At 44.1% G+C, this 72,089-nt stretch overlaps 1 protein-coding gene across 3 annotated transcripts; it reads right to left on the bottom strand.

Moving 5' to 3' along the window:
• Positions 1-18,057: 18,057 nt before the first annotated feature.
• Positions 18,058-64,673, bottom strand: LOC120913215 (carbonic anhydrase 12-like). 3 transcript variants are annotated; one of them, XM_040323010.1, is made up of 9 exons: positions 64,576-64,673; positions 40,712-40,782; positions 38,378-38,407; positions 33,046-33,210; positions 28,741-28,892; positions 26,775-26,867; positions 23,397-23,460; positions 19,712-19,866; positions 18,058-18,262 (listed from the first exon to the last, which is right to left on the bottom strand). In XM_040323010.1, the coding sequence occupies exons 2-9, from the start codon at positions 40,761-40,763 to the stop codon at positions 18,143-18,145; spliced, it is 831 nt and encodes a 276-aa protein (XP_040178944.1). In that variant the 5' UTR covers positions 40,764-40,782; positions 64,576-64,673; the 3' UTR covers positions 18,058-18,142. The 3 variants fall into 3 exon arrangements, with proteins under 3 accessions (XP_040178944.1, XP_040178945.1, XP_040178946.1); XM_040323011.1 differs by having other exon boundaries at positions 64,564-64,631; XM_040323012.1 differs by lacking the exon at positions 64,576-64,673 and adding an exon at positions 42,312-42,373.
• Between the last annotated feature and the right edge of the window lie 7,416 nt (positions 64,674-72,089).

The following is a 72,089-nucleotide window of genomic DNA, read 5'->3' as shown; positions in this document are numbered from 1 at the left end:
GCAAGTATTAGGGGCGGATGCTGCACACAGAAGGTTTTTTAACCTAATGCATAGAATGCATTAAAGTGGATGTAATTTTTTTTTGCTGTCACAACGTAGAGTAAAATATTTCCTATCATCTGTGCCCAGTCTTGCCACAGAGAGTTAATCCAGCTCTGAGAAATCCTCTTTTATTGTTCAGTGAAATAAAACGGACTTACAGAGAATAACCTTAGTCTGTTCCGCCCCCTTACTGTGAGTGACAGGTTATTTACATATCTAATGCACTAGCCTGGAGACAGGCATTATTTTTTAATTCCCCCCAGCACTCCTTTTCTGAAGTCATGTGGTTACTTTTCTGGATTTTGACTGGATGTTAGCGATCATAGCAGAATTTAGTGTAAGAAATACATTGGACAAAATGCATGTTGACAAGAGGAATGTAGAGGTGGGCGGGGAGTCTACTGACATCACAACTCCACCCACAGAGCTCCAGACAACAGATCCACCCACAGAATCTGCAGTTTTTCAGTTCTTATAACAGACAGAGGGGAGACATTTGACAGGTGCGGATACATGCAGGAGGCATCTATATCCTTATAGATCAGCACCATGGCAGTAGTTTAGAAAGGATGAGAGTGGCTTTACATCCACTTTAAGATAAAAAAAACTTCTGTCTTTACAACCACTTTAAAAGCTATTCTTTATGCAAGTATAAAAGACAGAAATGTTTGCAGCTTTGTGATCATTAGCACGTTGTCAAATGCATTTTTTATATGCAAGCATTGTAAGAAACTGAATATGACTGGATATGAGACTTTTATAACCTACAGCGGGGCACTGACTAATAGAGGAAGAAGAATAGAGGAAGAAGCCATCTAGCTACGACAAAGTGCTCATGTGATTAGAAGGGTCATGCTCAGGGCCGCTCATAAGGCAGTACAGCCAGCCCTCCTGTACTGGGCCCAGGTCCCAACATTCCAAAGGGGGGGCCGGGCACCTGCTGAGCAGGAGCTATGACTGTACTGCCTTATTGCCAACTCTTGTGGCTCCCGCTGCAGCTCTGCGGGCTTCTCCTCTTTCTTCCTCCTGCTGTGCTTCAGAGGGATTGGTATCTCCATCCCCACCCCCCTGCTGTCCGGGCCTTCCTGTGTGCCACCTCCACTGCAGCACTTCCAGCTTCCCATCTCTCCCGCCAGCAGCTGCTGAGGGCACACGGGGGGATATTTCAGGATGGAGAGCAGAGGGTGCTAGAAAATTACTTTGGGCCAGATTCACGTACAATTGCGCCTTTGGAAACTTAAGCCATTTAAGTTAAACCGCCGTAAGTTTTCAGGTTTAGTGCTCGATCCACAAAGCACTTACCTGGAAACTTGCGGCGGTGTATCGTAAATGCGTCCGGCGCAAGGCGGGCCAAATCGAATGGGCGGCTAACATTTAAATTAGGCGCGCGCCCGTGCCGGACCTACTGCGCATGCTCCGTTGGCGATTGTTGCAAAATTTTATGTCACACAGTATTTGTCCAGCGGTCTTTCAAGTGATTTTTTTGGGGGGGGGGGGGGGGGGGGGGAGACACTTTAATGAATAAAAAAAGAAGGGAAAAAAAGGCAGTAAAATTACCCACATTTTTTGGTATAATGTGAAAGATGTTACGCCGAGTAACTAGATACCAAACATGTCACACTTTGAAATTGCGCACACTTGTGGAATGGCGACAAACTACGGTACCTAAAAATCTCCATAGTTGAAGCTTTAAAAAAATAATAATAATAATAATAATGGTTACCAGGTTAGAGTTAACCATGCTCAACAGCGTTTAACGTTTTTGATCCATTGAAAAAAAAAAAAAAAAAAACCCACACACACACACTATTGCAAAAACATTGGAAAAAGTTGAAAAAAAAATGCAAAGCTACTGCCTTTTTTATAACGTTATTTTAACGTCCAGTGTGCATTAGACCTTAAAATGTAAAGAGACATCAACATAAGCATGTTCCCTGTGTTATAAGGCCCCTTTAACACTGGGGCGGGAGGCGCGGTGGCAATATAGCGCCGCTAAAACTAGCGGCGCTATACCATCAGAATTGCTGCGGGATTCGGCCGCTAGCGGTGCGGTATTAACCCCCGCTAGCGGCCGATAAAGGGCAGTATTGCCGCGGTTTCTCATTGTTTTAAATGGGAAGGAGCGGTATACATGCCGCTCCTCTCACCGCTCCAAAGATGCTGCTGGCAGGAGATTTTTTTTTCTACTGCCAGCGCATCGTTTCAGTGTGCAAGCCCTCAGGCTTTCACATTGAGAAGGCTGGGCAGGAGTTTTTCAGGCGATATTTAGGCGCTATTTTTAGCGCAGTACCGCCTGAAAAACTCAGTGTGAAAGGGGTCTAATGGTAAAAGGTGCCATTTTCCACTTTTATTTATTTTTTATATCTACCAAATAGCTAAGTGAAAAGACAAAAACAACCCATTGCTTCTCCCTAACCTGTGCAACTACATCTTCCACTGTAACTGCCATGTGCACGCTACCTTTGTTTTGGCTCTGACACAAAGAGACCAGCAGAGGCAAAGAACAAATCCCTGCGCACTTCCAGGTCTATCCAAAACATGACTAACCAATCAGGAGCTGCGCAGTGAGTTTGATAAGTGAGTGAGTGAGTGGGGGGGCACAGTTTTGCCTCGTTTCCACTGAGCGGATCGGTTCGGTACGCTATTTTGGGTGTTTCCATTATATAAGTGTGCCAAAAATCCGAACCGTACCGGACCATTCTGGGTCCTGCTTCAGATGTGGGGCTATAGAAAATGGAACGGTTCCATTAGGGCGGAGATGCAATACATTCCACTGATTGGTGGACGCGCTAGGCATTTTTTCTAAACCCTGAATGGTCCCTGACCGTCCGATTTGCAGTGGAAACACTCACGAGAATAGACCGGTCCCATTCTAACCGCTCCAAATTTACTGACCCGAACCGTTCCGTGGAAACAAGGCATTAGGTATCTTTGCCCTGGGTCTGGGTGACCTTGTCCCAGCACTGGCTGTGAGCAGATCATGATTCAGGTAAAGCATAAACCCACATTACTTAAGGCTCCATTCACGCTAATGCTTTTTTTGATGCATTTTGCAGAAATGCAGAGACATTTTTTAACATGGTTTCCTATGGAACATGTTCACATCAATGCTTTTTTGTGCCTCTGTGTTTTTGGAAAGGGTCGGGGACTTTTTTTCCCGCAAAAAGCAGCGTTTTGCATGTAATAGAAGTCAATGGACCCGCATCCAAAACGCAAGTACCGCGTTTTTACCTGTTTTTTGCCGCGATTTGCGTTTTTTTTTTTACCTGGTTTTTAATTGAAATGTAAAAAAATTAAAACTGATGTAAAAAAAAATTAAAACGCAAATCGCGGTAAAAACGCACGTCAAAAAACGCAGCAAGCACCGCAAAAAGCATTGCAAAAACGCTCAAAAGCAACATGCATAGGTGTGAATCGAGCCTTAGACCCCTTTCACACTAAAAATAGCGCTGCTATCCCGCCTGAAAAACTCCTTCACTGCAGACCCCCGAGGGCTTTCACACTGAGACGATGCGCTGGCGGGAGACAAAAAAAATCTCCTGTCAGCAGCATCTTTGGAGCGGTGAGAGGAGCGACATGTATACCGCTCCTTCCCATTGAAAACAATAGGAAACTGCGGCAATACCGCCCGCAATGCGCCTCTATAGAGGCGCATTGCGGGTGGTATTAACCCTTTATCGGCCGCTAGCGGGGGTTAATACCGCACCGCTAGCGGCTGATTCCCGCGGCAATCCCGGCGGTATAGCGCCGCCATTTTTAGCGGCGTTATACCGCTCCCGCCCCAGTCTGAAAGGGGCCTTAGAGAAAAGCAATCTCCTCCGGATGATCTTTGCACCTTGCAAGGATTTTAACACATTTTGAGTCCTACCTGTTCCTGTTCTGATGAAAAGGTTGCTTGTTCCACTGTGTCCTTGTAAGACTCATCCCTGGTTCCCACCTATGCAGGTTGCAGGTTGCATATTCCAGGCGCATTTTGTGTTTTTCAATACACATCTTTAAACCGTTGAAGTCTATGGAACTACAAAACAGAAAAAAGTCCCGGCCCTTTCTATAACATGCACAAATGTGAACTCCATCCATAGGAAACCATGATAAATGGACTGTAGTGTTTCTGCAAAAACTGAAAATGCACTAAAAAATGAATAGGTGTGAAGCAGGCCTGATCCCTGATGGGAGGATCAGCACTCATTATAAGCACCTGGTACACTAACTGTTCTAACGAGGACACCTGTAGTGTCTGCATTCCTTTACTCCTAGGGCTGGCCATACACTATACAACTTTCTTGTACAATGTAAAGGCGGCCAAATACACGGTTCGAATTTTGAACGAATTTTCTTTCGAAAATCGTATCAAAGAATTTTTGTACGAATTTCGCACCGTTAGTTAGCCGATTTGCGTGCGGCAAACAAATTTGAGAAATCTGACCTGTTGGAAATTTTTTGAAAAACAAACGATTTTCTGATCAATGACGGGAGAATCATGCGAGAAATGTAATAGAAAAAAAAACGTGCATGTGCAAGAAAATAATATTCCCAGAGAGAAAAGAATATTCCCGGAGAGAAAAGAATATTCCCGGAGAGAAACGAATATTCCCGGAGAGAAAAGAATATTCCCGGAGAGAAAAGAATATTCCCGGAGAGAAAAGAATATTCACGGAGAGAAAAGAATATTCCCGGGGAGAAAAGAATATTCCCGGGGAGAAAAGAATATTCCCGGAGAGAAACGAATATTCCCGGAGAGAAACGAATATTCCCGGAGAGAAACGAATATTCCCGGAGAGAAAAGAATATTCCCGGGGAGAAAAGAATATTCCCGGAGAGAGAAGAATATTCCCGGAGAGAAACGAATATTCCCGGGGAGAAACGAATATTCCCGGTGGAGAAAAGAATATTCCTGGGGAGAAAAGAATATTCCCGGAGAGAAAAGAATATTCCCGGGGAGAAAAGAATATTCCCGGGGAGAAAAGAATATTCCTGGAGAGAAACGAATATTCCCGGGGAGAAACGAATATTCCCGGAGAGAAACGAATATTCCCGGGGAGAAAAGAATATTCCTGGAGAGAAAAGAATATTCCCGGGGAGAAACGAATATTCCCGGGGAGAAACGAATATTCCCGGGGAGAAACGAATATTCCCGGGGAGAAACGAATATTCCCGGGGAGAAACGAATATTCCCGGGGAGAAAAGAATATTCCCGGGGAGAAAAGAATATTCCCGGGGAGAAAAGAATATTCCCGGAGAGAAAAGAATATTCCCGGAGAGAAAAGAATATTCCCGGGGAGAAAAGAATATTCCCGGGGAGAAAAGAATATTCCCGGAGAGAAAAGAATATTCCCAGAGAGAAAAGAATATTCCCAGAGAGAAAAGAATATTCCCGGGGAGAAAAGAATATTCCCGGAGAGAAACGAATATTCCCGGAGAGAAAAGAATATTCCCGGAGAGAAAAGAATATTCCTGGAGAGAAAAGAATATTCCCAGAGAGAAAAGAATATTCCCGGGGAGAAAAGAATATTCCCGGAGAGAAAAGAATATTCCCAGAGAGAAAAGAATATTCCCGGGGAGAAAAGAATATTCCCGGAGAGAAACGAATATTCCCGGAGAGAAAAGAATATTCCCGGAGAGAAAAGAATATTCCTGGAGAGAAAAGAATATTCCCAGAGAGAAAAGAATATTCCCGGGGAGAAAAGAATATTCCCGGAGAGAAAAGAATATTCCCAGAGAGAAAAGAATATTCCCGGGGAGAAAAGAATATTCCCGGAGAGAAACGAATATTCCCGGAGAGAAAAGAATATTCCTGGAGAGAAAAGAATATTCCCGGGGAGAAAAGAATATTCCCGGAGAGAAACGAATATTCCCGGAGAGAAAAGAATATTCCTGGAGAGAAAAGAATATTCCCGGGGAGAAAAGAATATTCCCGGAGAGAAACGAATATTCCCGGGGAGAAACGAATATTCCCGGAGAGAAACGAATATTCCCGGGGAGAAACGAATATTCCCGGAGAGAAACGAATATTCCCGGAGAGAAACGAATATTCCCGGAGAGAAAAGTATATTCCCGGAGAGAAACGAATATTCCCGGGGAGAAACGAATATTCCTGGGGAGAAAAGAATATTCCCGGGGAGAAACGAATATTCCCGGGGAGAAACGAATATTCCCGGAGAGAAACGAATATTCCCGGAGAGAAACGAATATTCCCGGAGAGAAACGAATATTCCCGGAGAGAAACGAATATTCCCGGAGAGAAAAGAATATTCCCGGGGAGAAAAGAATATTCCCGGAGAGAAAAGAATATTCCCGGGGAGAAAAGAATATTCCCGGAGAGAAAAGAATATTCCCGGCAACATGAATATTTTGTCGGTCGAATTTCGAAAATCAATGGTGGCATCATCGGATCACAAAAAAAAAAATACTTTCTGATTTTAAAAAAGAAAATTTGTTGGAAATTGGACCGCGTATGGCCTGTTTTACTTTCAATTTACCAAAACCTCATAATATGAGGTCACACCTAAAGGGCCGGTTCACACCATAGAAACGCAGTCCAGATGCATTGCAGATGCTTTCCTGCATGTGCGTTTTTAAAGCAGTCCAGTGCATTTTTTCCCTTCTTTTTACTTAACCTTAGACCCCTTTTACACTGGGGCGTTTTTCAGGCGCTTTGGCGTTAAAAAAAAAAAGCGCCTGAAAGAAGCCTCACCTGCAATCCCAATGTGAAAGCTCGAGTGCTTTCAGAGCCCTTACACACTGCCAGTGCCCGAAAAACGCTGTTAAAGCTCCTCTAAGAACCCTTTCACACTGGGGCGTTTTTCAGGCGGTTTGGCGTTAAAAAAAAAAAGCGCCTCAATGGGAAGGGGCGCTTTAGGAGCCGTGTATTCACCGCTCCTAAAGCGCTGCAAAGAAGCTGCTTGCAGGACTTTTTTTGACGCCCTGCCAGCGCAGCGCCTCAGTGTGAAAGCACTCGGGCTTTCACATTGGGATTTCAGATGCAGCTTCTTTCAGGCGCTTTACATGCGCTTGTTTTTTAACGCTAAAGCGTCTGAAAAAACGCCCCAGTGTGAAAGGGGTCTAAGGTTCATTTCTCTTCAGTATTTGTCTCATTCAGCTCAATACACTTCCCCCCTCCCCTCTCCCAGGTCTCCAAATTCGCACCTGATCCGCAGCTAAAACGCAGTTGATCCGCAGAACACCTTATAGAGAAATTCGCAAAGACAACGGAGCTCCAAAACGCAACGCACTAGTGTGATTCCGGCCTCAGAGAACCGGGATCTGTTTACACACACAGATCCCAGTTCTTGCTGTGTCACGAGCGATCGTGGGTCTCCTGCAGCATCTTAAAGGGCCGACGGCAAGCCGGTCAGGAACTGGTTAAATGGACTGTAGTGTGTTTCTGCAAAACTGAAAACGCACAAAAAAATACATAGCTGTGAACCAATCAGGATTACAAGTATCAGATTTTGTGCCCTGCAGTTTACACTTTGATCACTAGATGTCAGCCTACTTGCACAAATAGGTGCTTGTGTTTTTCAATGCATTGATGCATGGAACTCAGCAGCACTATCAATCCTAGGGAAACTCCGTCCCCCCCAGTTTTTTAGGAATATTTTAAAACCTGTATGACTCAGTCCCCTGGCTTGCGGCAGCCTTCGTTTTATACAATCCCAAGGAGGCCAGTGTTGGCTAAAATCAGCTGTCTACATAAATGACATACAGCATTCTCATTACAGATGCTTCCTGAGGGATGGGACTAGACATGTGCAATCCGTTTCGTTACTAATTCATTTTCAAATTCATTCATATTCGTTTATTCAGGTGTATCTGAATGAATGAAAGACTCTTTTGATAATGCATACGAAAACAAATTGTCAGAACGAAAATCCGAAAATACAAAATTACAAAAGAACTAAAAACTATTCAACCGACGGGTTTAACGAAGCGATTACTTTCAGGTCATTTCATTTTTCTATTATAATTAAACTGTTATTATAGTTTTTATTATTTATATCATTTATTATTGTAAACCATTAAATTATAGGTAAAATAGCTGAAGTCAGCAATTCTTCTATTGAGGACTCTGCGCCATAGCAGCTAATTTGGGATAGATTAGATTTACATTTTTATTCTAATTTCTTTTCAAATTTGGCGAAAGTAACTGTTAGTTAGTTTCTCCTCCTTTTAACCAATTTTCACTAAGGGCCGGTTCACACTACTGCGACTTTAAAATCGCGATTCTACCGGGACTTCGCGGCCGCGACTGTCACCATATGCGGCTGCGATTTCAGGGAATGCCAGTCTATAGAGCTGAATTTAGATCGCACACGGGTCAAACTCGCACAGCTTAGATTCGCAACGCATTGATGTGAACGGCACTCATGGAAAACTGTTGGAAAAATGACTTGCAAATTTGAGCAATCCGTTGCAATTGTTGAAATTTGCAAGTCATTTTACTAACATAGTTTTCCATGAGTGCCGTTCACATCAATGCGTTGCGAATCTAAGATGCGTTTAAAAAAAAGGGTCCTGTGCGAGTTTGAGCCGTGTGCGATGCAAATTCAGCTCTATAGACTGGCATTCCCTGAAATCACGGCCGCGAAATCAAGGTAAAATCGCACGATATTGCAGTCGCAGTAGTGTGAACCGGGCCTTGGGCTAGGATTTTGCCACGATTCGCGGCCGCAATTTCAGGGAATGCCAGTCTATAGAGCTGAATTCGCATTGCACACAACTCACACAGGACCCGTTTTCCCCGCAGCTTATAGTCGCAACGCATTGATGTGAACGGCACTAATGTTAAACTAATGTTAAACTATGTCATTTAAATGACTTGCGAATTTGAGAAATCGCAATAGAATTTGCAGCAGTGTGAACCTAGCCTAAAGGCTAGATACGCTGCGTAATTTAAAATTTTGCGCGTCGTATCTTTGTTTTATATCTTCAAAACAAGATACGACGGCATCTCGGCTAGATCCGACAGGCGTACGTCTTAGTACGCTGTCGGATCTAAGATGCAATTTTCCGGCGGCCGCTAGGTGGCGTTTCCATCGTATTCCGCGTCGAGTATGCAAATTAGCTATTTCCGACGATCCACGAACGTACGAGCGGCCGTCGCATTCTTTTACGTCGTTTCCGTTCGTCTTTTTCCGGCGTATAGTTAAAGCTGCTATATGGTGGCGTACTCAATGTTAAGTATGGCCGTCGTTCCCGCGTCTAATTTTGAAAATGTTACGTTGTTTACGTAAGTCGTCTGTGAATGGGGCTGGACGCCATTCACGTCAAAACCAATGACGACCAATGACGCCATTCACGTCAAAACCAATGACGTCCTTGCGACGTCATTTAGCGCAATGCACGGTGGGAAATTTTAGGGACGGTGTATGCGCAGTTCGTTCGGCGCGGGGACGCGTTTCATTTAAATGAAACACGCCCCCTACCCGCCGCATTTGAATTCTGCGCCCTTACGCCGCGAGAGATGCACTACGCCGCCGTAACTTACGGCACGAATTCGTTGAGGATTCAAACCAAAGCCAAGTAAGTTACGGCGGCGTAGCGTATCTTAGATACGCTGCGCTGGTGCAGATCTTTGTGGATCTGCCCCATAGTATTTAGGGCCGAAACAACTAATCGATTAATCGACAACTAATCGATTAATTTCATAATCGATTAATCGACCAGTAACATAATGGGGTTAAAAAAAAATATATCCCTTTATAGTACAAAAAGAGCAAATCGCTACTGTAAATATTACTTTCACTGTCCCACAGTAAAAAGTGAACCCCTTACAGTAGCGATTATTTGCTCTTTTTTTTTTACTGATTTTAGTTTTTTTTACCCCATTATGTTACTAAACATCTCAGGCCGGGGTCACACCTTTGTGTTTTTTGGTGCTTTTTGCAGAAACACACTACAGTTCATTTACATGTTTTCCTATGGGACACGTTCGCATCCATGATTTTTTCAGCTGCTGTGTATTTGTAAAGGGCAAGGACTTTTTTTAATGCACACCTGTGCTATTTTGTTTTTTTGGTTCAATATACTTCAATGGAGAGGCTGCAGAAAAGCATGTAATACGTTTTTGCGGCAATTTGTGTTTTTTTCATCTACCCAACTACAAATTAGCCCAAAAAAAAAAATCAAAACTGCAAATCGCAGCAAAATTACTTCTTTTTTTTTTAAGGTTATTGATCGAAACAATAATCGGGCAACTAATCGATTATGAAAAGGAGCATCGGTCTGATCCACCGAGGTAAGTATAAATATGGGAAAAACTCAATTCCCATACTTCTTTAATACCTTAAGGGGTGGGGGTGGTCAAGGCCTATTAGCCAATCCTACGATCCGTTGGGGAGATGTAATCACCTAGTAGGTGGAAGCAGGTATAACACCTAATATGGATAGGTGTACCCAAAACACCTGTGCGTCGTTAACTTCCAGACAGGAATTCCCACCCTCCGATGACTCCTCCGCCAGCGCGGCATCTGACGTCACCGCATCAATGACGTCAGATGACGACATGGCAGCCGACACAGATAGTAGGCGGCAACTTACTGGCAGATGGAAGCAGCCAGTGCGCAACCATGGGACGGCTAGGTCCCTGAACGATAGCGTCTAATGCTGCAGCCTACAGTGGGGAAATGGTCTCCGGTTTCTTAAGGAAGGAACCCCCTGTGCCAGGGAGCCTAAATGAGCCACCCAGCCAAAACGCCAGATCCGCATCCACCCAACATCAAGTCGGATGTATGAAAAGAATATCCACTTCCCGACCGCCGCATGTAAATGTACGTCCACAGAATGGCACGTACAGGCAAATGGGCGTACATGTACGTCCTTGCCTTCTAGCGGGTGGGGGGTCCGATCGGGCCCCTGCCCCGCTACATGCGGCGGTCGGATTCCCACAGGGAGAGATCCGGGACGACGGCGCGACTATTCGTTTATAGCCGCTCCGTCGCAATCGCTCCCCGGAGCTGAAGAACGGGGAGAGTCGTATGTAAACACGGCTTCCCCGTGCTTCACTGTGGCGGCTGCATCGATCGAGTGATCCCTTTTATAGGGAGACTCGATCGATGATGTCAGTCCTACAGCCACACCCCCCTACAGTTGTAAACACACACTAACTCCTACAGCGCCCCCTGTGGTTAACTCCCAAACTGCAACTGTCATTTTCACAATAAACAATGCAATTTAAATGCATTTTTTGCTGTGAAAATTACAATTGTCCCAAAAATGTGTCAAAATTGTCCGAAGTGTCCGTCCATAATGTCGCAGTCACGAAAAAAATCGCTGATCGCCGCCATTAGTAGTAAAAAAAAAAATTAATAAAAATGCAATAAAACTATCCCCTATTTTTTAAACGCTATAAATTTTGCGCAAACCAATCGGCAAACGCCTATTGCAATTTTTTTTACCAGAAATAGGTAGAAGAATACGTATCGGCCTAAACTGAGGGAAAAAAAAAATTTATATATATTTTTGGGGGATATTTATTATAGCAAAAAGTAAAAAATATTGAATTTTTTTCAAAATTGTCGCTCTATTTTTGTTTATAGCGCAAAAAATAAAAACCGCAGAGGTGATAAAATACCACCAAAAGAAAGCTCTATTTGTGGGGAAAAAAGGACGCCAATTTTGTTTGGGAGCCACGTCGCACGACCGCGCAATTGTCTGTTAAAGCGACGCAGTGCCGAATCGCAAAACCTGGCCTGGGCATTTAGCTGCCTAAAGGTCCGGGACTTAAGTGGATATATAGATATGAGAGTAAAAAAAATATATATATATATCAACCAACATGTAAAGATGGGATTCTCAGACTTCTTTGGTATCACCTCATTCCATGTTTCCTTTTTTTTCCACCTTTTTTTTATATACATTCTTTACAAATTTGCATCCCCTTTTCTATTTCCAGACTTTTCTTTTTGTATATTAGAATATTTTGTACTAAATTATATTATTTTACACAGATGTCCAATTTGATACTTTGCCTTACCTTCATTTGTTTCTTTTGCTACTTTAAATTCAATAAAAATACATTGTACATACATCTGCTTGAGCGGATATAGTAAAAATGATACACCGACTCCATCTAGTGGTTGCAAACAAAATGTGCAATTTACATATAAAATGAAAATACTGTATGTATTATATTCTATCAATATCCTTGTTTAAGGCTACTTTTACACTGGTCAAACAAAAGCCATGCTTTTACACTGGGGCCGTTCCGCGTTAGCAATAAAGCGCCGCTTGTTTTAGCTTTTAACACCCTGCTAGCGGCCGAAGAAATGGTTAAAACTGCCCGTGTTGCGGCACTTCTGAAGCTGCCAATGCATTCCAATGGGCAGGAGTGTTGCCCCAAAGATGCTGCACCAACGGTGAAAATGTGAGTCTTTAAATTGTTATGGGCGGGGGGAGAGCATCCATGATTTCAAGACCAGCCATCCGGCTTCCTTTGTCTAACTGAAACTGATGGCTTTAAGGTCCGGGGGGGTGGGGGGGTCATACACACTGCCCCTGCCCAGACACGCCCATAAGACTCCCCTAGTTATAGTTCATTTGTTGTTTTATAACTCCTCCTGCTTGCCTGAGCTTGATTGGCCGATTTGTGAAGCCACAAAGCTCTATATCAGGGGTCTCAAACTCAAATTACCTGAGGGCCACAAGACAAGTTTTCATATGCCATGGGGGGCCGCATGCAAACTTTCAAACTTCAAAAACAACAGTACTGGTGTCAGCAAACACATTATTAACCCCCAGCACTGGTGTCAGCGAGCGCATTATTACCACCTGCACTGGTGTAAGTCAGGGTTTGACAAATTTGCTTGGAATCTAGGAGCCAGCTAAAAAAGTTAGGAGCCAGAAAACGCACCCCGTCCCGACGAGCTTGCGCGCCAGCTCACATATGGTGGTAATAACTTGTAATACCAGATGGCGCCAGTTAAAAAAAAAAAATGTTTTTTTTTTTTTTTTTTCCCCTCTTTGCTCCCCCCACTTCTGCCCTGCCTGGGGGCCATTTATAACTGGTCCGCGGGCCGCAAATGGCCCGCGGGCCGGTACTTTGAGACCACTGCTCTATATGATCAGCAAGTCAGTTGGTCGAGCTGTGGAGCTAAGGATGGTGGTCATGTCTGTTTACTTATATGGGAAATAGGGGTTTACAAAGATGCATTATACCAAAAGGGTGCACTATTAGCGCAGGAGAAATAATTTATGCGCAGCGTAAAGTGACATTTCCGGGTCATTCCCCGATTTATTTTATTTAAGGCTCCACAAACAGTTTGATACCCCTCGCCAAGACTCGCAAAGCTGACCAGTGACCCTTAAGCATGGGCAGGGTTTTTCCCACCTACCTCCCCAAGCTGTACAGCGACTCTAACCCCAGGGTTTAACATTGAAGTCTATGGGGAATCCTGGCAAGCTTGACCCCGCACTGATCTTTAACTGTAAGGGTCAGGACCACCTATGGTACAAACTTGGGTCCTCTGACCCCCATGGTTCACTGTTACCGGGGCACCAAAATAGATCTTCAATGTAAACAATGCAATCTATTTTTAGATCCTCAATGTAAACGATGCAATCTATTTTTAGATCCTCCCTAACCGGCAGTGCCAGATCATGTACTAGGTACGTGATCCAGTACAGGAGAGCTGATCCGCCACCGTATAACTAAGTTATGTGGTGGGTAAGTAGTTAATGAGACATTTAGGGTCAAAGCCTTGGGCCCGGATTCAGATAGCCTTTACGTCGGCGTATGTATTGATACGCCGCATAAGTGCTACGAAGCGCCGGCGTATCTTCTTTCTGTATTCAGAAAGCAAGATACGCCAGAATTTTACTAAGATACGGCCAAGGTAAGGCTCTTACACCGTCGTATCTTAGGCTGCATATTTACGCTGGCCGCTAGGTGGCGCTTCCGTAGATTTTCGCGTCTAATATGCAAATTAGGTAGATACGCCGATTCAGAAACGTACGTCCGCCCGGGGCATTTTTTTACGTTGTTTACGTTAGGCTTTTTCCGGCGTAAAGTTACCCCTGCTATATGAGGCGTATCCTATGTTAAGTATGGATGTCGTTCCCGCGTCAATTTTTTTTAATTTTTACGTTGTTTGCGCAAGTCGTTCGCGAATAGGGCTGTACGTAAGTTACGTTCACGTCTAAAGCAATGACGATTTGCGGCGTAATTTGGAGCATGCGCACTAGGATTCTTTCACGAACGCCGCATGCGCCGTTCGTAAAAAACGTAAAATGCGCGGGGTCACATGAAATTTAAATAAAACACGCCCACATCACCCAGATTTGAATTTGGCGGGCTTACGCCGGACCACATACGTTACGCCGCCGTAACTGAGGGCGCAAGTTCTTTCTGAATACGGAACTTGCGCCCTAATTTACGGCGGCGTAACGTATCTGAGATACGTTACGCCCCGCCGATAGATACTCCAATGTATCTGAATCCGGGCCTTGGTGTCTCACCTGCCCTCCATTGAAGCTAATGGAGTAAGGGTGATGGAAAATGGCCAGTGAACCAGTAGTGAGGTTTTAAACAACGCTTCCAGGTTAATTCTAGCTAGGGGAGATCAGCAAACTGATGTTCACTGGTCTCCCTCCCCTCCACCCAGTGACACCCACCATGTACAGCCACCAGATTGCTTTCATTAGAAAGCCAAGAGTCGGCTTGTGGGGTGTAAACACACACCGCCACTGGGGGCAGCTGGGAATGTGTGTAAAACCTAAAATGAAAGAAATGTTGCTGCAGTCCAAATTAAAAGTCCAAATAGCAGGATGAAAGAGGCTGCCAATACCAGGACAGACGTTGCACATCTTGTATAACAATATGGAATGAGAAAGGAGGTTCCGCAACTTATGATGGCTTCTGCATAAAATCCACGGCTTTGTTTAGACCCCCCTCCCACCACCACCATACGCCGTATTGAGGTGGCAGTAAAAGGGTTCAAGTTTGTTGCCTATACAGGTGCTCCAGTTCTATCCTGCCACACAAAACTATTTGTGACTGTTGTTAGACTCTAATTTGAATTTGAATATAAAACTTGCCTCATGTCTCCCTCTTAAATTGCGACCTAGCCAAGCTTCTTCTATACTGTCTAGCCACTATAAAAAAAAATGTATTTCAACATAAAATCTATCTTTTCTCTGCTTCTCAAACTGCAACCTAACCAAGCTGCTTTTATACTGTCCAGTCACTCTAAAATATTCATGGCTATTGTCTCACAGATAACACACTCCATTGTTTATGTCAAGGTAAAACCTCATCTCTCCCTAACTTCATTATCGGGCACTTTCACCCCCTTCCGACCCAGACCAATTTTCAGCTTTCAGCACTGTTGCACTATGAATGACAATTGCGCGGTTATGCAACGTTGTACCCAAATAACATTTTTATATTTTGTTTGAGAGAGATGGAGCTTTCTTTTGGTGGTAATTAATCACCACTGGATTTATTATTATTTTCTTTTGCAAAAAAAATACATAAATGAAATAAAAAAGGCTGAAAATGTTGATTTTTTTTTAAAATAAATTGTTTCTGTTAGAAAATTTTGTAAATAAGTAATTTTCCTCTTTCACTGATGTGCGCTGATGGGGGGGGGGGGGCAATGATGGACACTGATGAGGATAGACTAATATACAGCATTAATAGGCGACACTGATGAGCACTGATTGGCGGAACTAATGGGTGGCACTGATGAGCACTGAAAGCCAGCACTTATGGGCACTGACTGGCATCACTGCTGGGCCTGCACTGATAATCAGGGCACTAATGATCGGTGCCCGATTATCTGTGCAGATCTCCCCTATGAGGAAATTCCGCTGATTGGCTCTCCTCACACGCTAGAAAAACAGAGCAAAGAAATGGAAAAGATACTGCGCTGAACTAAATAGAGTGATTGAGAAAATAGCTGCCAGTACCAAAAAATTGTGGATACAAAATTAGAAAAGTGTTTAAATATGAGGCACAGCGCTAGAAAATTGATATTGAAAATGCCCAAAGATTTCTAAGAATTTTTTATTTATTTTTGGAATATAACATATATGTTAAAAATATGTGAATGAAAAACAGTAATCCAAAAACAAACATATAAGAAATGAAAATAAAAGTAAAACTAAATTATACACTATTTAAGTCCATATATGAGTGAACGTGATAAACTGTAGATAATAATATAAAAAGTCCCAATGAGCCACAACTGAATGTGTATAAACCAAAGAAATTCTTCATAAATATAAACAATGTGGTGAACCAAAAAATACACTCCTTCCACCAGGGGGGACACCAAAGAGCTGTAAGTGCAAGCTCCTTACCAGAAGTTGTGACCACAATCACATCGGTCAATCTGCGCCTGGGGTGTTTAACGTCTCCCTGAAGACTCAAGGCTAAATCCGGACGTGTACAGAAGATCAGATCAGTGGTATCAGAAGTTAATATGTGCCTGGGGTGTTTAACGTCTCCCTGAAGACTGATGGTTAAAATCGGACGTATGCAGAAGATCGCATCAGTGATATCTCAGAGAAATAAGAAAAAGTGTATACTGCGATAAAAAGGGTTTAATGAAACAGATCGTATTGCACTTATAGACGCAGGTAGAAAATGCACGGTGTATATGGGTACAAATACAACGTTTCTCGGTGTCTCCTCCAAGTCTCCTCCGCTAAGTTCGTTGGCCGTTTCACAGGATCTCCATATGGAGAGGCGTAGTGACGTCGGGAACACAGACTACCCTACGCGTTTCGTCACAAGCGGACGTCGTCTGGGATTGGCTGCCAATCCCAGACGACGTCCGCTTGTGGCTCATTGAGACTTTTTATATTATTATCTACAGTTTATCACGTTCACTCATATATGCACTTAAAAAAAAATACACCATTGGAATCCATAAGATATGACAATAAAAGTAAAACTAAATTATACACTATTTATGTGTAGCATGGACAATGCCTCTATGCCTCCTTTCCCAGTCAAAGCCCCATAGGGAGAAACGCAGAGTCGGGTGGAGCTATAGGATCTGACGTCACCACGCCCCCCAGCTGAATGGCTCGATCCACGGCTGGTTTGTTTTATGCTTCGTTTTTTGAAACTTTGTTACTGCTGACGTTTTGAGATGTCAGTGTGTCCAGCAATTGGAATTAAAGGACTTTTTTAAGTAACCTACTGCACTATGAAGCACTTTTTTCTCCTTTTATAATATGTTTCCACACTATGCTCTGAGAACGATCCCACTCATATAAGGAACCTGTAGGAGATCTTTTGCCGTCTCTAGACTGTCAGCGGAGGAGAGGATCGGGGGAAGGGTCTGACCAGCTGATGATATCTGTGTTGAGCCGATTTGATCTCTGTAATAGGGATCCTAGGGATCTGGTAAGCAGCCCTTTCTTATATCTGCTTTGTGGAAATATTCTGATGAAGAATCTCATCTGTCAAAGGATTAAGATTACAGTGAAGCTTCCGCAGCTGATTTGATATGGACACTGCTTTAGTTTTCTGTTGATAATTTTTCACGGTTGATAAGAGGACCTTTTTACATGCATTTTTGTTTGCTGGTACATGGTTGCGCGTCTAATTTCCACTTTCCAGGTATTTTTTCTTTAAGAACGTAATTATAACCTGAGGCTCTAATAGGCTTAAAAAAAAAAAGGGTGGGCTCGGGGCACAGAGCACTGCACCCGAGCCCATCCAGTTGTGTGACAAAAGCAAATAAATATTCACTATTGTCACACTGATTCTTCTCCCGGCCAATCAGGAAGCAGGTCTTGAGACCCGTTTCCTGATTGGCCGAAGGGAGAAGTGATCCTATTGGCCTAGGAGCCACTGAGCCGCTTTGAGGGGACACAGGAGAAGCTACCACCCATCACCTGGAGGGAAGCGATGCCGCAATGCCATTGATGGGGTAAGTGCCAGATGGTCTAAAAGCAACTATTTGGCTGATATATTGGGTAATTTAAGAAAAGGTTAGTTGTGAATAGGTTCTGATGAGGTCAATTTAATGGTGGAAACACACTAAAGAAAGAAATCAAAGCTTATTCATGTAGTAAGTGAGATTTATTTATGTAAAAAGGAATCCATAATAATAAAGCTTCTTGTACATGAATCCAGTCCAGCTCCTCGCTAATATCTGTACACAGTTCTTCCATTATATGGCTGCACTGGTCTAAAGTTGTCCTCCAATTTCTCAGCTAGTATTTCATCAACCGTAGTAGAGTAAAGTGAACTGGTGATTGCGGCATACTGTGGGAATAAAGCATAAAGTGCCAGGTATGAATTTTTAAATACATGGAACAACGATCAGTGATGTGTCATGACAATCCACGCCCCCCAACAGTAAGAATCACTCTTTAGGTCACACTTAACCCCGTTCAGTGCCCCCTACAGGTTAACCCCTTCACTGCCATTGTCATTTTTACCGTAATCGGTGCATTTTTATAGCACTGTTCGCTGTAAAAATGACAATTGTCCCAAAATGGTGTCAGAAGTGTCCGATGTGTCCACCATAATGTCGCAGTCACGATAAAAATCGCTAATCGCCGACCATTACTAGCAAATAAAAATGATAAAAATGCCATAAAACTATCCCCTATTTTGTAGAGGCGATAACTTTTGCTCAAACCAATCAATAAACGCTTATTGCGATTTGTTTTACCAAAAATAGGTAGAAGAATGCTTATCGGCCTAAACTGAGGAAAAAAAAGTTTTTAATATATTTTTTTGGGGATATTTATTATAGCAACAAGTAAAAAATATAGATTTTTTTTCAAAATTGTCGCTCTATTTTTGTTTATAGCGCAAAAAATTTAAACCGCAGAGGTGATCAAATACCACCAAAATAAAGCTCTATTTGTGGGGGGAAAAAAGGACGTCAACTTTGTTTGGGAGTCACGTCGCATGACGCGCAATTGTCAGTTAAAGCGACGCAGTGCCGAATCGCAAAAAGGGGCCTGGTCCTTTAGCAACAAAATAGTTTCGGGGCTTAAGTGGTTATAAGATGACAAATGAGATGTTAGGGAAAATGGATATGAACTAAATGTGGAATGGATGTTAGCCAATGGATGATTTACCACTCATTAAAGTGGAGTTCCACCCATAAATATAACATTACATCAGTAGTTTTAAAAAAATGTCATTAGTCCTTTACGAAAAAATTTTTTTTTTTGATGCCTTTAAAGTGTTGTTGCTAGGCAGAATAGTTAATCTTCCCACTTCCTGCACCTAGGTGCTTAATGCACCGCACAGACTCCTGGGAATGTAGTGGGTGTAACTTTCCAGGAGTCTGTGCATTCCCCAGTCTCAAAGAATCATGTGACTTGGACAGCACAGGTGCTGAAACCTGATCTGACACTGCTTGTGCAGCACTGAGCATGTGCGATATTTGCAAGGCTGACATCCAGGAAGTCATACAGTCTGGCTTCATGATGCCCACACTTAAGATGGTCCCAGTCAATTTCTATTTTATAAAGTGTCTAAATGCTGTAACAACCTAACAAAACGGACCTTAGTTTACAGACTAACTTTACTAGAATACATTAAGCTTGTGTATTACAGGGGTATTTATATTTAAAAAGTGAAATTGTGGCCGGAACTCCGCTTTAAGTATGCCTTTTACAATTCCCCTTTTTATCTCAGCATCCAAAATGTGGGTGTATCCTATGGAGCAGCGCATGGTTTTGTTGGTTAGGTTACCTGTACATAGTTGAGCTGTTGAACTTGTGCTATGATATGCCAAGTCACAATTTCAGAGCAAGGTGGAGTTGTGAGAGATCCTTGGTATGTGTAATACCCATGTGATTGGTAAGGCAGAATTTTATGGAGGTTAAAGTCTATTGATGTCGACTGCCCTGGAAAATGAATATAAAAACATTAGATAAATAAACAGTATTACACAGACCTCTCTTTAAGTGCCAGTTCACACCAGACGCAGTTCCGTGCGCTTTTTTTCTGCACTAAAAATGCATGCATTCCATGTATTCCAATGGCTCTAGTTCACACCATGCAGTCAGTTTACGGTCAGTTTCTGCACTGGAAACTGATCGGAAACTGATCGGAAACTAACTGCATGGTGTGAACTAGAGCCATTGGAATACATGGAAAACACTGTGCATGCATTTTTAGTGCAGAAAAAAAGCATACAAAACTAAACGGAACTGCGTCTGGTGTGAACTGGTCCGTAAATACAAATAATGCAGATCAGGGCTGCTTTTATACTTTGTTCTTTTGTCTTCCCCACATTTGTTTAGATCAGGCATGTCCAAAGTCCGGCCCGGGGGCCAATTGCGGCCCCCTTTCCAGTTTAATGTGGCCCCCCTGGTAATTTGGATATATACTGTATTTATCGGTGCTGTCTTGGAGGGGACAGGGAGGGGCGAGGAACGAGTGCTGTCAAATTACATACAGGAGAATCTCCTGTTTACCCGGCGGCATCTGCAAAATGAAGTCTCGTCTCCTGGGCTGCCATTGGATGACTCCTCTGTCTATCATAGGAGGCGGGACATTGTATTAAAGAGGCTGCTGTATGTAATCTGTTGGCGCTCGTCCCGCCCCCCCTCCCCTCCGAGGCTGCAGATGGGCATCGATCAGGCTGCATTCATGGGAATAGAGAGGCTGCATTCATGGCAATGGCGAGGCTGCATTCATGGCAATGGCGAGGCTACAGATGGGCACTGATTGGGCTGCATTGATGGGCTATGGCCCTCATTTTGCTTCACAGTCCTTTATTTACATTTTTTTTCTTGAAACTTCCCTCCTAAATAACACGCCCAAGCTCATCTCTTCACCACACACAGCCACAAAGGCAAGAGAATTCTTGTTGGGCAGTGTATTAGTGCTCGGGCAAACACACTTTTTTTAATGGTTTAAAGAATGTCAGCAAAATGGTCGGCCCTTACGCATGTTCACTCCATCAAATCTGGCCCTCTTTGAAAAAAGTTTGGACACCCCTGGTTTAGATATTGGATATTTCCCATTGCTCCAGTTTACTGCAAAAGCATAAAACATACTGCTGTGCCAGCGCCCCACAACCACATGCAGTGCATAGTGAGGTACAGTGGCGGCTGGTGCTCAACATTTTTTGGGGGGGTGCAAACAAACTGAAAAATTTGAAAAAAAAAAAACCAAACGCAGCCACTGTACCAAATCAAACGCTGCCACTGTGCCCATCAAACGCTGCCACTGTGCTCCAAATGTTGCCACTGAGCCCATCAAACGCTGCCACTGTGCTCCAAATGTTGCCACTGTGCCCATCAAACGCAGCCACTTTGCTCATCAAATGCAACCACTGTGCCCCCGCCCGCTTTCTGCCCTTACCTTGTCTCGGGTGGGCAGCGGGTGACGGTGGCAGGCGGCGAGCGTTGTTCTCCATTTCTTCTTCGATGAGGAGGACTCTTCTCCCGCCTGCTCCAACTCTCTCCTCTGCTATGATTGGATGCCTGATAGGCGTCCAATCACAGCGTCTGTCCTTTCAGCCAATCAGGAGACAGGTAACACAGACCCGGTGCACCTGATTGGCTGAGAGGCGGGTCAGTGTTAGCAAAGCGGAATTTCATCCCTTTGCTTTGCTAACACACAGCTGAGTGAATAGCGAACGCACAGCGTTGCGCCCCCTATTCACATTTTTGGATGCCTATTAGAGCCAATTGCTCTAATCAGGTGCTTCCAAAATCCATCCCCACCGCTGTAATCCAGGCGCCTGAAAAGGGGCTGGCACCTCAATAGGGGGTGTCGGCAACGACCATGCTATCTATCTATGGTAATTAGAGCAGTGACAAGAGAGGGGGGGGGGCGCTCCTGCACCCTTTATGGACGCACCGCCACTGGTGAGGTATGTGATCCAGCACAGGAAAGCAAAGCCACTTTGCCGCCATAAAAAGGTGTTATGTGGACAGTAAGTGGTTGAATGGTATTAACCCAAAACTATAATATATTGCAGCTTATCAATCATTAGATGTGGTGGCTGCATTTGTTTTATTTTTAGGTTTTTGTCTCTCTGTTTTCACTACTGTCAGTAACACACCTCCTGTATTAAAGTGCCCACACTCTGGATGAAGGAGCACAGGCAACGCCTTTGGACAGCAGCATTGTAAATCTGGGGGGGGGGGGGGGGGGGGAGTGTTAGATGTACTAGCAGATTAACAAAAAAAAATCCACCATTCCCTTGCACATTATTTTCTCGAAAGCAGTATATTAACGAAGAGAAAATTGAATGATTGTTAATACGGATATTTTCGTCCAATTTTCTAATAATATGTACTAGGCTTTAGATACACTAACACATTGAAGCTGGACTCCAGCTCACACTTTATAAGCAGTTACAGTAAACCTTTTGTTTTTCCCTTTTTGGGATAAAAGTTTTACATGAATAAATAAAAGCGGAGTATTGTAAGTACCCTTGTTAGTGGTAAATGGTTTGTCTCATCCCTGTAACTGCTACATCTGAAAGAGAGCTTGTTCTTTTGAAAAACTAGAGACTTACTGGCTGGATCACCAGGTGAAAATAAAAAGACTAAAAAATAAAACAAATGCAGCCATCACATCTAAGAATTGGTAAACTGCAATAAATGTTTTTGGTGTGCCACTACTTATATTGGCATGGGGCAGGGTCACTCGGACCATTTAGGCTTTGAAGAAGGGAGCACGCCCCAGAAACGCGTCAGCCGTCCAGATGTCTGAGGTTCTACTGGCAGGTGCCGCAAGGTCCAGTCCAGCTGTCTGAAAAGCGCTTACTCTATTTCCCTTGTGAGTAGGACTATTGCTTTTTATTCTGTTTTTAATTAAATTTTAAGTGGTAATGCACAAGGTCGGTGCGCCCTCTTTTCTTTTCTTTCTGCAGGGTCACCGTGTGACATCATCTGGAGGCCACACCCCGTGTGACGTCACCGCATGTGGCATGATGGGTGGTGATGTCAGAAGGGGCAGGCCTCCGGTGACCTCGCCCCCATGCCATTTAATGGATTAAAGGATTAAAGGGGGTTCCCAGATTGCGCTAAGCCTGCCCCCCGCAGACCCAAACAACCAACACACAGGGTTGTCAGGAAGAGGCCCTTGTCCCCATCAACATGGGGATGAGGTGCTTTGGGGCAGGGGGCAGCCCCAAAGCACCCACCCCCCTCATGTTGAGGGCATGCGGCCTAATATGGTTCAAGAGGGGGGCGCTCGCTCGTCCCCACCCCTTTTCCTGACTGGCTGGGCTGCGTCTTTGGATAAGGGTCTGGTATGGACTTAGGGGGACCTTTTGCTAAAAAAAAAAAAAAAAAGTTATTTTGAAAAATCCAATCAAAAATACATATCTAAGTGAAAAGATAAAACAAAGACATTTTATAACGTTATACATTTTATGGTGCACCAATATGTTTCTAAAGGAAGAGGAGCTTACCTTTGTAGGCCACGTCAGGGAGAGCATCAATTAAAGGGGTGAGAGCTTCATTTTTTGATCCAAGCTTTAATTAAAAAAAATATTTTATGATGGTCTGAATACAAGACACCAGAAGTATGTTGGCTTTCAAAATGAATCAAAAGGTGTGGGCAATGTAGGGAAGAGCAGGGTGTGGAACAACCATTCATAAGAAGGGTTCTGCGGTACTCTAGGGTTTCTCCAGAGGTTGCTAGTGGTTTATTGAGCTGTGGCTAACTGACCTTCCATCTGAGGGTACCTGTATATTTACAGGGCCAATGCCACTTGGCAAACTCAAAGGCATAACACCATTGATCTTTTTAGCCGTCTGTTAGGGTGGCATTCTGACCGCGACTGTATAGGGGGGCATTCTTTTCATAGACCACCAATTTTAGACGCATTTTTCTAATGACCCCCAATGATTTGGTTGTAGCAGGGGTTCTTCAAGCCCTGAAATTTCTTTCAAGGACTTGAAGGTAGGGGTTCTTAACCTGGGATCCATGGACCCCTAAGTGGTCCATAGATGGGTTTCAGGGGGTTGTGAGGGTCAGATAAAAAAAATAACATACATTTACTATACAACCCTCCTCCTTTTCCCAACCTGTGCTTACCATTTCGTTTTTTTAAACATGTGGCAACAATCTCCCATATTCTTCATATGTCTGGGCTATGAGGTAGAGTGGCAAGACGGAAGCCTTTTCTTACCAAGAAAAACATCCAAGCCTGGCTAAATTGTGCAAAAACCCATCTGAAGTCTCCCAAAAACAGATGGAAAAATGTGTTATGGTCTTATGAACTTTTTGGCCATAATTCCAAAAGATATGTTTGGCACAAAAAAAACACTGCACATCACCAAATGAACACCATACCCACAGTGAAGCATGGTGATGGCAGTGATTGAACATACAGTGCTAAGACTGAGAATTTTGGGATTTTGTGGGAGATGTAAGGTGTGTAAAGCCAGACAGCTACCATCCCCGATATTTTGAACAGAGTCCCACCCATGTCTCTTTCTGTTCATGGTGGTGGCAGTATCATGCTTTGGGGCCGTTTTCCAGCTGAAACAAGGGCCTTGGTCAAGGTAGAGGGAATTATCAACAGTTCCAAATACCGGTCAATATTGGGACAAAACCTTCTAGCTTCTGCTAGAAAGTTGAACATGAAGAGGAACTTCATCTTTCAGCAAGGTAACGGCCCAAAGCATACATCCAAATCAACAAAGAAGGTTAAAGTTTTGGAATGGCCCAGCCAGAGCCCAGACCTGAATCCAATTAAAAACCTGAGGGGCGATCTGAAGAGGGCTGTGCACAGGAGAGGCCCTCATAATCTGACAGATTTTATTTTTTTTTGCAAAGAAGAGTGGACAAATATTGGCAAGTCAAGATGTGCAATGCTGATAAGCCTCGTACACACGACCGGTTTTCCCGGGAAGGGAAAACTGCCAGGAGAGCATTTGGCCAGGAATCACGGCCGTGTGTATGCTCCCTAGCAGTTTTCCCGTCAGGAAAACAGCCAGGAATCCTGATGGGAAAATAGAGAACCCTGCTCTCTTTCTCGTCGGGATTCCCGGCACAGTGTTTCCTGCCGAGAAAACCGGTTGTCTGTATGCTTACCTGCCTTGTAACGAAACCGTGCATGCTCAATAAGACTTTGAGGCATGCGCAGTAGCATACAAGGTTAGTGTGGGGTGTAGCAAGATGGCGGAGACGGCCGGCATCGAATGTGACGAGCGCCGGCTCATCGTAGTCAAAAGAACGGCGGTTCTTTTGAATGGCTGTCTATATGCACAGCTTTTCAAGAAATGCTTGCCAGGAATCCCATCAGGAAAACCAACGTTTTTTTTTCCTGACGGGATTCCCGGTCATGTGTACAGGGCTTTAGACTCATACCCGGTCTAGAGAAATCTCTCTCTTTGATAGAAAACTGGATGACAAAGAGTTATCTTAAACTCAACGGTTCAAAAACAGAACTTCTTCTGTTTCACGCCAATCGAAAGAATCAAATTGCAACAACTTGGACACCTCCGCCCATTCTGGGCAAAATCATCACCATTAGCACCAAAGTCAAAAGTCTCGGAGTCATCTTCGACACCTACATGACAATGGATGCACAAATAGGGTCAGTAGTCAGCGGATCGCACCACCTGCTGCGCCTACTATGCAGACTTATTCCATTTATTCCTAAAGAAGACAGCAGTCGTGGTGGGAACAATTGTTAACTCCAGACTTGACTATGCAAATGCCCTTTACCTCAGACTCCCAAAGTACCAAATCACTCGCCTGCAAGTCGTTCAAAACACGGCTGCTAGACTTGTGACTGGGAAAAAAACATGGGAATCAATCTCACCTTCACTGAGAAGCCTTCATTGGTTGCCAGTAAAAGACAGAATCACTTTTGAAGCACTCTGTCTGACGCATAAGTGTATTCTAGGAAATGCCCCCCAATATCTATGCGAAAAACTAAAAGCCTAAAACCCCAATCGCGTTCTGCGATCCACCAACCAAAATCTCCTCCAGATACAAGTCCAAAGGAGAAAGAAGATTTGCGGTCCAAGGCCCCAGACTATGGAACGCTCTACCAACCAGCATTTGGTTGGAGGAGAATCACTTGGCCTTTAGGAGAAAGATCAAAACCCATCTCTTTTGAGTTTCAAAGGAGAAATGGACAAACGAGCGCCCAGAGGCGATTCAGTTTGCATGTGCTTCAACAAAGTATTATTTCAAAGGGGTTGTAAACCCTCATGTTTTTTCACGGGGTCCCGGCTCTTGATTGGATATATTGATAGCAGCACAGCCTTTGGCTCCCACTGCTGTCAATAAAATCCAATGATGCTGGCGCCGGGGGCGGTGCCAAGTCATACATTCGGCGGCTATGGACGCCAAATGAATGACTCAGGAGGGCGCCCGCAAGGTAACCCCCCTGAGAGAGCACTTCTCCTAGGGGGTTATCTGATGCAGGGAGGAGCCGCGAGAGTCGCCGAGGGACACTCTGTGCAAAACGAGCTGCACAGTGGAGGTAAGTATAATATGTTTGTTATTTAAAAAAAAAAAAACGATCCTTTACAATCACTTTAAGGGTTTTCACACTTATGCAACCATATTATTTTAGTTTTTTATTTACACTTCCCTCCACCTAAAAGAAAATTAATTTTGTTGTTCAACAGAGTTGTACAGTTTATAGGTCACATCAAAAATGGAAAAAGTTCTGAAATGATTTATCTCATTTTTTTACATCACACAAATCTGACATTTTAACAGGGGTGTGTAGACTTTTTATATCCACTGTATATTCATTGCAATCTTTATACAAAACTGTCTACCATTTCCTAACAAATGCTGCTTTAGAGATAATGCAACTTACCTCAAAAAGTACACTAACTACCGACAGGCCATCTGGGTTTTCTTTGGCTGTTGTCATATCTCCATACTTTGTATTATAAAACACGAAATGCATCTAAAATAAAATAAAAAAAAGTTAAAGGTACATCACAGCAAACAAGAATAGACATTTAGGCCTAGATTCACGTACCCCGGCGTAAGTGTGGGTGGGTGTAGCGTATTGTATTTACACTACGCCGCCGCAACTTAGAGAGGCAAGTGCTGTATTCACAAAGCACTTGCGTCCTAAGTTACGGCGGCATAGCGTTAATGTGCCGGCGTAACCCTGCCTAATTCAAATTGTGAAGAGGTGGGCATGTTTTATGCAAATACAGCATGACCCCGCGTAAATGACGTTTTGAACGTATGGCGCATTCGCTGTCCGTGGACGTATCCCAGTGCGCATGCGTCGGATAGAATGCCTAAGATACGTCGAACACTGCCTACAACGTGAACGTAACTTACGCACAGCCCTATTCGCGTACGACTTATGCAAACAACGTAAAAAGATACGCTTGTTCCGACGTCCATACTTTTCATGGGCTACGCCACCTAGAGACCAGCTTTATCTTTACGCCGGCGTATGTCTTACGTAAACGGTGTAACTAATTGCGACGGGCGTACGTACTTTCGTGAATCGGCGTATTTTGCTCATTTGCATATTTGACGCGGAAAACAACGGAAGCGCCACCTAGCGGCCAGCGTAAATATGCACCCTAAGATACGACGGCGTAGGAGACTTACGCCGCTCGTATCTTAGCCAAATTTAAGCGTATCTGGTTTCCAGAATACGCTTAAATATACGATGGCGCAGATTCGGACTTACGACGGCGTATCTACTGATACGCCAACGTAAGTCTCTGAGAATCTGGCCCTTAGACTACATACATACCAATGTGTTAACAGTAGAATTGGATATGTGTTTTTTTTCTTCCATTCTTATACTATTATGCCGCGTACACACGGTCGGAATTTCCGTCAACAAATGTTCGATGTGAGCTTGTTGTCGACCGTGTGTAGGCTCCATCGGACATTTGCTTTTTGGAATATCCGACAACAAATGTTTGAGAGCTGGTTCTCAATTTTTCCGACAACAAAAGTTCTTGTCGGAAATTCCTATCGTCTGTATGGAATTCTGACGCACAAAAATCCTACGCATGCTCGTAATCATTGAACTTCATTTTTCTCGGCTTGTCGTAGTGTTGTATATGACCGCATTCTTGGCAATCGGAATTTTCCGACAACATTTGTGTGACCGTGTGTATGCAAGACAAGTTTGAGCCAACATTCCGTCGGAATAAAAAACATGGTTTTGTTGTCGAAATGTCCAATCGTGTGTACGCGGCATTAGGGTTCTTTTTGTTGCCTTTCACAGGGCGAAAATAACAATCCCTTGTTGTTTTTTTTTTATTCAGAAGCGTTTCCACATGTGTTCCACCTATTCACTTTAATGGGCTGCCCTATGTGCATTTGTCAAGGGAAAGAAGCTCAGGGACCACATTTTGGTCCTGAGCCAAGTGCGATTCTTGCACGTTCAGTTATGCAACAATCGTAGCAAAATGGGGTTCCATAAAGGATGACATGGCATAGATTTGCCCATGATTCTGCCTTTGAGTCTAAATCGCAAATTGTGAATGGGGCCTAATATTCTAATCTTAGAGAAAAAGAAGCCTTAAAAACATTCAACCATTAAAAGTTAAAGAACATTCTACCAGTAGAACATTTTTATTTTATTTTTTTGTAAAACCGCACTTCTCTTTTAAGGGCTATCAACCAAAAACCCTTTCTAACACCAGAGCATGCAAAAAATTGAATATCATATAATTTAAAATTGAAAAATTATTAATTCCAATTTAGAAAATATTTAAAAAAAAATTGCTTTTAACTCAACAGGACTTGACACTATATTAAAAAAATCCACATAATTATTGATCAAAAAAGTCACTTACCTCCAATGGGAAACCTTGGCCATTGATCAGATGTTCTGAACCTAGATTAGCAGAATTCTCATCTCCAAAGTGAATGTGAAACGTAGCAAGTTTGTAGGGGTTTTCAAGTCCTACCCTCGACAGATAATGCTCCGAACTCAATGATGCTTCAACTGCAGAGATACAGAACATTGAGGCACTGATCAAGTTACAAGTATATATACCGTATTTATCGGCCTATTGCGCCCCCTGATCTGGATGTGAAATTCCTGATTTTTTTTTTATTACTTACAGTATTGGTGTCTTGCCCGGCGTCCATCGGCGGTCTTGTCCGGTCTGGCGTCCGTCTGCGGCCTTCGTGGTGTCCCCCCCCGCTTGTCCCGCGCAGTCTCTGAGCCGATCCTTGCTTCCCGCGCTGTGTTTGAACGCCACCGACATATACCGAGCGCAGTACACTCGGGCACGCTCGGCTTCTCTCGCATAACCGCGAGGGGAGCCGAGCATGGCCGAGTGTACTGCACTCGGTATATGTCGGCGGCCGCGTTCAAACACAGCTCGGGAAGCGAGTATCGTCGTATATCGCGCACCCACGATTTTGCCCTGATTTTAAGGGCAAAAAAGTGCGCGGTATACACCGATAAATACAGTACTTCAAATGACAGCACTTTTTCTGTGAGCAATTTCCAATTCTCTTACATTTTGGCGGGCAGTCCTTTTCGCTCTCTGAGGCTCCATCCACACGTTGCTTCTACAGGAGTTTTGAGTTCTGCCTGTAGAATCAGCTCAATGTTATCCTATGTGTCCCTGCACATTAGGACGTTTACAGGCATATATTTTGAGTTCAAAGTTTTGAAGCAGGAACAAAAAAAACCTTCTGGTTCGTGTTTCTGATTAGAGCTCACTGGCAGAAAAAACGTATAACCCTTATAAACTTGTGTAGACTTTGTACAAATAATGCTCTATATGATAATTTTTTATTCCCAGCAGATGTTTTTTTTAAGCCTAGTGTGCATGGAGCCTTAATGTTGCATTTGGCGAGTGTCCGCTGACAAGGCATAGTTGTCCAGTATAGCCATTTTTGGATGTATTGGGTAATGGTCTCAAAAGGTACCCTTAACGATTTCGATTTGAGGCTTTGTTGGAGTAAATAGTGATAGGATCAGTTGTAAAATCTCAGAAGGTTCGATTTTAAAGACAGGAGCCCAACTCTGATAATTCAACTGGTCTTCAACATCTAGGTCAAAAAAGAATGAATATGTGTACAAGCACCTCCCTAATTATTAATTTACCCAAGCCATAAACTCTAATACCCAACCAACATTTAAAATAGAACTAAAAGCAAACTTTTATTGTCATTTTGGAGAGGGTAAGGGAGGGTTATAACTAAGACAACAACAAAACCTGGGGAATGCCCAGGGAAAAACCAAGCCTCCTTACCGACCATCCTGCAGAACAACCAAATGAACCTGTCTAACAGTATGCGTTAAAAACAGGGGTTTTGTCCGCAAGCATTTGCAAGCGCATGCGTGAGCCACAGAGCCCCGCCAAGGCACCCTGTAATCTGTGGTCTTAACACTAAACAATGAGCGTCCCCATAGTGGAGGCACATGCATTCTAATGGATAGATGGGGGAAGGTGGACTGAAGGGGAGCCACCCCTCCTTAAAGGTACAGGAGCACACCAAACACCCAGCATATAGCCCCTGTAATTTTTTATTTTTTTTTGCCATTTGTATTCCATTGGGGACCTCCTGTCCCATAGCCAAAACAGAAGTTAAGAGGAAATCCCCTATCACTGTATTTTCCGGCGTACATCCGAAAACCGGGGGTCGTCTGATACGCCGGGTGAAGCAGCCGCCAGATGGATGTTAGCGCCACCGGGATGCTCGGGAATACTGTATGCATACAGTTTGCACCGCTCAGCCAATCCCGGCGGGCGATCCAGTCTGTGATGAACACAGAGCCTGCTCGCATTGGAGGCAACCTCTGCCAATCCAAGCAGGCTACATTACAGTGAGTCAGAGCAGCGCAGGCTGATGATGTCGCAGCCTCTACCAATCCGAGCAGGTCTTGTATTCAATATTTAATATAATACATTGCTTACCGTGATTGACTCAGCGCCGTATGGCTCCAAGACAGGATGAAAGCATGAAGCAGTGGCTGTGTGTCATGTGATGGTGTTGCTGCCTGCAATCCCGGATCCTGCTCATCTCTATTGCTCCTTGGAAGCCCCTCCCCCCACCAGAGCACCAAAGTATATGAATTTAAGTGAGTACAAAAAATAATGATTGTATAAAATCGCAGAATACAGGTATGCCATTATTTATGAAGAACAAAAAAAATAAGCTGCCCTTTTAGTACTGCCATTGTCATCATGTTCAATCTTAATCTAATTATAATGCAGGATATTGATTTTCTTATTTTGTCCCTCTCTCCTATACAAATGGTAAAAATATGTATTTTTATGTTTATCTCCTGGCTCATTTTTGTGCTGCAAGACAACACTTCCTAGTTTTCAGAGTAAGCTGGACCCGCTGCCTCCTAGGATTGCTACGTCAAAGCCCTGACTGTGCAGCGCATATGTGCACGTGCTGTAAGCAACACCTTATTTTCTGGCAGTGCCCCTCCCGAGACTAGACTCTGTAGGCAGTTGTGTACTGACATCTGGGGCAGATCCAGAGATCAATGGGCTGGATCTGTATATGTCAGCATTTGTTCCAAGAAGGTGGGCATCTAGATAGTGGGTTTGTCACAAACTATGGTGAACGGGAGTGAACCACAACTGCGGTTGAGGAAAGAATTCAATGCACCGCCCTATGTTATGTGAGATTTCAGTACTGGGCCCCAGGCGTCACTCCAATCAGAGAACAGGAGTTTGGGGGATCACTACATCATCTCTCACATAATGGAATGCGTTGAGCTACTAAGGGTGGAGGTATTACAACATGCCTCCAGCCGTTAGCGTAGAAAATTTACAATAAAGATCAACGAGCACAACTGCATTAAGGATACCAATGCACTTCTCTATGCAAGTGATTATCAGTACGGGACCCCAGGCGTCACTCCAATCAGAGAACAGGAGTTTGGGGGTTCTCTACATCATATCACTTTAACATAAAGGAATGCATTGGGCTACTAAGGGAGCAGGTATAAAATACCTATAACCCTTAGCATGAAAATATAAGAGTGAACATGTTCAGTAACTTAGGGCGTGAGCCCGTATACATTTAACAACGTATGTCAAGCACGTAGCATATTAGAATACTGTAAGCAATTAATATTTGCATAAGAGAGGCTAGTATAGCTCAGCAGTATTGAGAGTGTATGTCCCTTTAAGATATTCCCCAGCAGGCAACTGAAGATACACTAAGTAATCCTAAGCAATAGATTGGTATTAAGTAAGGTAGATTCAAATACAGTACTTAGAAGAAGGTATATGTGAAGCGGGTAATTGTACAGCAATAACTGTAACGTAGTAATGCTACTTATCCATCTGCAGGGATTTTTCACACTTTAGAAGTCGACCTCTGTAGGGACTGTGTTGGGAAATAGCATGTGTTTCCTTGAAGATTGCTTATACCTCTACCTGAACTTTATGCTCCCTTTGTTGGAGGGTCCTTTAAAGCTGGTAATATCTATCATTGTGTCTGGGTTTTTAAGTGCTCCACAACTTCCATGAAATGGTAAAATCTCACACACCTTATTGTATGCGCTCCTGAAGCGATATGCAAGACCCACCTATGTTGTAGCCTCTATCCTTGCAAGGTCCACTTATGTTGCAGTTCCCCAACCTGGCCAGGTCCGCTTAAAGTATGTTGCAGCCCCCCACTCTTCCAAGGTCCACTCATGTTGCAAACTCTTCCTCCCACACCTTTGCAAGGTCCTACTATGTTGCAGCCCCCCCCCCCCACCACTCTACCCCATCAGTTAGATGCTGCATCTGTCTCCCGCCAGTTCTGAGTATGAGCCGAAGCGATTACACTCCACTGATCGCTCGGTTCTTGAAACTCCCTGAGCCGAGAGCTGGCGACTGTCATTCACTGGCTTTCTTCTTCGCCCCCCTCCCCGAGCTCACTGGAGCGCTGGGCTGTGGAGGGGCGGGAGCGGCCGGCTCAACCTCTAAGCCTCCCGACCTTATGGAGAACGATCCACAGAGGATGTACAGTCAAACAAGCTTTGGCTGTACTAAAATACATCGTCATAAAAATTTCAGAGGATCATTGACAATCAAAGTGATTTTGATGATCACATAATGGGAGTTTTGGAAAAAAAATAATGGATTAAATAAATATTTCATAAGAAATGCAGCTTAAAATGACACACTTACCTGTGTGCCCGTTATTAGTGAGAACAGCTAAGGAAGATCCTGATATACCATCAACTTGTAGAGGGCCCAGAGTAGAATAGTTTATGGTCTCGGATGTTATGATATTAATAGGTGACTGGGAGTTCTGTCCACATATTGGATAATGTGCGCTCCAGGTTGCAGGTTCTAATAAGTAAAGGACATATATGCAATCTGTTAGAGAAAATGCTTTACCAAACCTCTGGTGTACTCTGTGTGTACAAATTAAAATATAGGATTTTATCATGTCTGCGAAGCTCTTTTGTATCTTTTTTTTCGTTTACTACTTATTTTGTATGTATTTCACACAGTGGAGGATTCATAACTATTGTCATAACCTTTGCCACCCCCCATCAAATCATTCTCTGCAGCTATTACCTTTTTGTACCACCACCCAGGGGTGGACTGACAAGTGACAACTCATGGGGCCCCGGGCAATAGAAGATTATGGGGCCCCTGGGCTTACAGATGGCCACCACGCTAGGAGGCAGTGCAGAGGCGGGGTAGCTAAAATATCTGGATTTTCACATCAAAAGCATGTCGGTTTTCGGACATATCAGGGACAGATGTAAAAAAAACACAGATTTTTACATACTGTCCTTGGTTTTACTGAGCCTGGCAACCCTGATGGGGCCCCCCGGGCAGTGCCCAAGTGCCCCAATGGTCAGTCCGCCCCTGCCACCACCCCCTCCCTTTAGAATGTAATCTCTATGAGCCGGGCCCTCCTGTACCTTCTGTATTGAACTGTACTGTAATTGTGCTGTCCCCCCTCTACATTGTAAAGCGCTGCGTAAACTGTTGTCGCTATATAAATCATGTATAATAATAATAATCTCTGTTGTGGAAACTATTTTAATAGAAACAAATCAAAATATAGGATTTTATGGAATTTAGTCTTTTTTTTTTTTTGCAGATCTTTAACTGCTTTTGTTCTGCAGATGTTGAGAATGAGTGACAGGATTGCACTGCACCCCCTGGTATCCCTTTGGGTATGCACGTTTGTCACCAAAGATGAAACTTTGATGACAATGCCAATTGCCAATGATACTTGCAAATACACTGTGCATACCTCTAGGGAGCTAATCGGCTAATTATAAAGCGGTGCAGTTGGGAATACTAAGTGCGCACACTCGTGGTAGTTATAGAACATTTTATCTGTTTACAAACTAAAATTGAATGGCAATACAAACCACTTATGCAAAAGTCATACATAATTTTTTAATTAAATTTTAAGCTTTTCATTTTGTTTAATTAAAAAATAAGTATATTTGCATTTTACAGCCTTTATACTTTTTTTATTTATTTACAGAGTTCCACAATGCCTACAGCCTCTATTGCCAACATTATCTCTGAGGAGAGGCCTGGGAGACCAAGAGAGGGTCTGAGAGGCTGGGGAAGCCAAGGCGGCTAGCAAGAGTGAGCAAACCCAGAGGGGGCTGGAGAATCATATTTGGAGGCCAGGAGTGGGCCTGTGCATCAAGGTCAAAATACGTTCAAAATACGGCCGCTCGACTAGTGACTGGAAAAAAACCATGGGAATCAATCTCACCTTCACTGAGATCCCTTCATTGGTTGCCAGTAAAAGACAGAATAACTTTCAAGGCACTCTGCCTAATACATAAGTGTATTCAAGGCAACGCCCCCCAATATCTATGCGAAAAAATAAAAGCCCATAACCCCAATCGCATTCTGCGATCCACCAATCAAAACCTCCTCCAGATACCCAAAGCCAGATACAAGTCCAAAGGAGATCGAAGATTTGCAGTCCAGGGACCTCGCCTGTGGAATGCACTACCAACCACCATCCGACTGGAGTCAGACCACTTGGCCTTCAGGAGAAACCCATCTCTTCTGAGGTCAAGGGGTTCCTTACCCATGAAATGGATACAGCGCCCAGAGGCGATTCAGTTCGCATGTGTTGCGCTTTACAAGTCTCTCACTCACTCACTCACTCACTCACTTAAGGTACTGCAATCAAGGCTGAGCCTAATGCTTGAAAAATTTAATTTAAAATTATCGTGTGTGGGCTTCACATCATTTTTCAGGTTCTGAAAAACGACAAAAAAATGTTTCAAACATGCTGCATTTTTTAACGACAATGTCGTTTTTCGGGTTGTAAAAAATGGTCGTGTGTGGGCTAAAATGACGTGAAAAACCCTCTTTTACTAACACGGAATCGGCTAAAGCAGCCCAAAGGGTGGCGCCATCCACATGGAACTTCCACTTTATAGTGCCGTCGTACGTGTTGTACGTCACTGCGCTTTGCTAGAGCATTTTTTTTAACAATTGTGTGTGGGCAACATCGTTTTAATGATGAAGTTGGAAATTTTTTATTTTTTTTCTACAAGCTGAAAAACTTTTTTTTTTACAAGCCAAAAAATGATCGTGTGTACGCGGCATTAGAGCCAAGTGGCACTGTATTTTTCATTAGTTGTGTTTGCTGAAGAAGAACCCCTGAATGAGAAACCTGCTGTTGTAAGAACTTTCTTTTTATTTCCTTGAAAAAAAAAAAAAGTGCCGACTGCCGTGGCTCACTATAAAAACACATATGCCACTGAAACATCCCCCATATCACACTCCATATTGCTGACATAACATACATTGAATATTATTTACACACTATGATTTTTGGACTACCAGGGCACCCAAAAACACAAATGCTGCAACCTGTAGGTACCTGATTTAAATTTAGGTGGGAAGTTTAACCACTTCCAGCCCAAGGCGTCATATGACACTCTGGACTTTGAGTGGCGATATCTGTATGATAGGTGCAGCTACAAGCATCACTTAGACATCTGTTTTCTGCCAGCGATTCCCTGCACTGTAAGAACAATAATGGCTGTTCAGCCACTTGATTGTTTTTACAGGCAGCGGGAGGGGATGCCCCCCCCCCCTTCCTGTCACCCTCTTGTGCTTCTACCGGCTCACCCGTGCGATTGCAAAAGGAATCCACCGGAAGTTTACCATAGAGAATACCGCAGGCCAGATGGTCCCCGGCAGTCTCTATGACCTTCGGAGGCCAGGCGTGACGTATGACACGTCATGTCTGGCCCAGCAGATGTAAATACTGCCATGTGTTCAGCTGGAAAGGCTGAAATCGCTTTTTTTTTTATCTCTTTTCAGGCTAGAGGAGAGACGTGGGGTCTTATAGAAAGTTTTTTTCAAAACAAAAATGTGGTTCAAAAATTGCTGTGCAAATACCATGTGACATAAAAATTTGCAATTACTGCAATTTTATTCACTAGGGTCTCTGCTAAAAAAAAAACATATATAATGTTTGGGGGTTCTGAGTAATTTTCTAGCAAAAAAAAATATTTTTACATGTAGGAGAGGAGTGCCAGAATAGGCCCGATATGCAAGTGGTCTGCCTACAACACAACTTTTTTTACTTTTCCAGTTTTTCTTTTTACTTCCCTGTGTTATTTTTCCAAATTTGACTATTACAGATTGCACAGCCAAGTCCTATTCTACAAAAAAAAAAAAAAAATCCAAGCTGACCGACTCACCTGTTTAGGTGATGTCCCCCCAAAGCACAGTTCCACTTCCAATTACTATGTGCAAAAGAATGGCCATGTACAGTTTGAATAAATCGCAACTATATTGCGAGAGGTCTGGACCAAATTTGGAGATTTTTCCAATATGGTTGTGGAATTGTTTTGATTGCCTTTTTGGCTACCCCCTTTTTATTTTATACTTCAGTGATTCTTTTTTCCTATTATTGAAGAGGAACTTTAACCCCCCCCCCCCATTAATTTTTCATTAGGTTCCCGTTTACCCGATGCTGTGTGGTTAGGGTGACCACATGTCCCGGATTGCCTGGGACAGTCCCACATTTTGCAGGTCTGTCCCAGGTCCCGGGCACCTTCATTCCAGGACAATATAGTGTCCCGGAATACAGTGGAGATCCGAGCTGTCACTGGAGATGAGGCTGAGGGGCCGCCCGCTGTGTGTTAACCCCCCAAAAGTGAAGGACTACAGGTCCCAGCATGAACCCCCTCAGAGCTGAAGATGTGATACCCCCCCCAACTAGTGAAGAACTATGGTCCCAGCATGTATCCGTGAAATCTATGGGGGTCACACCCTTAAATCTTAGGGGTTCATGCTGGGAATTGTCATCCTTCAATTTTGGGGGGTCACATCCTTAGATATCAGAGGTTCATGCTGGAACTTGCAGTCCTTCACTTTGGGGGTATATAACCCCCCAAAGTGAAGGACTACAGGTCCCAGCATAAACCCCTCAGAGCTGAAGATATGACACCCCCCCCCCACAGCCCCAACTAGTTAGGAACTACAGGTCATAGCATGAACCCGTGAAATCTGTGGAGTCACACCCTTAAATCTCAGGGGTTCATGCTGGGACTTGTAGTCCTTAAATTTTGGGGCATGTGACCCCTCCCCTAAAGTGAAGGACTACAGGTCCCAGCATGAACCCGTGAAATCTATGGGGTCACATCCTTAGATACCAGGGGTTCATGCTGGGACTTGTAGTCCTTCACTTTTGGGGGATGTGACAACCACCCTCTCCACCCCCCCAAAATAAAGTGATGGGGTACAGGTCCGAGTGTGAACCCCTTTGGATCTGAAGATGTGAAACCCTCCCCCACCCCAAAAAAATTGCGTAAAAGGTATCAAAAATCATATTTGGGAGGGGGTCCCTGAATGGCAGTATGGAAATGTGGTCACCCTATGTGTGGTACTTGTTGCCCTGCTGAGATCCTCTCCTCTGCAGCCCCTGCTGGGGTCCTGCGCCACCATGTTCTCCTGTGTCGTCATCGGGGGACTTTTTGGCTCTTTGGGGGTTCAGGTGCTGTCTCCCAATGACATGCTGCTAGGCCTAAAACCTCCCCCTGTAGTAAGTGGAATTCCTGTATTGCTACCTGTGCCTCCTGGAATATGCACATTACATATCCCATGAGGCATTGCGGGTACTGACATCATTCAGGAAATAAATGGGAAGTAGGCCAAAACCTATTCATTAAAAAAAGTAAGTAAACATAAAAAAAAAGATGGATATTTGTGTAGCTGTGTGTTGGGATGGAGAGGAGGAAACTTTTGTTTTTTAAAGATCCCCTTTATTAAAATTCTTTCAGCACGGGAGACATATGCTCATACTCGGTTCTGTTGAGCCACAATGTTGACTGACCATAGACAGTTTATTCCCAATTAATATTTAACCACTGTATAATTTTTCATCCCTACAATCTATTACTCCATGCCAAATCAGGCATTTGCTTTTGAAATTTCTTGTCGTAAATATATAATCTTTTTATTTATTAGAGACAAATAATTATTTATTAGAAACAAACCTACTTACCGCATTGAAGGTCTTCATAGCACCAGTCTTCTAAAATACAGAATCAAATGCAACAGCATTCAAAACATGAATAGTTAAAAATCATCACCTGTAGAAGGTGTCAGTTGTTTAAATATGGATATTTTTTTTCTTTTTGTGCTGGACACTTTGTAGGTTATCAAATCTATATAACAAACTGACCCATTTGAATGAATTTACTGAAAGGCAAATAGGCTGTTCACTTTGCAAAGGAAACTGCACTTTGCAAGGGAAATTTCCCCAGAGTTTGGTGAATGTGGTGAAATTTCACTTTGCAAATAATACTCAATGAGGTGCAAGGAGAAAAAAAAAAAAGTTTGCCTGCACGTGATTGAATGATGAAAGTCAGCAGAGCTTCACCTCATTAACTAAGCTCTGGGGAAAATTGCCATTCCAAGGGGAAACTTCCCTTGCAAAGGCCATTTGCATATATATAACCATTAGAATTTAAATATCCCATTTAGTGCATGAGGTTTTTGGAACAATGATCTTGTATTGCTGCTGACCTTTGTCTGAAATGTAGAGTTAAGCTGGCCATAGATGGATCATAATATGGCCATTCACCAGCCATCAGCTGGATTTTATACCATCTATGGCTATTCCCACTCGATAGAAGTTGATATAACCAACCAGGGAGACGGACAGGAAGGCAGCGATCGCTGCAGGCAACACCCCCCCCAGGAGGCGGACAGTGGAAGGGAAGGCGGCAAGACAAACCTTAACATAGGAGGCAGGGGAGTGAAGAGCCAGGACATTGGGCTAGATTCAGGTAGCTGTTACCAGATACGCCGCCGTAATTTCAAATCTGCGCCGTCGTATCTGTACGCCGATTCTCAAAGGCAGATACGTTAAAAAAATAGGCTTCCTCAGCCGACGTAACTTGAATACGGCGGCGTATAATTGTCTGCAATATTACGCTGGCCGCTAGGGACGCTTCCGTTGTTTTCGGCGTAGAATATGCAAATGACCTAGATATGCCGATTCACAAACGTACGTACGCCTGGCGCAATTTATTTACGTTGTTTACGTTAGGCTTTTTCGATGTAAGATTTATTACGTCGTTTGCGTAAGTCGTTCGCGAATAGGGCTGGACGTAATTTACATTCACGTCGAAAGCAATGACGATTTGCGTCGGAATTTCGAGCATGCGCACTGGGATTCTTTCACGAACGGCGCATGCGCCGTTCGTAAAAAACGTAAAATGCGCGGGGTCAACCTAATTTAAATAAAACACGCCCCCTCATCATCATTTGAATGATGCGCGCTTACGCCGGCCCCATTTACAATACGCCGCCGTAAGTTAGGAGGCAAGTGCTTTGTGAATACAGCACTTGCCTCTCAAACTTACGGCGCCGTAATACTGGGCGCATCTACATGAATCTAGCCCCTTGCTTCTCCTCCGGGCTGAACAGGAAGTGTGTCCTAAGTCCTAAGACTCCCTGGCCAATCGGGTCTCAGTACCTGCTTCTTGATTGGCGGGGAGGAGAATCAGGATGACAATAGCGACGGTGTATCTGCCGGTCGTATCTATGCGACTGATTCAGAGAATCGGTTACGCATAGATATTCCTAAGATCCGACAGGTGCAACTGTGTTACACCGTCGGATCTTAGGCTGCAATTCCAGGCCGGCCGCTGGGTGACGTTTCAGGTTTTTTAGGTGACGAATATGCAAATGAGTTACGCGATTCAAAAACGAACGACCGCCCGCTGCTTTTTTTTTACGTCATTTGCATTCGGCTTTTTCCGGAGTATATTTACCCCTGGGTCTATGAGGCGCAGCCAATGTTAAGTATGGCCGTCGTTCCCGCGACGAAATTTGAATTTTTTACCTCGTTTGCGCAAGTCGTTCGTGAATACGGATGGACGTAATTTATGTTAACGTCGAAACCAATGACGTCCTTGGGACGTCATTTGGAGCAATGCACGCTGGGAAAATTTCCGGATGGCGCATGCGCTGTTCGATCGGTGCGGGAACGCGCCTGATTTAAATACTACACGCCCCCTAGCCGCAGAATTTGAATTCCGCCGGGAGATTTACGATACGCCGCCGCAAGTTTTGAGGTAAGTGCTTTGTGAATTAACCACTTTCCTCAAAAACTTGCGGCGGCGGATCTTAAATCAGATAGGTTAGCGGATCTAAAGATCCGCTAACCTATGTGAATCTGGCCCATCTTTTTTAGAATAAGGTGTCACTTGTGTTCCTTTATCTCCAAGTGGCTTAGAAGATCAGCTATAAACAGGAATTCTAGTCATCCATCCTACCTGGTAAAAAATGACCTTTTAAACCAACATCATAAACACCCAAAGTGTTCTACCTGAAGCCTGGCAGCAAAGAGCAAGGGAAAAAATGGCGATCAGGATGAGCATCTTCACAGTCTTCCACACACTGTAAAAAAAATAATAGTAATATAAATAAAAGCTTTGAATATATGATTTAGGATGTGTTTGTTTGTGAGCTAAGAAGACACACATCCAGGGCTCATGGTAAAATGTTTGCTTCATTGCCATTGTCACACTTGTGGAGCAACAGAAGAAAATTGGCTCTGCAGTGCTAATAGAGACGAATGGACAACTGAAAGCTGGCACATGAATGTATAACCTACCTTCCGGTATTTGCCCGTTCTGCATGGATAACTTCAAACTGAGTTAGAGATGAGTTGGCCCAAAAAAGTTTCAACCACTGAACCAGTGATTTTGGATCTGTGGTTTTGTGTTCTTGGGTTAGTAAAGACCCGTTGGAGGCCCATGCGAATGTTTATTTTTATTTTTTTCAAACACCAGTAGAGAGAGTGGGCCAGATTCACAGAAGAGATACGACGGCGTTTCCCTGAAACGCCGACATATCTCTCAGAGTATCTATGCGACTGATTCATAGAATCAGTTACGCATAGATAGCCCTTAGATTAGACAGGTGTAATTGTCTTACACCGTCGGATCTTAGGATGCTGTACCTCGGCCGCCGCTGGGTGGAGTTTGCGTCGTATTCCAGCGTCGGGTATGCAAATGAGGTTTTACGGCGATCCACAACGGCTTTTCGCGTTCATTACGTCGTTGCTAGTATAGTTTCCCGTCGCAAAGTTAGTCCTCGTTTTACCTGCCCTAACTTTACACAGCCCATGTTAAAGTATGGCCGTCGTTCCCGCGTCGAATTTCAAAAAAAAAAATTCTTGCGTAAGACGTCCGGGAATGCGAAAGTACGCTACGCATGTCGCCGTTCGAAAAAATGACGTCACTTCGTGCAAAGCACGGCAAGAATTTCAAAATGGAGCATGCGCAGTAGGTCCGGCGCGGGAGCGCGCCTAATTTAAATGGCACACGCCCCTTTGAATTACGCGGGCTTACGCTGGAGGCCGCCGGCGTAAGTTTTCACGCAAGTGCTTGGTAAATCAGGCACTTGCGATGAAAACTTGCGGCGGTGTAACGTATATACGATACGTTACGCCGCCGCGATTCTACGTGAATCTGGCCCAGTATTCTTGCCTAATGGAAAACCTGGATATTATTTTAAGAATAGCTGGTAAAAATTTGTTCAAATTTTGATCTAGTTTCCTTTTTGGAGAGCAAATAATATGCAATGCAGGACAGAAAACTGTGAAAAATGTTGCATCTTTGCCCGCATTAAGAACTGATTAATAGAATAATAAATCAGATCATCAGAGTGGAACTGTGGATATGAAAAATTGTTAGGAGTGCCACGTCCCAATAACTAAAGTTGAAAAAGGAGATATACACATATATATATATGGAGAAATACACATGTGTATAAGGCAGATGATGGACTTTGGAGGCGTAGTATATTTAAAAATATGGATATTTAATATGAAAATTCAAAATTAATAAAAAACAAAAATTACATAAAATAATGCCATAAAGAAGGCCTAAAATGACAAACATTGGCATGGCAAACCACCTCACCTACTACATATGGGTACAATTACAGAGAATCAACAAAAGTGGGAGACTCGCAACCACTTGATTATAGAAATTGAAGAAACCCTTGAAGTTCTCAGGAGGTGGAGTGTCACACGGTGCTCAGCCCGACATGTTGCGCGTTGGAAAAATGCTTCTTCAGGAGCTTACAATGAATTCTACAAGGTAATAATAGTAATAACAAATTGTATGATGAACAAGAAAAACAATAAATAACCACAAAACAGAAATATATCATTATGAAACTCTCATTTGTGCCCGCTTAATTACTCCTATGCAGCCCAAAGGGAAAAAGAAAAAAGAAGAAAAAAGAAAAAGAAGTGTTTCTTCAATTTCTATAATCAAGTGGTTGCGAGTCTCCCACTTTTGTTGATTCTCTGCAATTGTACCCATATGTAGTAGGTGGTTTGCCATGCCAATGTTTCTGTAATTTTAGGCCTTCTTTATGGCATTATTTTATGCAATTTTTGTTTTTTTATAAATTTTGTATTTTCATATTAAATATCCATATTTTTAAATATACTACGCCTCCAAAGTCCATCATCTGCCTTATACACATGTGTATTTCTCCATATATATATATATACCATATTTATCGGCCTATTGCGTGCCCCAGCGTATAGCGTGCACCCCCGAACTTGAAGAAAAATTCCTGGAAAAAAAAAATACTTACAGTTTGGATGCCCCTCGTCGGTGTCTTGCCCGTCGTTTATCGCATCCTGCCCGTCGTCCATCGCATCCATCGGCGGCCTCGTCCGGTCCGGCGTCCTTCTGCGGACATCGTGGTGTCCTCCCCGCTAGAATCCCGCGCTGAGTTTGAACCACTGCGCCAGCATATACCGAGCGTAGTACACTCGGGTATAGTCGGGCAGGCTCGGCTCCTCTCGCGTAAAGGACGTACAGGAGGCACAGGACGTGACCGCAAGAAGGAGCCGAGCCTGCCCGACTATACCCGAGTGTACTGCGCTCGGTATATGCCGGCGTAGTGGTTCAAACACAGCGCAGGAAGCGGGTATCGGCGTATATCGTGATTTTGCCCTGATTTTCAGGGCAAAAAAGTGCGCGGTATATGCCGATAAATACGGTATATGTGTAGATCTCCTTTTCAAGGACTGATTAATGTCACATGGGGGACATGCCTAAGAGTGAGCATATACCATCCATATCCTGCAGTTGCCAGCAAATACACAGGGCACAATAGGAATCGGAGAGGAACTATGGGGTGCTATGGCAAAAGGTGCCTAAAAACGATGTTTGTGTACATAGTTTGTTAGTATACATAGTTAGTCAGGTTGAAAAAAGTCCATCTAGTTAAAAAAAAAAACATACAATCCCATTTACACAATCCTATACCCACAGTTGACCCAGAGGAAGGTGAAAAACCCCAGCAGAGCATGATCCAATTTGTTACAGGAGGGGAAAAAATTCCTTCCTGATCCCCCGAGAGGCAATCAGATATTTCCTGGATTAACTTTACCTAAAAATATTATTATCCAGTTATATTATATACATGTAGCGCCCTGCTCCTGATGACCAGGCGCTAATGTCAAATTTAGAGGGTGTCTGAGCTGGTAGTTTGGCTCAGACTTTGTTAATTGGGGCTAAATCAACGTCTGTTTCGGCTATGGCTGTGCCTGGAGGGACTTCCCTTTGTTTGCCTGTAGATGTCGATACCACCACAGGCCAATGTTGGAACTAAGGCAAGCCATGATGTATTGGGTGTCTTTCCTCGGGAACAGCCCAGTGGGGGTGGTCTCCCCACTGGGCATGCTGGGGAAGACGCCATTTTTATGGGGCTTTTTCGCCTCGTGGCCCTCCTGGCGCGAGGTATGTGTCGTGTGATGCTGGCCCGAAGCTGCATTTTTGCTTGGTAGGCCCAGTTACACCGACTGGGGCCTACACCATGGAGGTGATCCTGTGCCGTCTGTCCTGTCATCTGATTGGCTGAAGGCACAGGGGCCCCCATTAGAAGTCTAGCAGAACAAGAAAAGATGCATGGAGGACAGCATAGAGGAGGAGCCATCCCACAGCTCGCCACCATCACCCACTGCCTGACTAGCAAGTAAGATGGGGTAAGTACTGGGCAGACAGCAAGTGGGCTAGGGTCACAGTAGCGGCATTTGATGGGCACAAGTGGCTGCATTTGATGGGCACAAGTGACAGCATTTGATGGGCACAAGTGGCAGCATTTGATGGGCACAAGTGGCAGCGTTTGAGGGGCACAAGCTTACAGAATATAAACTCTACTTTTGACCATTAGACTTCTCCTCCAGGAGGTTCCTAAGGCCCCTTTCACACTGGGGCGGGAGGTGCGCTGATGGTATAGCGGCGCTATTTTTAGCGCCGTTATACCGTCGGAATTGCAGCGGAATTCGGCCGCTAGTGGTGCGGTTTTAACCCCCACTAGCAGACGAAAAAGGGTTAATACCGCCGGCAATGCGCCTCTGCAGAGGCGCATTGCCGGCGGTATTACCATGGTTTCCCATTGCTTTCAATGGGAAGAAGCGGTAGAGAAGCGATAAACACACCGCTCCTTCACCTCTCCAAAGATGCTGCAAGCAGGACTTTTGGAATGGTCCTGCTAGCGCACCGCTCCAGTGTGAAAGCCCTCGGGTATACACCGAGACTACAGGGCAGGAGTTTTCCTGGCGGTATTTAGGCGCTATTTTTAGCGCTAAAATGCCTGAAAGTGTGAAAGGGTAGGCGTGAGCAATGAAAATGCACCCAAAAATGGAACTTCCGCATTTCTGAATCCTCTCCCCTCCAGTGTCACATTTGGCACCTTTCAGGGAGAGGGGGGAGCAGATACCTGTTTAATACAGGTATTTTGCTCCCACTTCCAGGCATATATACCCGTGCCATCCACGGGTACGCCACTTCCGGCGCCTTCTCCTTCCCCTCCGATGTCTTCTGGGAGACACACAGGTCCCAGAAGATAGCAGGGACCAGTGGCATTGCACGTGCCTAGTAGGGGCGGCAGCACCCGAGAGCTGAGCGATTGATCAGCTTCGGGGTGCCGACATCGCGGGCGCCCTGGACAAGTAAGTGTCCTTATTTTAAAAGTCAGCAGCTGCATATACACTTTAGGCTGCGTACGCTTTAATTCTACATTTTTCATTGTAAGAATGTTATTAGCACAATCAATAATTGTTATACCCATTAGAGGGGTAAATCAACATTTATTTTAGACCACAGTGATGAGAAAATTAGTAAGAACAGAATGGAAATTTTTGTGTATTTCGTTTTTTTAAACAAGGCATTTCCCTGTTCTGCCTAGTGACAGGACAGTGATCTACTGCTACCTGTCATTGGGAGCAGTGATCAGTCTTGGCACTTGTAGCCCAGCCCCCCTACCGTTAGAATCACTCCCTAGGACACACTGAACCCCTTCTTCGCCCCCTAGTGGTTAACCCCTGCCCTGCCAGTGTAATTTTCACAATAATCAGTGCATTTTTATATGTACAAATGACAATGGTCCCAAAATAGCGTCAAAAGTGTCCGATGTGTCCGCCATAATGTCGTAGTCACAATTACTAGTAAAAAAAAAAAAAAATTATTAATAAAAAATGCTTTAAACTTATCCCCTATTTTGTAGACGCTGAGGCCCAGATTCTCAAATGACTTACGACGGTGCAGCGCCATGTACGCCGTCGTAAGTCCTAATCTGACCCGTTGTATCTATGCATAGATATCCATTAGATCCAACAGGCGTAAGTCTCTTACGCAGTCGGATCTAAACTGCAATTTTTTTTTTGCCCGCTAGGTGGCGTTTCCGTCGAATTCCGCGTTAAGTATGCAAATTAGCTAGATACGCAAATTCCCGAACGTACGCGTGGCCGACGCAGTAAAGTTACGACGTTTACGTTAGTTTTTTCCCGGCGTAATGTTGCCACTGCTATATGGTGGCATAAGTGCGGCGCAACAATGTTAAGTATGGCCGTCGCTCCCGCGACGAAATTTTAAAAAGTTACGTAGTTTGCGTAAGTCGTCCGTGAATGGGGCTGGACGTCATTTACGTTCACGTCTGAACCAATGACGTCCTTGCGGCATACTTTGGAGCTATGCACACTGGGATATTTTACAGACGGCGCATGCGCCGTTCGTTCGGCGCGGGGACGCGCTTGATTTAAATGATACACGCCCCCTACCCGCCGAATTTGAATTCCGCCGGGGGATTTACGCTACGCCGCCGCAACTTACGGAGCAAGTGCTTTGAGAATACAGCACTTGCCCGTGTAAGTTGCGGAGGCGTAACGTAAATCAGATACGTTACGCCTGCACAATTTTGCGCGGCTGTACGTGAATCTGCCCCTATAACTTTTGCGCAAACCAATCAATATACGATTTTCTGCGTTTTTTTTTTTTTACCAAAAATATGTAGAATAATACGTGAGAAAGAATTTTTTTTTTTTTATATATATATTTTTTGGAGATATTTATTATAGCAAAGAGTTAAAACAATTGCTTTTTATTCAAAATTTTCACTCTTTTTTTTGTTTATAGCGCAAAAAATAAAAACCGCAGAGGTGATTAAATACCACCAAAAGAAAGCTCTATTTGTGGGGAAAAGAAGGACGCCAATTTTGTTTGGGTGCAACGATGCACGACTGCGCAATTGTCGGTTAAATCGACGCAGTGCCGAATCGCAAAAAATGGCCCCGGTCATTGGGCAGCCGAATCCTCCGGGGCTGAAGTGGTTAAAAGGAAACAAAATCTTTCAAACAACATGTAGTAGTCCAATCTTAACAAAATAAATAAATAGCCCTAATGCCGCGTACACACGATCATAAATTCAGACAAGAAAACCGTGGATTTTTTTCAGACGGAATTTTGGCTCAAACTTGTGTTGCATACACACGGTCACACCAAATTCCACCTGTCAAGTACGCGGTGAGGTACAACACTACGACAAGCTGAGAAGAATGAAGTTCAATGTTTCTGAACATTGATTTTGCGCATGCATGTTTTTTTTTGCGTGTTGGAATTGCATACAGACGATCAGAATTTCCGACAAGAACTTTTCCCGTTTGAAAGCTGGTTTTCAAATTTTCCAATTTTTCTTGGCTGAAATTTCCGACAGAAAAATTTCTGATGGAGCCTACTACACACGTTCGGCATTTCCGACCAAAAGCTCACATGAGACGTCTCTTGTCGGAATTTTGGATCGTGTGTATGCGGCATAAGGCTAATTTCACACTGGGGCAGGGGGTGTTCGTGGCAAAGCGTTACTAATTTTAGTGACGCTTTTCGGCCATTAGGGGGGGCTTTTAACCCCTAACGTCCGAATAAAGGGTTAAAAGCCCCCGCAAAGCACCGCTGCCAAAGCGCTTTGTAGGCGATTCGGCAGCGCTGCCGATTGATTTCAATGGCTCCACTCCTCCACCGCCCCAAATATGGTGCTTGCAGGACTTTTTTTCCTGTCCTGCAAGCGCACCGCCCCAGTGTGAACTCACTCTTTTTTTACACTGGGGTGGCTTGAGAGGAGCTTTACATGCACTATTTTTTGCGCAAAATTGCCCGAAAAGCACCCCATTATGAAAGGGGTCTAACTGTTGGAAAAGCTAAAAAAGCTGAAAAACCTAGCAACAAATTATGGCTCTCTCTATTGGCTAATAAAAAAAAAACAGCAAAGCTCAAAAATGCTGTGTAAAACCACGCAAATCGCTCTTTAGCCCTGGTTCCCATTAAGGCGATTTGGCATGCTATTTGACATTGCCGGCAATTGCAACATCCAAATTGGTGCGATGCCACATTTGCAACGCCGCACCGATTCCCAAAAGTAGTTTGTGTACTACTTCGGGGGATTTTGGCAGTGGCGGTGCGTCCATAGTGGGCGCAGGAGTCCCACCCCCTCTCTCCTGCACTCGTCAATCAACAATACATAGATTCATGCATTGCATGAATTATGTATTGTCGCCACTGCCGCCCACTATTCAGGTGTCCAGCCCCCTGTTGAGCGCCGGCCATCTGAATAACAGCGGTGGGTGTGTATTGGAAGTGCCTATCAGAGCCTGTGGGCTCTAATCGGCTTATAAATGGTTAACCAGAGGGCACACAGGCTGTGTTCCCTGGTTAATACTGACCCGCGTCTCAGCCAATCAGGTTCACCGGGTCTGGTTACCGGTCACCTCATTGGCTGAAGCGACATCGAGGGCGGGAGAAGACATCAAGGGAGCGTGGAGGAGGAGGGCTGACCTGAGAAAGGTAAGTGCTGGGCGAGGGCAATCTGGCGGTATTTGAGGGGGCAAACTGGCGGCATTTTACAAGGCAAGCTGGCGGCATTTTACAGGGCAAACTGGCGGCAATTGATGGGCACAGTGGCTGCGTATGTGGCGAGAATTGATGGGCACAGTAGCGAGAATTGATGGTACAGTAACGATAATTGATGGGCACAGTGGCTGCGTTTGGGCACAGTGGCGACAATTGATGGGCACAGTGGTGACAATTGATGGGCACAGTGGCTGCGTTTGATGACACAGTGGCGACAATTGATGAAACAGTGGCGACAATTGATGAAACAGTGGCGACAATTGATGGGCACAGTGGCTGCATTTGATGAAACAGTGGCGACAATTGATGAAACAGTGGCGACAATTGATGGCACAGTGGCGACAATTGATGACACAGTGGCGACAATTGATGGGCACAGTGGCTGCATTTGATGAAACAGTGGCGACAATTGATGAAACAGTGGCGACAATTGATGAAACAGTGGCGACAATTGATGGGCACAGTGGTTGCGTTTGATGGCACAGTGGCGACAATTGATGGCACAGTGGCGACAATTGATGGCACAGTTGTGACAATTAATGGGCACAGTGGTTGCGTTTGATGGCACAGTGGCGACAATTGATGGCACAGTGGCGACAATTGATGGCACAGTGGCTACAATTGATGGCACAGTGGCGACAATTGATGGCACAGCGGCGACAATTGATGACACAGTGGCTACAATTGATGGCACAGTGGCGACAATTGATGGCACAGTGGCGACAATTGATGGCACAGTGGCTACAATTGATGGCACAGTGGCGACAATTGATGGCACAGTGGCGACAATTGATGGCACAGTGGCTACAATTGATGGCACAGTGGCGACAATTGATGGCACAGTGGCGACAATTGATGGCACAGTTGTGACAATTAATGGGCACAGTGGTTGCGTTTGATGGCACAGTGGCGACAATTGATGGCACAGTTGTGACAATTAATGGGCACAGTGGTTGCGTTTGATGGCACAGTGGCGACAATTGATGACACAGTGGCGACAATTGATGGCACAGTGGCGACAATTAATGGGCACAGTGGCTGTGTTTGATGGCACAGTGTAGACAATTGATGGCACAGTGGCGACAATTAATGGGCACAGTGGCTGTGTTTGATGGCACAGTGGAGACAATTGATGGCACAGTGGTGACAAATGATGGCACAGTGGCTGCGTTTGGCACCGTGGCGACAATTGATGGCACAGTCATGGCAATTAATGGGCACAGTGGCGACAATTGATGGCACAGTGGCGACAATGGATGGGCACAGTGAGGCTGCAATTGATATATTTTGAGCACCAGCCGCCACTGGATTTCGGGGTGCGATTTCTATTGACATTTGTGCAGAAACCCGCTCAGATGTCTCTGAAATCGGGACTGAGATGCTGGAATGAAATCGCACGATACTGTCGGTGTGAACCAGGGCTAAAAGTGTGCAAAAACATGGAGAAATGCTCAGGTGTGAATGCAGCCTTACAGAAACCGTTTTCTATTACATAATACAACAAAGTCCTGTATGTATGAATATATATCATTTTACTATATATGATCAGTATGCTGGATTGCTGGGCTCTAGTTATTACATCCTCCAATCAACAAGATCCCACCTGTTGCATGAAATGTAGAGGGTCACAGAGAGGGCAGGAAGTACAGACGACACTCACAGCTCCAGTTCTGCACACTGATGGAGAGACTACAGCACAAGTGCCAGGAATTTGGGTAGATAAAACAATTGCATGGTTTTATAATGTTACACCAAGTCTGATTGATGTACTGCATGCATACAAGTAATTCTGGGAAATAAGATAAAGGATCATTATGTATTTTATAGTTCTAATCTGTCTGTGATTTCCAGGGACAGTTTCTGATTCTAAAGTCTTGTCCAGAACACTTTCCTGCCCATTCACACCAGATATCTCCGGGGTTTCTATGCATTTCCACAGGTGTGTGTACAAGGGTTTGATGCGAGTGTACATGTGTTTGCAGTGCGGTCTAAAGCCCCATACACACTATTACACAGATTTTCTGCCGATTTTTTGTCTTCAGATTTACCAAAAAATGTAGTGCAAGCTGGGCCTTTTGGAAGGAATTTGGGGGCCCCAAGCAAAATGGACATGGAAGCCCCCCCACCGCACGCACCGCCCCCCATGTTCTTTTTACTCCCCCCGGCCCCTCCCTATGTTTTTTTTTTTGCCACCCCCCTGCCGGGTCCATACCGCGCAGCAGCAGATTCAGTTTCCTGTTCCCGGCCGGACTGACAGGAAGTGCGCACTCGGGCCCGGATTCACGTACGAGTTACGCCGGCGTATCTCCAGATACGCCGTCGTAACTCTGAGTCCGAGCCGTCGTATCTATGCGCCTGATTCTTAGAATCAGTTACGCATAGATTTGTATTAGATCCGACCGGCGTAAGTCTCTTACGCCGTCGTATCTAAGTTGCATATTTACGCTGGCCGCTAGGGGCGTGTACGCTGATTTACGCCTAGAAATATGTAAACCAGCTAGATACGCCAATTCACGAACGTACGCCCGGCCGTGGCAGTACAGATGCGCCATTTACGTTCGGCTTTTCCCGGCGTAAAGTTACCCCTGCTCTATGAGGCGTACCAATGTTAAGTATGGACGTCGGGCCAGTGTTGAATTTTTCACGTTTTACGTCGTTTGCGTAAGTTGTTCGCGAATAGGGCTGGGCGTCATTTACATTCACGTCGAAAGCATTGGCTTCTTGCGGGTTAATTTGGAGCATGCGCACTGGGATACTTTCACGGACGGCGCATGCGCCGTTCGTAAAAAGCGTCATTTACATGGGGTCACATTAAATTTACATAACACATGCCCACATCTTCCACATTTGAATTAGGCGGGCTTACGCCGGCCTATTTACGCTACGCCGCCGCAACTTTGGTTTGAGAATACGCCACTTGCCTGTCAAAGTTGCGGAGGCGTAACGTAAATAGGATACGTTACGCCCGCACAAAGATGCGCGCTTCTACGTGAATCCGGGCCTCAGTGTGCACTTCCTGTCAGTCCGGCCGGGAACAGGAAACTGAATCTCCTGTACCGCACGGTACCCGGCCACGCTACAGAGAATGGGAAGTGACGACTCGAGGCAGCAGTGCTGCAGGCTCTCTATAGAGAGCTAAGGCGGCTGCTGCATATAGGAAGCACAGCAAGGGCCCTGATTGGGGCCCCAGGCCAGCTCGGGGCCCCAAGCAATTGCTTGGTTTGCCTGCCTTGTAGCGACGGGCCTGAGTGCAAGGGCCTGCCTGATTGCATACAAATTGAAACTCTTAAAGGAAAAAAAATTTTTTTGCTGAAATGACTGTTTACAGGGTATAGAAACATAATAGTTAACAGATTAAAGTAAATCTGAAGACAAAAATCTGCAGAAAATCAAATAGTGTCTATGGAGCTTTAAGCCTCGTACACACGATTGGATTAGCTGACGGGAATTGTGTGATGGCAGGCTGTTGTCAGAAAATCCGACTGTTTGTATGCTCCATCGGACAATTGTTGGGATAGCACGCTTTAAAATTTGAAGACAACAAAAGTGTGTTGTCGGATTATCTGATTGTGTCTACACAAGTCCTTCGGACAAAACTCGAAAGTACAAACCTGCATGCTCAGAAGCAATGCTCACCATAACACAATATTAGCAGAAGTTGGCCAAAGGGTGGCGCTAAAGAGCTGAAAAAAACACGTAGTTTTGTGTATGTTGGCTCAAAAAGTTCTGCCGTCTGTATGCATACCAAGTTCACAGCCAACGCCCTTCGCACAAAATTCCACGGATTTGTCCGATGGAAATCTGATCGTGTGTATGAGGCTTAAAGGCCCGTACATACGATCGAATTAGCCGACGGGAATTGTGTGATGACAGGCTGTCAGAAAATCCGACCGTTTGTACGCTCCATCGGACAATTGTTGTCGGATTTTCCACCAACAAATGTGGGATAGCATGCTTTTAAAAATTTTCAACAACAAATGTGTGTTGTCGGATTATCCGATCGTGGCTGGTTTTGGAATGATGTACGCTTCCTCCTAGGTAGATAAACTTCCTGTCCTATCATCCTTGTTTGATACAGGGTAATCATATCTTCATCAGGGGGAATTCTAGAATTCCCCCTGATGAAGATACGATTACCCTGTAATCGTACCAGCCGCTGTAATACACAGAGTGGTGCACTGACCCACCTGGTACATGTAAGTACCACACTGGGGGGTTGTTCTTGTTTGTTTAATAAAACATTTAAAGCGATATTACACGATCAAGGCTTTTTATTCCCCATTATTCCCAAGATACTGCGTAGGAAACCCAGGATCCTGTTACCATATAGAACCCAGGGGTGGTTCACAAGAGTGTATTGATTGAGCATAATTGCCATGTCACACGCTCTAACGTGAGCATTTAATACCTAGGGGGGTCACTGGAATAAGAGCACCAATGTATGATCTGCAACACCTGTCAATCATTTTCAGACGCATGGATTTATAAGAATGTCATCAGTGCTATTACTGGATACCACGCATATGCACTTTTTTCAACAGGACAGTCACAGCATTGTTTTTATAAAAAGACTTGTTTTTGCACAATAACACTTTTTGCTATTTAACCACTTAAGACCCGGACCTTTAGGCAGCTAAAGGACCTGGTTAGTTTTTGCGATTCGGCACTGCGTCGCTTTAACAGACAATTGTGCGGTCATGCGACGTGGCTCCCAAACAAAATTGGCGTCCTTTTTTTTACACAAATAGAGTTTTCTTTTGGTGGTATTTGATCACCTCTGCGGTTTTTATTTTTTGCTCTATAAAAAAAAATAGAGCGACAATTTTGAAAAAAATTCAATATTTTTTACTTTTTGCTATAATAAATAACCCCCAAAAACATATATACATTTTTTTTTCCCTCAGTTTAGGCCGATACGTATTCTTCTACCTATTTTTGGTAAAAAAAATCGCAATAAGCGTTTATCAATTGGTTTGCGCAAAATTTATAGCGTTTACAAAATAGGGGATAGTTTTATTGCATTTTTATTATTATTATTTTTTACTACTAATGGCGGCGATCAGCGATTTTTTTCGTGACTGCGACATTATGGCAGACACTTCGGACAATTTTGACACATTTTTGGGACCATTGTAATTTTCACAGCAAAAAATGCATTTAAATTGCATTGTTTATTGTGAAAATGACAGTTGCAGTTTGGGAGTTAACCACAGGGGGCGCTGAAGGAGTTGTGTTGCACCTAGTGTGTGTTTACAACAGTAGGGGGGTGTGGCTGTAGGTGTGACGTCATCGATCGAGTCTCCCTATAAAAGGGATCACACGATCGATGAAGCCACCACAGTGAAGCACGTGGAAGTGTTTACATACGGCTCTCCCCGTTCTTCAGCTCCGGGGAGCGATCGTGAGGGGGTGGCTAGAAACGAAAAGCCGCGCACTCGTCCCGGATCGCTCCCTGAGGCTTAGCGACCGCCGCATGTACCGGGGGGGTCCCGATCGGACCCCCGACCCGCGGAAAGGCAGCGACGTGCGGGCACGTCGTTCTGCCTGTCCGTGCCATTTTGCCGACGTATATGAACATGCGGCGGTCGTTAAGTGGTTAATAAACACCAACCTCAGCTGGCTCATGCCATGTGTAGGAAAAAAAAAATGCATTTTTGCTTGCACGTGATTGGATGATGAATGTCCGCAGAGCTTCTGCTCATTTACTAAGCCCTGGAGCAACTGATCTTACAGTATGAAACTGCACATTACAAAGTGCACAGTCTATTTGCCTTTGGTAAATCAACTCCTATCTGTCCATGTATACATAGGCTTTTAGCAGAGTTTAGGAGCGAACGTGTTTAGATGAGGTTAAACCTCCCTCTCCTGCACACAGAATTGCCTTCAGGATGGGAACTTTTTGACCGAGGGCCGCGGTTTGCTTTTTTGCAGTGTTTTGCGGTTTCCTGCAGACTGCGGTCAGGGTAGGCTTGTGTACATGTAGCCTTAGAGAGTTGTTATTGGAACAAATTTCCCTTTTTATATTTCTCTATTTCTGATTTGATGGCAACTCAGAATTTTGGATTTTTCACTCTCAGTCCTGGTGACCATGATCTAGTGCAGGGGTCTCCAAACTTTCTAAGCAAAGGGCCAGTTTACTGTCCTTTAAACTTAAAGGGGGGCAGACTGTGGCCATTGGGAGTAGAAATTGTCCTGGCATCAGTGGGAGTAAACTATGCTTCTTTGTTATTAGGGGGGGGGGGGGATAGCGCCCTGTTGTTGGTGTCAGTGGCAGGAGAAGTGTCCCATCTTTGGTGTCACTGGGAGGAATAGTGCCCCATCCTTGGTAATAGTAAGAGGAATAGTGCCCCTTTGTTGGTATCAGTAGGATGAATAGTGTCCCATCCATGGTGTCAGTGGGAGGAATAGTGTCCCATCCATGGTGTCAGTGGGAGGAATAGTGTCCCATCCATGGTGTCAGTGGGAGGAATAGTGTCCCATCATTGGTGTCAGTGGGAACAATAGTGACCCATCTTTGGTGTCATAGGGAGGAATAGTGACCAATCATTGGTGTCAGTGGGAAGAATAGTGACCCATCATTGGTGTCAGTGGGAAGAATAGTGACCCATCATTGATGTCAGTGGGAGGAATAGTGACCCATCATTGGTGTCAGTGGGAGGAATGGTGATCCATCATTGGTGTCATAGGGAGGAATAGTGACCCATCATTGGTGTCAGTGGGAACAATAGTGACCCATCATTGGTGTCAGTGGGAACAATGGTGACCCATCTTTGGTGTCATAGGGAGGAATAGTGACCAATCATTGGTGTCAGTGGGAAGAATAGTGACCCATCATTGGTGTCAGTGGGAGGAATGGTGATCCATCATTGGTGTCATAGGGAGGAATAGTGACCCATCATTGGTGTCAGTGGGAACAATAGTGACCCATCATTGGTGTCAGTGGGAACAATAGTGACCCATCTTTGGTGTCATAGGGAGGAATAGTGACCCATCATTGGTGTCAGTGGGAAGAATAGTGACCCATCATTGATGTCAGTGGGAGGAATGGTGATCCATCATTGGTGTCATAGGGAGGAATAGTGACCCATCATTGGTGTCGGTGGAAAGAATAGTGACCCATCATTGGTGTCAGTGGGAGGAATAGTGATCCATCATTGGTGTCAGTGGGAAGAATAGTGACCCATCATTGGTGTCAGTGGGAAGAATAGTGACCCATCATTGGCGTCAGTGGGAAGAATAGTAACCCATCATTGGCGTCAGTGGGAGGAATAGTGATCCATCATTGGTGTCAGTGGGAAGAATAGTAACCCATCATTGGCGTCAGTGGGAGGAATAGTGATCCATCATTGGTGTCAGTGGGAGGAATAGTGACCCATCATTGGTGTCATAGGGAGGAATAGTGACCCGTCATTGGCGTCGGTGGAAAGAAAAGTGACCCATCATTGGTGTCAGTATGACGGATTCCAACAGGTTACAAATACTTTAGGTGTTCATTTCTGGATAAAATATAGACACTTCTTTCCCATGGGTTTCCGAAAATGTTCAACATTAAAGCCAAATGGGAAATTCTATAGTGTAGATTTACTGGTTTGCATCCTTGTAAAAATGGGCAACTTTTTTCATCTATTTTTTTTTATCATTATTAGCGCCCCCCAGTGGGTGATATCGATACTGGTAAGGGCAGCCAGAATGAGCGATGACAAGCTACGACGTAAAAAAGCATACAAGATGCTGCAAAAACGGCTGGTGAGTACATGATTTTGAACAAATAGTAGTACCCTCTTTTTTTACTGGTAACCGCATTCATCATAATAAAAAAATGTAAGCATAATTGGGCTATGTTTTCGATTTCAGGGAGAATTTGCAGTCTACTACTGGGTAATGTTTGGGTTAAAAAGTGAGCCAGTAGCCAGTGTTTGGGATGTGACCCAAAACGACAAAATAATGCTTGTGTATCTTCCAGAATACTGAACAATGTCTAAAATCTTGGCTGGACACCAACTAATACAACACTCTTCGAAGTGCATTTGACAGCTTTAACCCCTGGATCCCCGTACTAGCGCGTCAAAACCGGGTGCTGTGCACGTGGCTGCCGGGTGCTTGCAGAGCAGCCCTATTCACTTTAATAGGTTGCATGTGGCGGGCCTAGCGTCAAGGGGTATGTGGGGCAGGGGGGCATGTGGTAAAACCATGGCTGAACCACAAGGTTTTACCACCATTGTGAACAGTTTATTTTTCTTTTGGGATAAAGGTTTTAAATTAATTTTAAAAAGCTGATCATTGTAAGCAACCCTGTCCATGGTAAATGATTTGTCTTAACATGTGAAAGTTGGCCATAGATGGTTCGAATCTTGGCCAGTTCAGCAGGACCAGACGAAATTCGAACCATGTATGGGCAGGCTGATTTTACATAGCATAGCATACTAGCTCATTATGATTGACTTACTGTACCTGAGATCTAAGCCCCCGAAGTTCTCCTCGGTCCCCTCAGCCACCGGCGCCATGTCTCCTACAATCTTCTTCCTTGTATCGCTGCTCCGGCGTGGTGACTGTCCGGAGCGGCGATAACGTCACTCCCGTGCATGCGTGGGATTACGGCATTAACCCCCATTCACAAAAACGGCACGCTCAGTGCGCCTGCACCGTTGTCTACGGCGCGCATGCTCCGTAGACATTGGTGCAGTCCTTGCTGCAAATATCTCCTTAACCGTGTAGGTTAAAGCGGTGGTTCACCCTCCTTCACATCATTATACCATTACATTCGGCATCGTAGCGCGAGCTACGGTATGCCGGTCTTAAATTTTTAATCCCCGTACTCACTGTGCTATCGATCATTGAAGAATCCGACTCCCGCGGGGAATGGGCGTGCCTATGGAGAGGGAGGATGATTGACGGCCGGCTCTGGCACGTCACGCTCCCCGAAGACAGCCGGAGTAGGTCTCGGCTCTTCACGGCGCCTGTGCACAGGCTATGCGCAGGCGCCGTGAAGAGCCAAGCCTATTTCGGCTATTTCCGGAGAAGCGTGACGTGCCAGGGCCGGCCGTCAATCACCTTCTCTCACCATAGGAACGCCCATTCCCCGGAATCTTCAATGAGCCATAGCACAGTGAGTACGGGGATAAAAAATGTAAGACCGGCATACTGTAGCTCGCGCTACGATGCCGAATGTAATGGTAGAATAACATTTTTTTTTTTTTTTTTTTAATAGGGTGAACCCCCGCTTTAAGGAGATATCTCTTGCACCTACAGGTAAGCCTTAATATAGGATTACCTGTAGGTGCAAGTTGTAAGGAGGGGTTTACAACCACTTTAATGTCTAATCCGCTGTCAACAAAAGTGAGTGCACCTCTAAGTGAAAATGTCCAAATTGGGCCCAATTAGCCATTTTCCCTCCCCGGTGTCATGTGACTCGTTAGTGTTACAAGGTCTCAGGTGTGAATGGGAAGCAGGTGTGTTAAATTTGGTTTTATCGCTCTCACTCTCTCATACTGGTCACTGGAAGCTCAAGATGGCACCTCCTGACAAAGAATTCTCTGAGGAACTTAAAAAAATAATTTTTGCTCTACATAAAGTATGACCTAGGGTATAAAAAGATTGCCAAGACCTTGAAACCGAGCTGCAGCACGATGGCCAAGACGATACAGGCATTTAACAGGACAGGTTCCACTCAAAACAGGCCTCGGGATGGTTGACCAAAGAAGTTGATTACATGTGTTCAGCGTCATATCCAGAGGTAGACGTTTGAGTACATCCAGCATTGCTGCAGAGGTTGAAAGGATGGGGGGGGGGGGTTAGCCTGTCAGTGCTCAGACCATACTCCGCACACTGCATCAAATTGGTATGCAGGGCTGTCGTCCCAGAAGGAAGCCTCTTCTAAAGATTATGCACAAGAAAGCCCGCAAACAGTTTGCTGAAGACAAGCAGACTAAGGACATGGATTACTGGAACCAAGTCCTGTGGTCTGATGAGACCAAGATAAATGTATTTGGTTCAGATGGTGACAAGCGTGTGTGGCAGCAACCAGGTGAGGAGTACAAAGACAAGTGTGTCTTGCCTACAGTCCAGCATGGTGGTGGGAGTGTCATGGTCTGGGGCTGCATGAATGCTGCCGGCACTGGGGAGCTACAGATCATTGAGGGAACCATGAATGCCAACATGTACTGTGACATACTGAAGCAGAGCATGATCCCCTCCCTTCAGAGACTGGGCCGCAGGGAAATATTCCAACATGATAACGACCCCAAACACACCTCCAAGATGACCACTGCCTTGCTAGAGAAGCTGAATGTAAAGGTGATGGACTGGCCAAGCATGTCTCCAGACCTAAACCCTATTGAGCATCTGTGGGGCATCTTCAAACGGAAGGTGGAGGAGCGCAAGATCTCTAAGACGCACCAGCTCCGTGATGCCGTCATGGAGGAGTGGAAGAGGACTCCAGTGGCAACCTGTGAAGCTCTGGTGAACTTCATGCCCAAGAGGGTTAAGGCAGTGCTGGAAAATAATGGTGGCCACACAAAATATTGACACTTTGGGCTCAATTTGGACATTTTCACTTAGGGGTGTACTCACTTTTGTTGCCAGCAGTTTAGACATTAATGGCTGTGTGTTGAGTTATTTTAAGGGGACAGCAAATAACCGCGCTGTCCCATTGATTTAAATGGGCAGCAGCCGTGGAGGAGCGGTATACACACCGCTCCTTCACGGCTCCAAAGATGTGGCAAGCAGGACTTTTTTGAGGAGACAGCAATCTTTTTCACTGGAGACAATAGAGCAGCACTTTTAGGGCGAATTGCAGGTGCTATTTTTAACACTATAGAGCCTGCAATATGCCCTCAGTGTGAAAGGGATAATTGAACACTTCAGAGCTCTTCTGAGCAGCTTATATTAAAGTTATAGGGTGACATATCTATTTCCTATATCTGTAACAGTCGGTCCAGTATTAATGGGGGGGGGGGGTAAGTCCTGGAGTTTCAATCCAGGGTTGCCATTTGGAGTAAAATGTATGATGTGCGTGCCTGTGTTGTTACTTTTTCACGCACTAGAAAGAAGTTACATAGTTAGTCAGGTTGAAAAAAGACACAAGTCCATCCAGTTCGAAAACATAGTACAATCCCATACACCCAACTCCATACCCACAGTTGATCCAGAGGAAGGCACAAAACCCCAGCAGAGCATGATCCAATTTGCTACAGCAGGGGAAAAAACTGCTTCCTGATCCCCCGAGAGGCAATCGGATTTTCCCCGGATCAACTTTACCTACAAATCTTAGTACTCAGTTATATTATGTACATTTAGGAAAGTATCCAGACCTTTCTTAAAGCAATCTACTGAGCTGACCAGAACCACATCTGGTGGGAGTCTGTTCCACATTTTCACAGCTCTTACTGTGAAGAAACCTTTCCGTATTTGGAGATGAAATCCATTGAGTTAACCCGATCAATCCATTGCTTGACTGTGGAAGCATGAGGGGACAACCACAACCTAGAAATCAGTTTTCGGACTAATTATTGTGATATATAGAGGAGCAGGGTACATCTCCTCATCAATTGCCCCCAGGATACAAAGCAATGGCTCCATCTGCACTTTTAGTGTTAATACAGTGTAAATAAAATCTATGACCCCCTTCCAGTATCTATAAAGTTTTGGGCATCTGCACAGCAAATGAATCAGATCGCCCTCCGGTCTCACATTTGGGACATGAGGGAGACTCTCTTCAGAATAGCTACGTTGGTGTACGGTAAGATCTGTGTAATATAAACAGTTGTGATAAGTTATACGAAGGAGAGACTGAACTCTCGGGTACAGATTGTAAGCATAGATCCCATGTGTCTCCACCAATGTTAATTTCGTTGACTAAAACTACTTAAACGTTTTAGTCGACTAAAATACGACTAAAACTAAAACCATTGCGATGACTAAAACGGCATTTTAGTCAAAAGACTAATGCCGTGTACACACGATCATTTTTCGGCATGAAAAAAAACGACGTTTTTCGGCATGTAGAAAAAACAACGTTTTTCCAACTTCATCATTAACCACTTGCCGTCGCTGCACCGCCGAAATACGTCCACAAGGTGGCTCTCCTAGGCGAGACCACGTAAATGGACGTCCTGCCTATTAGCCGCCACTAGGGGCGCGCGCGCGCGCCCCCCGCTCGCCCCCGACTCCCGTGCGTGTGCCCGGCGGGCGCGATCGCCGCCGGGCACACGCGATCGCTCGGTACAGAGCGGGGAACGGGAGCTGTGTGTGTAAACACACAGCTCTCGTTCCTGTCAGCAGGGGAAATGCTGATTTTCTGTTCATACAATGTATGAACAGAAGACCAGTGTTTCCCCTAGTGAGGCCACCCCCCCCCCCCCACAGTAAGAACACACCCAGGCATACTTAACCCCTTCCCCGCCCCCTAGTGTTAACCCCTTCACTGCCAGTGGCATTTTTATAGTAATCTAATGCATTTTTATAGCACTGATCGCTATAAAAATGCCAATGGTCCCAAAAATGTGTCAAAAATGTCCGAAGTGTCCGCCATAATGTCGCAATACCGAAAAAAAAATCGCTGATCGCCGCCATTACTAGTAAAAAAAATATTAATAAAAATGCCATAAAAATACCCCCTATTTTGTAAACGCTATAACTTTTGCGCAAACCAATCAATAAACGCTTATTGCGATTTTTTTTAACGAAAAATATGTAGAAGAATACGTATCGGCCTAAACTGAGGAAAAAAAATGTTTTTCTATATATTTTTGGGGGATATTTATTACAGCAAAAAGTAAAAAATATTCATTTTTTTCAAAATTGTCGTTCTATTTTTGTTTATAGCGCAAAAAATAAAAAACGCAGAGGTGATCAAATACCACCAAAAGAAAGCTCTATTTGTGGGAAAAAAAGGACGCCAATTTTGTTTGGGAGCCACGTCGCACGACCGCGCAATTGTCTGTTAAAGCGACGCAGTCCCGAATCGCAAAAAGTACTCTGGTCTTTGGGCAGCAATATGGTCCGGGGGGTAAGTGGTTAAAACGACGTTGCCCACACACCATAGTTTTAAAAAAATGCTCTAGCAAAGGGCGGTGACGTACAACACGTACGACAGCAGTATAAAGGGGAAGTTCCATTCGGATGGCGCCACCCTTGGGGCTGCTTTAGCTGATTCTGTGTTAGTAAAAGATGATTTACGCCTTTCTGTCTGTTACAGCGTGATGAATATGCTTACTCCATTATGAACGCTAGTTTTACCAGAACGAGCGCTCCCGTCTCATAACTTTCTTTTGAGCATGCTCGAGTTTTTAACGTCGTCTTAGCCCACACACGATCATTTTTTACAACCCGAAAAACGACATTTTAAAAAACGACATTAAAAAATGCAGCATGTTCGAAAAAAAAATTTGTCGTTTTTCAGAAGCCGAAAAACAATGTGAAGCCCACACACAATGATTTTAAATGACGTTTTTAAAAATGTCATTTTTTTCATGCCGAAAAACGACCGTGTGTACGCGTTATAAGACTAAAACTAAATTTAAATTTGACTTCAAAATTTACACTGGTCTGTGTTGCATGTTCATATCTCATTACCATAAATAATAACATATTTGATTCTTCACTCCAGCAGTATATAATGAGTTTGGAAGTTGTAGAGAAATGTTAACTAAAGCATTTACAATTTAATTATACCCATTCGATTTTAGGCGACTAAAATGGGTTTTAGTCAACTAAAACGTACTGGAGATTTAGTCGACTAAATACCACTAAAACAATTGCAGAAGATTAAAATGGGACTAAAACTAAAATGCCATTTTAGGCCTGATGCCGCGTACACACGACCGTTTTTCATGACGTGAAAAATGCAATTTTTTTAATTGGTCATTAAAAACGATCGTGTGTAGGCTCCAGAGCATTTTTCTCGATGTGAAAAATGGCCATTAAAAATGCTCTACTAAAACTCACCGACAACGTATTAATCCATAAAACCAGTGGCCTATACTCTATCAAAGGAAACAGAAAGGTCTAATAGCATACAGTTGACCACTGGTGCCTCTGCAAAAAACTCCACTCTTTTGCCCTCCAAGCCCTTGCTTTTTCATGGTTCTCCTCCTAAGTGCTTTTGATGTCACCTACAACTATATTTCCTGCTTTCATCTTTCTCTTTCCATAGGGTTACCCCTCTGTCCTCAGATCCCTTCCATTCTCTATCTACACCTCCTCCATTGGTCACTTGGTAACCTCCCATTTCCAACAATACCTCCCCATGTTGATGACAAATCTCTCTATGCTGCACCTGAACCCTTCAGTCTCCCTACACATCACTAATTTGCCAACTGACACTCAGTATAAATATCAGGCCTCGTACACACGATTTTTTTTTTGCCGAGGAAACCGGTCGTGTGTACATTTTTCGACGAGGAAACTGTCGAGGATTCGTTGAGCCAAAAAGAGAGCATGTCTTCTTTTTCCTCTACGGGAATGGAGAAACTTGCCTTGTCGAGTTCCTCGACAGCCTAACAAGGAACTCGATGTGTTTCGCCCGTCGAGTTCCTCGGTCGTGTGTACGAGGCTTCACACAACTTCTAAACTGAGCTCATAATATTTTCTTTCCCCAGTGCCCCCTCCCCAGACTTTCTCTCAAGATCAAAAATACAATTACCGGTTCCTCCCCTCATGCCAGGGTGCCAGGTATAATCTTGACCTTTCAGGTCCAAATCCAATTACTGTCCAAATCTTGCTGCCTTCACTTCCCTAACATTTCCTAAATACACCCCTTAACCAAATAACCACCAAGCTACTAGTTCACTCCCTTGTTACCCCTTGCCTTGACAAATTTAAGTACTTCTTTGTTGGCCTACCTCTACACAGGCATCCACCTTTGAGACTGCTCAGTGTCTGCCAATGCCTCCACTTCTACTCACCCAACAAATCAAATTCCAAATACTAACAACAAAGCCATCTACAACTCTGCCCCAAGCAACATCACCAACCTCTTCTCAAAGTATCACCTAAACCATTCTTGTGCCATACGTGTGTGTGTATATATATTGATAAAATATATGGTTCATTTTTTGGGGGACTGGGTTCATGTATAAATGGAGTAACATGGGGGGTCTTAATCAGGGGTCAAGTCCTGGGGAAAAAAGTGTGGGAACTCCCACCCAAGATCCACTCCCTCACCAAAAAAAAAAAAATGATACGCTCATATGCATAATTACTAAACCGCATGATTTTTTTTTTCAATCCACTGTACCTTAGTAATCCTTTAAGTTACTGGCCGCTTCCTGTATATGGATTCATCGGGTAGCAAGTTCTTTCTAAATCCCGCGATAACTCGCGGCAGATCTCCGCAATGTCTCCTGGGAACAATGACAAAAGCTCCCAGGAGACATTGCGGCATCGAGGAAGTGACGGAATACTCGCACACTACAGTACCTGATGAATCCATATACAGGAAGCGGCCAGTAACATAAAGGATTACTAAGGTTCGCCTGCCCCTGACAGTGACTCGAGCTGGGCATCGCCACTTAGTGAAGGATTGGCTCAGGCGGCTCGGCTGCTCTAGTCCTGCAAAGGGAACTGCGTTCCTGCTGTGAAAAAAGTGCAGGAACTCCGTTCCCACGCGTTCCCGCAGGACTTGAGCCCTGGTCTTAATACGTCTTGAGATCTGTAATCGGAAACCAAGATTTCAGACAATCCTTCAAACTGGATGGACAAAAGTGGTTCCATAGTCACAGACACCACCAAAAACTTTTTCTACTTTTATAATTGTCTGGAGACACATGTGAAGGTGATGGTTGGAGAAAAATAAATACGTTTTTAAAAGATATATATTACAATTATAGTTTGATCCATAGAGTTAGAGTGCAGAAAGGGAAGAGCTTATATTATAGGAGAAAAGCATGAAAAAAGTTACAGTAGCAAACAAATATAAAAATAAATACAGTTAATACAATGAAAAAAATGATATAAAAGAAAAACACACCGGAATACTTACAGCTTGTTGCTTTGATTAACTACAAATCTGATCCAGACTAAAAGTGTTTATAATGTTATTTTCTGTTCAGTCATATACAAAATTTAGAGACCTCCTCCTTTTGCACACGGTCAGTAGATATACAGGGAAACACTGTCACCTGTTTAATATTGCGTTTTATCTTTATCAGAATTTTTCCAGTGATAGTCAAGGACAGTTTGTGTTGTACTATTCTGCAGTTATAACTGATGTTATTTTAGGTAAATGTTATGTAAGAGAGGTAAAATTGCGCTCAAGCATGTAAATTGTGTTCTCTTTTGCAAGCTAACAGTATTCATTTTTGTAAGGTTATGTCACACAAAGTCTAGGAGCTATGCCACCAATGCACCTTAATGGTCTAACCATTAATTGGTCCCTAGTCTTGTTGGGTTTGCTATAAATGGAACAAAGAAGAGTAGGCAGCCCGTGCGCTCCTTTCTACCTACTCTTCCTAGTTCACATGTGGAAACAACCATAAGGCCGTACCCAGAGGTAGCAGCCCAGGCCCCAAGAGAGGTATCCGTCACCTTTTTTTAAGTTGGGCACAAATCATTGGAAGTCAAGTCTTCCTACTCGCCCCTTTTCATCACCCGCCCACAAACACTGACTGATTGAGTCAGTCCAGTGCTGTCTTCAATCCCAACATGCTATAATTTAGGGCTGTCACTGATTAAAATTTTCGTGTTCAATTAATTATAACACGCATACATTTTTCGGATCACCAACATATATAATCCCCACTGTAACATCCATAGACATCTCCCCCACTGTAACATCCACAGACATCTCCCCCCACTGTAATATCCACAGACATCTCCCCACTGTAATATTCACAGACATCTCCCCCACTAACATCCATAGACATCTCCCCCACTGTAACATCCTTAGACATCTCCCCACTGTAATATTCACAGACATCTCCCCCACTGTAATATTCACAGACATCTCCCCCACTGTAATATCCACAGACATCTCCCACTGTAATATTCACAGACATCTCCCCCACTGTAATATCCACACACATCTCCCCCCCCCCACTGTAATATCCACAGACATCTCCCCCACTGTAATATCCACAGACATCTCCCCCCCACTGTAATATCCACAGACATCTCCCCCCCACTGTAATATCCACAGACATCTCCCCCCCACTGTACTATCCACAGACATCTCCCCCCCACTGTAATATCCACAGACATCTCCCCCACTGTAATATCCACAGACATCTCCCCCACTGTAATATCCATAGACATCTCCCCCCCACTGTAATATCCACAGACATCTCCCCCCCACTGTAATATCCACAGACATCTCCCCCACTGTAATATCCACAGACATCTCCCCCACTGTAATATCCATAGACATCTCCCCCCCACTGTAATATCCACAGACATCTCCCCCCCACTGTAATATCCACAGACATCTCCCCCACTGTAATATCCACAGACATCTCCCCCCCACTGTAATATCCATAGACATCTCCCCCCCACTGTAATATCCACAGACATCTCCCCCCCACTGTAATATCCACAGACATCTCTCCCCCACTGTAATATCCAAAGACATCTCCCCCACTGTAATATCCACAGACATCTCCCCCCCCCCACTGTAAAATCCACAGACATCTCCCCCCACTGTAATATGGTCCACATCTCCCCCCACTGTAATATGGTCCACATCTCCCCCACTGTATAGGAAGATTTGTGCTTGCTTAGTCTTACCAGAGAAGCCGGCCAAACATGAGCAGTTGAAGCCGGGTGATGTCAGCGCGCCGCTCTAGGCTCACCTAGGCCGCCACCGGGTGGACCAACACTTTGGGAGCTAGGCCGAAGCCGCTGCCTTTCCTATGGCCAAGGCAGAAGCGGAGCTCCGCGGATCATGTGGTGTGCCGATCCGCATATGGTGACCTGTTCAGATCACGGATCATTTACGATCCGTTGCACCACTAGTATCGATCAAAAGAATTTTGATCGATCAAAAAAATATATACGATTAATCGAGGAATTAATCTTTAATTTCCACAGCCCTACTATAAATGGAAGGCCATGCTTTCTAACTATATAATAATGCATAAAATTATGTATTGGCATGGTAGAGTTGAAAGAGGAAATTGAGTAGACCTGTAAATTGATAAAAATTATACAATTTGAAAAGCAAGAGAAACTACCCTGTAATGACATTTGTAAAATTAGGTAGAGAGTAATAAGTAAAAAAATTATACAAACAGTATAAGTAACACCGCGCTACTTGAAAAAACATATAGATGGCTGCCAACACAACAGAAATAGATCAATTCTGTAAAAACATACAATAAAACAAAAAAAAAAATATTTAGCGCTACACTTTTTTGTTTTAGAGAGTAATAAGTAATTGGTAGTGGGTATCAAAATTTGATTAAAAACTGTTAAAGCTTAACTCCATATATTCCACTTCCATTTGGGAGCAGTTTACTCAGCTAAGGATTTTTCAGAGCCCTGCCAGACAGCACAGCCAATTTAGTGACTGGACATTTCTTTGCTGCAATTAAGGTAGTAGACGATGCTTAAAAGTTTTGCATGTCCGACCGCTTATCAATCAGGGGAATACCGCCTAGTACATTATTTGCTAAATTTGTGTACAAAAAACTGCCCCTAACTCAAGAAAACTCCACGCTGCTTCCCCAAACTTATGGGTAAGAGAGCATGGGCCGATTTACAAATCGGCTTCTGTACAACTACCCTGTCGGATAAATGCTGCTCAGTCAGCGCCGCCGGCTATAGCCGTCAATGCCGAGCAGTGTGTTCTGATGGGAGGGGGGTCCATCCGCTGTTGGAACACATTAGCTCAGTGGGAAGGATTCCACCATTCACCTCAAATGTGTGGAAGGGGGAATCCGGTCATTGGCTATGAGCTGCCTTAGACCAAGACTTATTTTCCATAAGTTTACATTTCCATATTACTATTGACCCTAAATAGCTTTTGTGTTACTCATTCACTGGTTTTACATTGACTGTCATGCTTTTCTTCCTGTTACCTATTAATTGTTTATTTTTTCTGTTAGTGGATTACAGGAATAGGACAACAATATGCAAAATATCCAACTTATGTATATCCAGAGAATATTAAGGCTTTAATCCGGTCCGTCTTTCCAAAAGGAATATGTAACTATCCCGATCCTGATCATGAAAAGGTGAGTTTTGTTCCTAAAGCGGAATTTCCGGACACAATTTCACTTTTTAAATATAAATACCCCTGTAATACACAAGCTTAATGTATTCTAGTAAAGTTAGTCTGTAAACTAAGGTCCGTTTTGTTAGGTTGTTACAGCATTTAGACACTTTATAAAATAGAAATTGACTGGGGCCATCTTAAGTGTGGTCATCATGAAGCCAGACTGTATGACTTGCTGGATTTCAGCCTTGCATATCTCGCACATGCTCAGTGCTGCACAAGCAGTGTAATGGACAGTACAGGTGCTGAAACCTGATCTGAAACCTAAGTCACATGATTCTTCGAGACTGGGGAGTGCACAGACTCCTGGAAAGTTACACCCACTACATTCCCAGGAGTCTGTGCGGTGTAGGTTAGGAAGCTTAAGCACCTAGGTGCAGGAAGAGGGAAGATTAACTATTCTGCCTAGCAACAACACTTTGAAGGCATCTAAAAAAAAATTTTTTTCTTAAAGGACTAATGACATTTTTTTTAAAACTACTGATGTAATGTTATATTTATGGGTGGAACTCCACTTTAAGATGGGTTAGGTATTTTTATAAAATGCCACATCCATAGCTTAAAGCTAAATGTCATACAGTGCCTGTGCCGTTTCATACCAGCCAGCTCCAGGCAGGGGCGGACTGACCATTCGGGCACTGCCCAAGGGCCCCATGCCACTAGGGGGCCCCATCAGGGTTGCCAGCCTCAGAAAAAGCAGGGATAGCATTTTAAAAATCTGTGTTTTTTTTTAAATCCCAAGAAAATAGCAGCCCCGCCTCTCCAGTAATTTTTCAGTGTGTGTATGTATACTGTGGGCCAGATCCATAGTGAGAGTACGCCGGCGTATCTACTGATACGCCGGCGTACTTTCAAATTTCCTGCGTCGTATCTTTAGTTTGAATCCTCAAACCAAGATACAATGGCATCTGGGTTTGATCCGACAGGCGTACGGCTTCGTACACCTTCGGATCGTAGGTGCAATACTTCGGCGTCCGCTGGGTGGAGTTTGCGTCGGGTATACAAATTAGCTATTTCCGACGATCCACGAACGTACGCGCGGCCGTCGCATTCTCTTACTTCGTCTCTAGTCGGCTTTTTCCGGCGTATAGTTAAAGCTGGTATTTTGCGGCGTATAGTTAGATTTGCCATGTTAAGTATGGCCGTCGTTCCCGCGTCAAAATTTGAATTGAATTTTTTTTGCGTAAGTCGTCCGTGAAATCGGAATGTACGTAAGTTCCGTCTAAGTTAAAAAAATGACGTCCTAGCGAAATCTGGTGGTTTTGCATGGTAGCCAATCGGCTTCTAACTTCAGCTTGTTCAATTAACTGCTTGCCGACCGCCGGCGGCAAGTCGGTTCCCCTGCGCGAGAGCACGTAATACAACGTCGGCTCCCGCGCAGGCCACTAGGTACACGTGCACGCCCCGACCCCGTGCCCGGCGGGCGCAATCGCCGCCTGGCACCCGCGATTGCTCGTTAAACACACAGCTCCCGGTCCTATCAGGAACATAGATCAGTCATTTCCCCTAGTGATGCCACCCCCCCTACAGTTAGAACACACCCAGGGAACATACTTAACCCCTTCCCCGCCCCCTAGAGTTAACCCCTTCACTGCCAGTGGCATTTTTATAGTAATCCAATGCATTTGTATAGCACTGATCGCTATAAAAATGCCAATGGTCCCAAAAATGTGTCAAAAGTGTCCGAAGTGTCTGCCATAATGTCGCAGTACCGAAAAAAACGCTGATCGCCGCCATTACTAGTAAAAAAAAAATATTAATAAAAATGCCATAAAAATACCCCCTATTTTGTAAACGCTATAACTTTTGCGCAAAATCAATAAACACTTATTGCGATTTTTTTTCTTTAATCGAAAAATATGTAGAAGAATACGTATCAGACTAAACTGAGAAAAAAAATGTTTTTTTTTTAATATATTTTTGGGGGGATATTTATTACAGCAAAATTTAAAAAATATTATTTTTTTTCAAAATTTTTGTTTATAGCGCAAAAACTAAAAAAAACGCACAGGTGATCAAATACCACCAAAAGAAAGCTCAATTTGTGGGGAAAAAAGGACGTCAATTTTGTTTGGGAGCCACGTCGCACGACCACGCAATTGTCAGTTAAAGCGACGCAGCGCCGAATCGCAAAAAGTGCTTTGGTCAGGAAGGGAGTAAATTCTTCCGGGGCTGAAGTGGTTAAGACTGTTTGGATCACTATGAACTTTACACTACCATATTCGATTATTGATGTTTGATTTAGCTGATGGAGTCATATTTGAGCATGAGGTCATTATCCTTTGAACACATGATTTATTGGTGATTTATCCATTTATATTTGTTGAATTTTTTATTATGTAGAATCCTGGTTCTTAGTAGCGCAGCATCTAACACACACATCATTTTTCTAATGTTTACTTGGTGTGGGAACACACACTGATGCTAAGCAGCAGCTGTAGCATTGTATTGGCACAGAATTTAAAACAATTTTATTTACACTTCTACATTGTATTTCTAAGGTGGCGCAGAAGTAACACTTTCATTAATTATTCACAATTGCATTTTACATCTACAGTCATGTTTTTCTTTGTCTTTCTCTAGGTTGTCAGAGTGACAATGGAAGATTTGTTCATGGTGCAGGCATAATGACTCCAAATGTGCAAGCAACAGAAGTGTCTAAACATGACTGCAGACTTGTGACTTCATACTATGTATATGACAGTTTTGTGTTCACTTGGAAAAAAAATGTATCAAAAATATTTTTTTTGTATGTGTTTTTTTTTTTTTTTTTTTAAGGTTAGGTTGATATCTATGATTGTCAGGAACACGTGAAAAATCATGCCATTTGCCGAGACAGAGAAATACACTGCCATTAAAGCGGAGGTTCACCCATAGAGAACACATTTTCCCCCTAGATGGATGCTCATTTTGTCTAGGGGAATCGGCTAGTTTTTTTAAAATATGATCCGTACTTACCGTTTACGAGGTGAATCTTCTCCGCCGCTTCCGGGTATGGGCTGCGGGACTGGGCGTTCCTTCTTGATTGACAGTCTTCCGAGAGGCTTCCGACGGTCGCATCCATCGCGTCACGATTTTCCGAAAGAAGCCGAACATCGTTGCGCAGGCGCAGTATAGAGCCGCACCGATGTTCGGCTTCTTTCGGCTACGAGTGACGCGATGGATGCGACCGTCGGAAGCCTCTCGGAAGACTGTCAATCAAGAAGGAATGCCCGCTCCCGAAGACCCATACCCGGAAGCGACGGAAGAAGATGCATCTCGTAAACGGTAAGTACGGATCATATTTTAAAACAACTAGCCGATTCCCCTAGACAAAACGAGCATGCATCTAAGGGGAGAAGAGAAAAAAAAAAACAATTGGGTGAACTCCCGCTTTAAGCAGACAGGCGGCAGTGGCATTGTTAATTGCACCCCCAAACACCTGCAAATGTGCATGATACAGTTAGGTGTTGCACATTTGCAGAAAAGAGTCAGACTTCTTGTCCCCATTTTTCTCACACATAGGTCAGCCCACTGGAATAATCTACACATGATGCGTGGGAACGCGCAGAAACTTGACCAAGCTTTATCGCACCTGTAGATGTGAACCAAGCCTCAACGTAATCTTCATTTCGACATTCTTGTTTTTTTTCACGTTTGCTTGTTTATATTTTTGCTGTTGGGTTAAATAAAGAGTTTTGTAATTTGCAATGATTCTTTCTTTTTTATTATATATGTAGAGAAAAGTTATCAGCCAGACATGGGATGCATTGTTTTATTATGTCAGCCAATTCCATCTATGGGCATTCACGCTGGACAGAAGTCAATCTAATGGTCCACTTTTGATGAACAGAAATGTTAGAAAATTTCTATTTGATCAGCGACTGCAGCGCTGATGAGTGTATTCTGAAAGCGGAGTCCCTGCTCTCAGAATACAATAGTGTAGTGGAGAGGATTCCTCCATTCATCTCACTTGTGTAGATGAAGGAACCGGTTTTAATTAAAACAATAGTTTGTGTTCTGTATGAAGGCATCAGAAGACTGTGTGATATATAATCTATTTCTAGTAAGATAAATGTACCTAGAGAAAGACCAGAGGTACAACGAGCAATGTATGTTCCAAGTATGGATTATCACGCTAGGAGGAACTACCCCGATGTGTGCACACAAATTCATACAAGGTCATTATATTACAGGGCCAGTCTTGGCTGGATGGATGTGTTTGCTCACTCAGTGTACTTTACGATAAAATAGACTAAATTAGAAAGTAACAAACTGTGTCAAAAAGTTTACAGCTCCTCACTTTT

Source organism: Rana temporaria, chromosome 9 (genome assembly GCF_905171775.1).
Source record: "Rana temporaria chromosome 9, aRanTem1.1, whole genome shotgun sequence".
NCBI lineage: Eukaryota > Metazoa > Chordata > Amphibia > Anura > Ranidae > Rana > Rana temporaria.
The sequence above is the reverse complement of the archived record's forward strand: the minus strand, read 5'-3'. Positions and strand labels throughout refer to the sequence as shown.

What these genes read in the sequence shown, in the direction of transcription:
- LOC120913215 (XM_040323010.1), bottom strand. Translation starts at nt 40,763, where the DNA reads ATGCTCATCCTGATCGCCATTTTTTCCCTTGCTCTTTGCTGCCAGGCT. An exon ending in CACTAATAACGGGCACACAG is followed by an intron (nt 28,893 to 33,045) that starts GTAAGTGTGTCA and finishes GTATCTCTGCAG; the next exon opens with TTGAAGCATCATTGAGTTCG. An exon ending in AACAGCTCAACTATGTACAG is followed by an intron (nt 18,263 to 19,711) that starts GTAACCTAACCA and finishes TTATTCCCACAG; the next exon opens with TATGCCGCAATCACCAGTTC.